Source organism: Osmerus eperlanus, chromosome 16 (genome assembly GCF_963692335.1).
Source record: "Osmerus eperlanus chromosome 16, fOsmEpe2.1, whole genome shotgun sequence".
In the NCBI taxonomy this organism is placed as follows: domain Eukaryota; kingdom Metazoa; phylum Chordata; class Actinopteri; order Osmeriformes; family Osmeridae; genus Osmerus; species Osmerus eperlanus.
In genome coordinates this window covers 11,076,068-11,145,103 of record NC_085033.1, presented here as the reverse complement: position 1 = coordinate 11,145,103, position 69,036 = coordinate 11,076,068, and the positions used below count along the sequence as shown (strand labels likewise).

The following is a 69,036-nucleotide window of genomic DNA, read 5'->3' as shown; positions in this document are numbered from 1 at the left end:
GTGTTTGTGTGTGTATGGTTAGTGTGTATGTGTGTGTTGGTGCGGTAGTGTGTGTGTATGTGTGTGTCGTATTGTGTGGGGGTGTTTTTGTGTGTACATGTGTGTGTGTGTGTGTACGTGTGCACCCCCAGGTTCCTCCGAGGGTGAAACACTGTGGCAGGGGTCTCAGTTAGCAGAAGTGAGGTCAAGGTCCAGCACTGTGGGACATCATCATCTTCATCTTATCAGCGTTGTAATAATTTGGCGATAAAATAAAATAAAAAATAAAAAAAGCCTTCCCCCACTCTAATCCCAGCTCTCTGGAATTGGAAACTTATACAAGGGTTAGTGAGGGGAGGTGGATGGTGCCCCTGGGCCTCAGTGCTGCTCTGGCAGGGGAGAGAGAAAGAGGGAAAATGTCCTTCTGTTTGACATATTGCACATCATGTCGCCCCTCTTTTACGGTTCCGCAATCTTTAGCATTTCACAGAAGGGGTCTCCGACTGCAGGTTAACTAGTAGCCAGGGGCTAGAAGAATTCCCTATGACAAATGGAACAGTCAATTGGAATGGGGAAGTGGAGGGGGACCGTGGGGGAGGGGGTGCTGAGGGGACGGGAGGTGTGTGTGAGGAGGTGGGGGGGGGGGTTCTGTGGGAAACGGACTTGGCTGATCAGTGGTCTGTTATTGAAGGTGGGGAAGAGGGGAGGGGGTGAGGTGACAGGGATGGGACAAAGGGGATGGGAGCAGGAGAGGAGAGGTGTTTGTGTGTGTGTGTGTGTGTGTGTGTGTGTGTGTGTGTGTGTGTGTGTGTGTGTGTGTGTGTGTGTGTGTGTGTATGTGGGGAGGGGGAGTCGGCGTTCAGGGAGACAGATAAATCTCTTCTTGTCATGGGGTGGGTTGCCAGGTTGGTGGGGGGTGTGAATGCTCTCCAGGGGTCAGTAACTTGTACAGCAACCACACTTTGACCATGGAAGCTGTGTCCTCACTTCCAGTGTCTCTTCTCAAACATCTTTCAGGATGTGCATTCATTTGCCTTCACACTGTTTGGTTGTCTTGATTGTCCTGTTTGACTTTTGAACACATTGGCCAAGCTCTTGTGTAAAAAAATAATAAAACGTGCTTCTTCCTCTCACATTCTTGTCTCCCCCCCCCCCCCCCTCTCTCTCTCTCTCTCTCTCTCTCTCTCTCTCTCTCTCTCTCTCTCTCTCTCTCTCTCTCTCTCTCTCTCCCATCTCCCTCTCTCTCTCTCTGTGTCCTACCACCATCCTGTCACGAAAAGGGCTTGAGTTCACCACAAGTTTTCCCAACATTGTTGTCCTCTCATTTTTCATCAGTCTATACCCCTCCACCCCTCCAACCCTCCACCCCTCCATCTCTCCATCCTAAACCCCACTGTCACCCTCAACCTTACTGCCCCCCCCCCCCTCTGTCAGTGGCACAAATGCATTTGTTCAATACCTCCAGCAAACAGATTAGGGTGCTCTTATCGGAGACAGGGAGTACGTGATAATGGTTTTCACCAGATCTCCCCTCTGTCACAGATTAAAATGGCCCTGGCTACAGCGTATTAGCAATCTGTTTTCTCTTCTCAATTTTTTTTGTCTCTGCTTTGCCATTGGATTTCCTGTCCAATCTATTGTTGCAGGACCCTACAGATACAAGGAGAAGTCCGTTTCAATCTGATAGGTGATTGTTTTTTTTCCTCCCCCTGTTGCTGATTCCCTGGTCTGCCATCGATCGTGGCTTCACCCTGGCTGCTTGTCACCTTGGTGTGTGTGTGTGTGTGTGTGTGTGAATGTGTGTTTCAGAGATCAGCTCCCTCACTTCCTTCCTTTAAACTTGATACAAAGTGATTGATCCGTGGGTCGTTTGAACAAAGGCAGGCCAGAGATACGGAGAGGGTGAGACAGACACACAGACTGGTAGACAGACAGACAGACAGACAGACAGACAGACAGGTAGACAGACGGACAGACAGACAGGTTCAATTATAGATCAACAAAACTCCATTCAACATAAAAGGTCAATTTTCAATTGTAATAAAACACACGTTTGGTATTTGGTGTTTATTTTAGACCTCTCTCTCTCTCCCCCTTTCTCTCTCTCTCTCTCTCTCTCTCTCTCTCTCTCTCTCTCTCTCTCTCTCTCTCTCTCTCTCCTCTCTCTCCTCTCTCTCTCTCTCTCCTCCCTCCCTCCCTCCCTCCCTCCCTCCATCCCTCCCTCCCTCCCTCCCTCCCTCCTCCCCCCCTCCATCTATCTATCTCTCTCCCCTCTCCCTCCCTCTCCTCCCTCTCCCTCTCCCTCTCCTCTCTCTCTCTCTCTCTCTCTCTCTCTCTCTCTCTCTCTCTCTCTCTCTCTCTCTCTCCCTCCCTCCCTCCCTCCGTCTCTCTCTCTCTCTCTCTCTCTCTCTCTCTCTCTCTCTCTCTCTCTCTCTCTCTCTCTCTCTCTCTCTCTCCCTCCTCTCTTTCCTATCTATTTCTCCCTCTCATCCCCTCCCACTCTATCTCTCTCTCTCTCTTTCCCTATCTCTCTCCCTCCCTCTCTCCCCTCCCTCTCTCTCTCTCATCTCTCTCTCTCTCTCTCTCTCTCTCTCTCTCTCTCTCTCTCTGCTAAGCCCATTAGCAGGCCAGTCCTCTCCTGTGTAACACCTCAGTCTCCTATCCCTGTCTCTCTCTGTCTCTCTCTGTAGCTGGCAGGAATTTACTGCATGCAAATGGCCCTAGTGTACGAGAGGTGCTGTGATGACATATACATATTTAATGAGACGGAATGAAAACGTGGCTGAGGTTGAGGGCGGAGGCATTGGACCGGTGATCACACACACACACACAGACAGACACACATTCATGCACTTAGATAGACACACACACACACCTTGGCTATCTGGTCCCCTCCTCATTTGCCTGTTTTTATAGACTTGTCCCTTACAAGCCACAAAATGTCACTGCTGTTGTTAATCCACATACAGCTGGAGTAATGAGACTTCACTCATGTACTTGCAGTGTGTGTGCATGTACATGTGTGTGTATCAGTGCTTGTGTGTGTGTGTGTGTGTGTGTGTGCTGTGTAAGGGTGTGTATTTCCCTTTTCTGAACCTGGTCCACAAGACACACATACACACGCACACTGAAACAGCAGGCTGTTTTTGATGCTGGAAGTTATATTGTGTGCCCCTAGGGTCTTTTAGCAGTGGAGCTGTGTGTCTGTAGTGAAAGTGATTATGTCTGCTTGCCGTTTAGCAACGCAGGTTCACCCTAATGAAAGTTTCCCACAGGAGTGGGCTTCACTACACTTCTTCTCTCTCTTCTCTATCTTTCTCCCTCTCTCTCTCTTCTCTGTCTTTCTCTCTCTCTCTCTCTCTCTCTCTCTCTTTTTATCTCTCTCACTTTCTCACTCTCTGTTTCTCCATCTCTCTCTCTTGCTCTCTCACTCTCTACCTCTCTCCAACTCTCTTCCAAACCAAATACATTCAGTAAAGGGGGAAATCAATACCTTTGATTTAATCCTTAACACAGTCCTGTCAACGTATGTTTTCACAGGGATCCCCAAATCAAGTTTTATGTTTTTGTAGGATATTATCCGATAAAGTAGATTACTGTAAGAAAAATAAAACATTTTGAAGGGAAACGTTCCTCAGACGTGAGAGCAGTGCATCTGGCCAATAACCCTGGACGTTACATGACTCTGACATGGGTCTGTCTTCTCTTCCATAGTCTGTATGTCTACTGCATGTGTTTGCATATGTGTATGCATTTGTGGGTGTTTGGACTGTATATTTGTGTACTTGTACATGTAAGAGTGTGAGAATAACTTATTTTGAACGACTTGACTTGATGGAGACACATTCACACGCACACACACACGCACACACACTCACATTCACACAAGCAACTCACTTCAACCTTAACATGACAGAGGAACAGCCGGAGCTAGCCTTCCTCTGCTTGCTAAAGCTGCCAAACAAGCCAGCTTAGAGCACAAATTAAACTTAACAACCGAAATATGATTTTGGCCCAGAGTTTTTTCCCTGTCTTCCAGGCCTGACAGGACCCAGAAAATGGGGGTGGGGACTTTATAGAGTTAGCTCTGTGCAATAATTCTGGCTAGTGCGGTAAGGAGTAGCCTGTAGCAGTTTAGATGAGGGGTGTCCAGACTCACCGCATGTTTAAATCGGGAGAAAATTGGATCTCTCTGGCCTGATTGTGCTGGTAAATGAAAGTGTGTGTGTCTGTGTCTGTGTCTGTGTGTGTGTGTGTGTGTGTGTGTGTGTGTGTGTGTGTGTGTGTGTGTGTGTGTGTGTGTGTGTTAGAGAGAGAGATGCATTTGTGTTTGTATCTGTGTGTGTGTGTGTGTGTGTGTGTGTGTGTGTGTGTGTGTTTCAGTATCTGACATAAGAGTACCTTATTTAGAATGACTCAACTGTTTGAGGTAAACAAATAAAGAGAAACCCACCCAAAATAATAAACGTAAAGTAAAATAAATACAGCCCGAAATATAGGAGACAAATACAACAACATTTACAACAAAATTAGAAACTGCTTTACGTGCGTTGTAAATGATGAAGGTGCACAGAAACAGTAGATGGCAGAAGGGTGGCCAGGTTTGACTGCACTATTCCCTGCTCTAGCCTACAGTATTGTTCTGTCCAGGCTAGCCCTGCTCCCATATACCACAGCCTCTGTCAGAGCAGCATGATTATGAATAGTGAGCATAATGCGCGGCCATGAATAGGATTGTCGCCCTGATTGTGATGTATAGTTTTTCATTACCGCTCCCCAGCCCCTGCCATTAGACATGTGGAAAATTCTATTTATCCCCTCATTTGTAAAAATCCCCTCCCTGTCTGATAGCAATCAGAGGCCAGTAATTGTCTGTGCCGACCTGACGGCTGGCGGCTGATGAAGAGCTATGTGGAGGCAGCGTCAGGACCCGGGGAACCGGCCACCCCGTCGCCGTGCCGACCGTCGCCGCCCCACCGCCACCCCGAGTCTCATCCCGCCACGTAATTAATAACCATTTGCAGATGGCGAGCAGCTCGCTGTCCGGACGATCTGTGATGACGATGGAGCCGGATACATAGACGAACAGTCACACACGCGCGCAGAGACACACACACTTCAGTACTCACTGGCGAACAGTATAGCCGCTCGCAAATGGGGGTGGATAGAGTAAGAGGTGTTTAGCCTCTTAAGTAGCCCGACAGACTGACAGAAAGTCTGGGAAAACAAATATCAGATTTATAATGATAAATGATTGAATGCCCTTTTCGATATGTTATATGTAAGAGAGCAGGGCGAATTGTTTGCTTTGAATATGCAGGTTTTTACCAGCTGAGAGACACTGAGCAAAACCAGGCAGAGAATTTATGTATTTATCGAAGTCAAGTGGTACTTTTTTATGTTGTGGCAATTAACTGAATATATACTTCTTTCTCTCTCCTCTTAAGCTTATAAAGGTAAAAGCATGTAGGAGATAAAATTACAATTTACAGTAAGTAGATCTTTTAACTGGGCCCATTATTCTTCTCATCTAGTCATGATATATGCACCTACTTTATTTTAGGCAATTCCAAGAGCTTTGCTCCTCTAATTCAGTTATTCTAATTTATGATAGAACATTATGCAGATAATACTGAATTACTTCGTGATTGAGGACAGCTAATAACCCCTTATGCAGCCTACCCCCCCCCCCCTACACACACACACACACACATCCTACCCCCCCCCCCCCCCACACACACACACACACACACATACACACACTCAAACCTTGGATCCAAAGCTGCTATACATCTATTTCCCCCTCTGTGTTTACAGTGATGTGGTTGAGTATTTTAGTGGTCTGTTTAGAGTGGACGTTCGTCTTGATAAACACTTTATGTATATCAGGCTCCACTTGTTTCCCCGTGCTGAGAATAATGGCTGTCTAATTGACTCATTTGGAGGCTTTATGCCTACAGGAGGGCCTGGCATTAAATGTTTGATCGGCCTAATTTCCAAACACATCATTAGGCTCTATCTCTTCTCCTCTTAATAAGGACTTTATGGGGCCCCTCCTTTAAAAGTCTTTGTCTCTTATACTGCAGGTTCCTGGACCCATAATTAAGTCAAATATTTTAAAATATGGTAATGCAGGACCTGTTTGAATATGCTTCCTCCATTCCCATAATTTCATTATCGAGTAAAACACACTAATTGTTTGAGAGTGTGAGGCAGTTCTTGGCAGAAATGTTGCACTAATTACAAGGAGAGTGGCTGCACTCCAGCCCCTGTGTTTGTGTGTGTGTGTGTTTGTGTGTGCATGAGCATGCATGTGTGTGTGGGTGTGTGTGTGTTTGGGAGCGTGTGTGTGTGTGTGTGTGCATGTATGCGTAAGGACAGGCCATTTAGACAAGCCTTATTCCATTTTTGACCACAGTCACATTCCTGGCAAGTCCAGGGCTTCTATCCCTCCAGTAATCACACTGGGCTGGCAAACGTTTTCTGCATACTGAATTATGATAACATTGCTCAAAGGTCAACATTGTTGTACTCTGTGAGAATAGAGTGTGTTCCCATGTACTAAACACTTGTGTCTATTTTCAGTGCTTACATGGTTGGATACAAATCTCTGTGTGACCATGAGTATCGTGATAGTCTCTTGTGTGCCAGTGTGCACCAAAAGTGTGTCTGTCAAAACCTTTAAATAAAAATGTAATATTTATTATTTGTTCTTCAGTGTTTTTACAGCACGGCAATGCAATATAACTATATATTAAGTACTGCTATTATACTGGCTCCCCCACCACACACACACACACACACCACAACGCGTTAGTGAGGGAATATTGTTGACTTCCTGTCTGTCTTCCCAAACAGTGTTTCCTCTGTCAAGCTCAGGGTTTGTTTTTGCTGCACTCACAGCTGTGACTGTTGCGTCACCACACTTCCTATCCCCAAAATAATCTGCCTGTTGTTGCTGTCTGGATAATAGTCATCATGAACTACCAAACCAGAAAGAAGACATAACAGAAGAAAACATTTAGCCTGTGATCACAGTCCTGTGATCACAGTTCATGGGCTTTTCTTGGGATTGACCAGTCCCTAACACTAACCCATATATACCAATGGAATGAAAAATATCAATTTTGTATTATTTACATTTGATTTAGTTTATCTATCAATGCATTGTTTTTTTTTTAACAAACCGTTTTTTGTAAACTGGATGTAGGTCCCTGAGTGGCTGAGTCACAGAGCTTTGAGAGGGAAGGACATTTCCATCCATGGAAATATGTCACCTGTTCAAGATCCTTAAAGCTTTCACTATTATCAATTTCAGACACAAGTGTTTGAGAGTGGGAGAAGGGAAAAAAGGCATGTGAGGAAAATGTAATTCTTGAGTGGGGTTTCAAATAAATTAGCTTTTAGCCGTTCAGGGTTAGGCTAACAGATTAGAATTTTCCATCCGCTTCACCTAAATCATCTGTGACTCCGCTTAGCGCAAAGGGCAGGCTGCTCATCTCTCAGCCACCCACAGGCAGACAGATTGCATTACCCAGTCATATACGTATTCCCCCCATTTAATCCTTCACAGGGCTGGAGGAGGAGAGAACAGGAGCCGGTAATACCACACACACAACAATAAGATATCATATTCAATCAGTGAGCCATCGAGTCTCTCTTTTTACCCTGTGTGCTAAGTAAAAGAAAGAGTGCACAAGTATCACTGCATCCAAGGGGTAAATCCATCTCCTCTCCTCTGCTCTCCTCTGCTCTCCTCTCCTCTGCTCTGCTCTCCTCTCCAGCATCTGTAATTAACCTTGATGCTCAGTGCCTGTTGTTGCATTGATTTTTCTGTTTCACATGTGGTGTGAAAATTGCACTTTAAGTTACCCTGAGTGTTAAATTAATAATGAAACCACAAGAGTGCCCTCTTCTGACTTTCAATTAAAACCATCAGGATTTCTAGATGGAGAGAGGGATGGGAGACAGGAGAGAGAAGAAATGGGAAAGAGGGGAGGACTTCTCAACAAAGGCACTGACACCAACAGTCCTTAAGTGGCTTCTTATGCTTGTCTCCTCACCTTTGGATCTGAAAACAGAAATCGGATATCAAAAACCAACATGGAACTTGTAAAGGAGCTCCGCGCTGGGCCTTTTACAGCATGAACATATTAATTATGTTCCACCTCTCTGTGGTTATTGTTGGCTCTGTGGTGGAGCTCTGAGTTGAGCCTGATTACCCTGCAGGCCTGTGATTGAGCTGTCAGCGAGGTCTGGATCAGTGGGCCCTGTCGTGGAGCTCCGTGCTGGGGCCTGCTTACTCTGGCACATGACCACAGGAAGCTGTTCTAGGAGGGATACAAACGACTGTATGTTCCAGAGGAAGCAGGTGGCTGTTGGCTTGCTCTGCTGCCCGGCCTGGTCTGGTCTGGCCCAGCCTGGACCTGGGTCTGTAGGCCTTTAAGGTTATGCGCCTCAATAGATTCCTTCTTATTCCACATTTTAGTCATGGCAGGCAGGTGTTTCCCTCTCTGGAAGCCAGGGGCCTGGAGGTCAGAATGAGCTGGCAGATAGCAGGGGGGAGTTTGTGTGTGTGTGTGTGTGGGGGTGGGTGGGTGGATGGTGAGTCAGAGAAGAATGCAGGTGAAGTGTAGTCATCCCGAGGTAAGAGAGCATGTGGTCAGAACGCTGTCATTCAGCCTAATGACTCCCTCTTCCTGTCCACTGTCCTGCTGCTTCCTGGTCCCTTCCTGGCCACGTGGATACATGCCCATTAAAACAGACCTGTACACACACACACACACACACGCACGCATGCACATAAACACAACAAACACTAGAGCACACGGCATGGGACTGGACTCGTTGGAAGTCCTCTCTCGATAATATGGTCAGGACACACAACCTCCCCATACCCTACACACCCACGCAACGCACGTACACACACGCACACACACACACGCACACACACACAAACACACTCAGCAAAGGATGTTTTGTCTCGTGTAACCTCCTCTCCTCTCATTACAGCTCATTGCAGTTGCAGGAAATACCACGGGTGTGAGGGAACGTCCACTTCCTGTGCGCTTCATATGATGTTGACGGTCAAGGTGAAGCTGGTGAGTCGTAAACAGAGATGTCTGGATGACGGGTATCATGGGGTGAAATCCCTGACACAATCATCCATGCAGATACAGCCTTGTCTGAGTCCGTAGTACCAAAGCACTCATCCGCCTCTCATCGCTACTCACGTGTGCACGTATGTGGGTGCACGTGTGTGTGTCTGTATGCGTGTGGGTTTGTCCATGTGCGTTGTGTGTGCGTGCGTGCACGGTGGGTGGGTGGGTGTGTGTGTGCGTGCATATGCATGTGTGTGTGTGCAAACTCCAGCTACCCTAGAAGGGTTGGCCAGCCTCTGCCAGTGATCATTGTCTGATGTCTGAGTGACATCTACTGGGGACTGTGGTGTGAGGGAGAGAAAACACAGCCTCGTCTCTCCGTCACTCTCTCCCCGACACGGCACCCTCGGTGTGCTGCTTCCTGCTTCCACAGCCGGGGCAGAACACTGAACTCACAGCCCTTCCCTCCACACTGATGTCAGGTGCTCTGGTTGACCAGTTGCAGTCAGTTGTGTCGGTTGCGGCAGGGAGCAGTGCGTTTGTCTTGCTGGCACCTCGTAAGGCTCTCCATCATTACACCGGGCTGGGTGCTGTGCATATGGAGTGAGCCTCATAAGAGTTTGTGAGGAGTGGGTTATAAGGTTCCCCAGCATCAGTGTGGATCAGCCCACTGGTGTTAAACACAGTTAAATATCACAGACTAGATGAAACCCACTCTCAGCGCTGTCATATAAACATGATGAAGAGGGGAAGAGGGGAGTGGAAGGCGAGGGGGGGGTGCAAGGGGGGGTGGTCTGCAGATCAAAGCAGCAGGGGTCAGGTGGAGAGGGTCTCTGTTGTCGTGGGGGTTGGAGGGGAGTGGTGGGTGGGGGCTGGGGGGATTGAAGGAAGAGGGGACGGGGGGCTTGTTTTGGTGGCTCATCCCCACCCCCCCGACAGACACAGTGAACACAAATATCATTCATTAACAGTAATCTGCCATTTGAACACTGATGTATTGCCTCACCGTGCCTGGCCACCGGTTCACATACCCGGCTATAAAACACAGAGACAATTTAAATACGGACCTGCTGGGCCTGGCCTGCCGGGCTATCTGTCTCTCTCACCCTCCGCTCACCTCCCCCCTCTCTGAGAGAGAGAGAGAGAGAGAGAGAGAGAGAGAGAGAGAGAGATAGAGAGAGAGAGAGAGAGAGAGAGAGAGAGAGAGAGAGAGAGAGAGAGAGAGAGAGGAGGAAGAGAGACATCTCAGGGACATCAGGATGGCGGTCGGAAGGGAGAGAGAGAGAGCCTCAGGTGGCTCACCGTCGAGACACAAATGAACACATCTCTTGCAGCCGGGAGCCTGATGGCTCTATGATCTCTGGATGGTCAATATAAACCTGGAGAGAGGGCTGGGGGTTGGGGGGGGGAGGTGGGTAAAGAGACAGGGACATACAGGGACAGAAAAAGGAGGAGAGAGAGTCATTAGCGACTAGGAAATGATCTTGCCAAAAATGGATGCTGTTCTGTGTCTAAGGTAAGAGAGATCCCGAGAGAGCGGACGGGATATGGACAATCTTTTTTTAATGTTGTTTACGCTGGCATGCAGCAATGTTCAATTGCAACCACATCTGCTTCCACACTTAGCTATTCAGCATAATGACATAAAAGACAACAAACAACAAATAATAAAATGATGGTACCATACAAACATAACGTCACTGCTCTCTGACTTCATCTCATGCTGGAGCCAACACTCTGATCTGCTCATTTCAGACGGGCGGAGGACAGACAGTCAGACAGACAGAGACAGACAAACAGACAGACAGAGACAAACAGACAGACAGACAGACAGACAGACAGACAGACAGAGACAGACAGAGACAGAGACAGAGACAGAGACAGACAGACAGACAGACAGACAGACAGACAGACAGACAGACAGACAGACAGAGACAGAGTCATTATTGCCTACTCAGTTCAGGTTTTGAATCGTGTCTCTATGGGAACAATGATTCCATGGTACCATATGCTATGCTAACTATGAGAAGTCCTAACTGCATTATCAGCATGATCATGTACAGCCCCGTCTCTGACATGCCCTGCTGTGGGCTCCTCGTCACAGCTGTTCAGGATTAAAACCATTTCATAAATGCAGGTATGTGGATGCTGAGGTGACATACATTGTGTGTCACGCATGTAAAAAGGGTTAGAGGTGCAGTTAATCATTGGTTCTGTGGCTTCTTCAAATCCTACTATCTCCTGCCTGGACATGGGTTATAAAACAGGTTTTGTCAAACGTTAGAAATAATTCAGGAAGCTTTGTTTCCTGAATACAGATGTATGGTAAAGAACACAAAATAACATTATTTCCACTACTGTGTTTCACTAATCCCTCGATCCATCTTCTTTTCTTTTTTCTCTTCAGCTTCTCTCTGTGACTTCAAAGTAATTTGATCTATACTGAGTCAAGAGTCTGTAGTGTCCAGTCATGTGCAATGTGACCAACATCCTCTCAATACACCTGTCAAAGTTTATCTGGGTCCGTTGGACATAAACATTGCACTCAATCACTGGCTGCAGACTCAGAGAGACACACACACAATCAGAACCACACGCACACACACACACACACATGCCACAGAAGATACGGTCAGAGACAAGTGGTGACAGATTGATTCAGTGAGCGGCAGACGGTTATAACACAACAGAAATGCTGTAGTCCAGTCTTGCAGGATTCTTTGTTCAGCATCAGCCCTGAAGCAGAATACAGCTGTTTCAATGGATACGGAAATTTATGAAAATTGTGTTTCTAATATTCACCCAAGCCCTGCCATAACAGCCTTATTGAATCAATTGGTTGGGGGGGGGGGGGATGATTACGTTGAGAAGGGAGAAGGAAAAAAATCAATGCCATCCTGTAATTGCATATTACAACGTTATTTTCTGCATTGATATTGATAATACGTATGTTTACATTTGGTCTGATTAAAATCAATGTTGTAAAGTGAGTTATGACAGGCCTGTCTGATGGGAGGTGTTTATGGAGCAGGCTTAATAGGATTGTTGATGGTAGGAGAGGATTGCCTTCATCTGTCTCCATAGAGAACGCTTCCTTCCTGGAGCCTGGAGGCCTGAGACCACACGGCAGCCATGCTAGCTCTCTGTCTGATGTCCCTGAGATGTCTCTCTTCCTCCCTCTCTCTCTCTCTCTCTCTCTCTCTCTCTCTCTCTCTCTCTCTCTCTCTCTCTCTCTCTCTCTCTCTCTTCCTCCCTCTCTCTCTCTCTCTCTTCCTCTCTCTCTCTCTTTTTTTCTCTCTTTTCTCTCTTTCACTATCCCTTTCTCTCTCTGTGTCTGGCTCTCTCTCTTCCCCTCTCTCTCTCTCTCTCTCTCTCTCTCTCTCTCTCTCTCTCTCTCTCTCTCTCTCTCTCTCTCTCTCTCTCTCTCTCTCTCTCTTCCTCTCTCTCTCTCTTTTTTCTCTCTTTTCTCTCTTTCACTATCCCTTTCTCTCTCTGTGTCTGGCTCTCTCTCTTCCCCTCTCTCTCTCTCTCTCTCTCTCTCTCTCTCTCTCTCTCTCTCCTCTCTCTCTCTCTCTCTCTCTCTCTCTCTCTCTCTCTCTCTCTCTTCCTCTCTCTCTCTCTCTCTCTCTCTCTCTCTTCCTCTCTCTCTCTCTCTCTCTCTCTCACTATCCCTTTCTGTCTCTGTGTCTGTCTCTTTCTCTCTCTTTAGAGCACTAGTGTAATTTCCTTTAACAATGCTTTCTCTTAAAGAATTGGCACCTAATTTGTATCCTGGAGCTTGTGCTCTATCTTGTACTCTAATATCCTCATCTTCCGATTACACTGTCATATTTGTTATGTCAATGGTATAAACAAATCGAAATGAATATTTGTTTTATTTTTCTGCATGTCCAAGATATAATGTCAAACATTAATTCAGGCCTATTCAATGTGTTAAGAAACACACCTCATCCACATTTTTCTTACTATGGTCCTTTCTCGTCAATCCCCCCTTACATCTCACTCTTTCTTTCTCTCTGTCAAACCAGTACAGTATCTAACAACTAACCTCCTAATTCTGTTATATGGCTCTTTAGATTATGCAGTTTACTTTGGGATGCAATGTTTCCCCCATGTTCTTGGTATCAGGTGCCTGTGTGTGTGTGTGTGCGTGAATGTGTGTGTACGTGTGTGTGAAATCAGATCCACCTGAGGGACCTGAGGGAACAACAGAAGAGGTACACACACACACACACACACACACACACATCCTCAGCCACAATGTCTTTTGAAAACCTGCAAGTCTCCCATCTCTGAGCCATATTGGAAAGAACCATTGACAGCCCACAGCTATCGGATATACAAGCTAGACTCTAAAGACATTTGGATTGTATGTGAGAGTGCTTTTAGGTAGAGTAACATGGTTGCTGCTTTGGTAAAGTTGTTATCCCAGACGAACACAATCACTGCTTAATGACTTATAACTAGACAGGACAATAGACCTGAGTAGGGGTTGTACATTACCTTGCCACAAATGCACTTGAATTTCCACCAACAAGCAAAACCACTCAACATATTATTGTGCCACAATAATATGTCATCGTATATTAAGAGGGAAAAGGGTTTTTGTGTGGGGGGGGGGTGGGGTGGGGGGGGGGGGGGGGGGGGGGTGGGCGGTGAGGGGTGTGGGTGTGTGTGCTGTGTATCATTGTGCTAGTGTGTTTGTGTGTCTGTCCAATGCTTTTGCACACACACGCTTTCCTCGAAGGTGGAGGTTTTTGGCAAGGAAAACCACTTTCACTCTCGACATCAATCCATTGCTGGATATTAAGGACACAACCTTGTCCATTAGGTAAAACTCATGGAAATGAGTTCCCCTCCCATGTGATGTTGGGGTCTGTTCAGGATGGCAGATGAGGGGGACAGGACACAGCTAACCCTGTTCACTCTGCTTTCCCCAAGTTGGGGGATAGCAGCAGCAAAGCTTTAGCTTAATTAAAAGTTTCACCCATCTGGCGACTTGCGTTCCGTCTCAAGGTGAGGGGGGAGCCTGAGAGGACTGACAGAGGAGATAAGGAGACAGGGGAGAGGAGGGGAATGAAGGGAGAGGATATGTTAGCTCTGTGGACAGACAGTAGTTAGACAGTTTTGTGCAGGTGAGTGGGAGGTGTGTGTGTGGGTGCGCGTAGGAGTGTGTGTCTGTATGTTAGAGGAGAACAGCAGAACAGGAGATGGAGGGAATGAGAGAACAGAAGAAAAGGGACCCTCTGTTTCACTTAGTGTCTGTCTCTTCCCCTCTGCTCCCAGCTGAGCCCTGGCTGTGACTGGACTTTATCAGCGTTCAATCACAGGAGCGCTCCAGCAGGCCAGACCCCCCCACCCCCCCACGCCCCCACCCCACCCCCCACTGAGCGGCCCCCACCCTCACTGCCCCCACGTTCCCCGGACAGTGAAATATGGCTACAATTAGCCCTGGACACAGTTCAATGATGATAAAGTGCATTCGCACCTTTTAGACCATGATTAAAATGCCCACCCTGCCCAGTGATAGAGAGAACTAATTTCACATTATTTTTATTATCACCAGCACTTGATTATAATGCACTCTCTTGATTTCTTTTTTTTTTGGTCTTCCGTCTCTCTACATCACTTCTTCCTCTCTTCTTTCTTTCATTTTCTTTTCTCCGGTCCTCCACAGACCCGGGCCTGGCTGCAGATAGAAACGCAGGGTTCTTTATCATCTACACATCAGTGATATTGTTCTCCACTGCTCCATTTGTTCTCACCCCTCTCTTCTCATCGCCACATTCATGGCTCTGTCTCCCTTGCTCTGTTTGCAGTCACATGAGCCAAGTCTAACCTCTCTTTCTCTCTCTCACCTCCATTCTATAGACCCAACAGACCCAGCGCTGGCTCTGAACACAGGACTCGTCGTAAGAAGAACTTTCCTTGCCAAGCTACAAATGTGACCCCCCCCCCAATCCCTCCTTCTCACCAACCCTCCATCTCTCTATCCTTCTGCGTCCCGAGCAGACACTCACGCAATCACAGGCCACCCCCCCCCCCCTCCCAAAACTGTGCATGAGGAAAGTCACTCCTTAAAAGAGGAATAGAACGGAGTGATAGATGGAGGGGTGGTAATGAAATGGAGACATCAAGGAGCATGAAGAGGAGAGGAGAGAGGGAAGGCGAGGGAGGAGAGCGGAGGGGGGAGTAATCCAGTAGGAACCAAGCTGTCCACAATGAGAAAGAGACGGGGGCCAGTAGAGGGAAAGAGAGAGAGGGGTGAGAAAGAGAGAGAGAGAGAGGCAGGAGGAAGAAGAAGGATCGCCTTTCGCCTGTGTTCCATCAAGGGAGAAATTACACATTTACTAAGGTTTTTTCTTAAGACGACGGGCCTCATAGATCAAACCAGTGGATGTACGAGCCAATTTTCAACATGAAATATAGACACCGGGAATCAATTTCACCTGTGTTTTCTGCTCCCCCCCTACACCAGTGAACACTCCCGCTGGCTGTGCCGGGGGGACGGATCTGCCCCTGTGTCTCTCTGACACCCACATTATGTTATCTACTGCTGCATCTGGGTGAAAAATGGAAGCGTCAATTACGTTCAATAATGATGTGACCTTTGGAGAAATCGGAGCGTCTCTGCATGTCAGTCTCTGGAAGAGATGAAGAAGACCACATTTTGAATATGTATTGATCACTACAGCATGTTAAAAGCTCCCTAGCTTTTTAGCTACAGTGATCATTAATTTGCAAATATCATGATCGTCGTGGTATGATGTTGCAGATTTGTATCGATGTTTCAGAAAAGGTGTATGTGAAAAACATTTGTACGGAATAGTTTTGATGTCATTTTTCAGTGTGAAGGGAAGCTAAGGTCATTATGCAATTCAATAGAGCTTAAAAAGGACGTTCTGTGTCCTCGGTTTCCTTCACAGTAATTAGTACAGCCACCACTCATCTCCCTCTCCTCAGTTCATAAAAAACGGCAGGGTACACTAACTAAAACTGATGACGTCATGTGCATTGTTTTCCTGGCCCAGGGAGTTCTGATATGGAGATATGTCGTGTTGTTATGCACAGCCTGATGAAAAAAGTTTAAAAAGTCTGTGTCGTTTGGCTGGTCAGAGGTGTGTCACACAGCTGCTGTCCCCCGCACCTGGAAGACAGGAAGTGATTCAGAGAGCTTCCTGCTCACGCTGTACTGATACTGAACGGAAATGCCAGAGTGAAAACAAGTTCCTTCATCTAAAGAACAGGAGGACGTCTGGACGGGCCTCTGAAGCTGTCTGAGAGAACCACGTCTGCATTGTGGGTGTGGAGAAGAGGCGGAGAAATGACCCTGTGCTGTGTTGTCAAAGCATGTTCTATGCTGTTCCATGGCAGAACCAACACATTGTGTGTTGTATATGTTTTCAGTAAAAGAAAAAGAAGCTCTTCCACAAAAATATGTGAAATAGTGATGGGCATTAGTTGACCAGTCAAAACTCAAATGAGGTATTTTTAATTTTCCCTCTTGCCATGAAATCACTTTGTCAAGTTCATCTGCTTGTACTGTACACTAGTGAGCATAACATAATGTCAGAATATACTGTAGCTTCAATGCACCCCCCCGCCCCCCCCCCTGCAGTCAATGTCTGTCTGTGTCAGAAAGCAATTACCACCTAGCCAGTCAGGGGCTGGGATAAGTAGTGGGTGGATCTTCATGTAAAATTCACTTAACTGCCATATTTTTCCTTCTGGACAAGATTAATAGCATTATAACTCGTTTTGGGAAAGAATGATGGCGTAGCTGCCTTCCCAGTCAAATACCCGGCTCTGCAGCGATTTCTTAATACATCCCTCCAAATTGAGGTTAAGAGGAGATATCCTGGAGGTTATCTGGCTGGGGTGTGCGTGGCGGGGGAGATTGATGTGCTAAAGAGAGCGTTATGCCGGGGTGATATTCATATGGTAATGTTCTATTGTTACAGGCTAGCTAGAGATTTTCTTAATCTGCGCTGTGTTGAAATAGAGCTGAAAAAGAGACTTTATCTAGAACCTTGATGACGGGACCTCGATAGTATCAACAAAACAACATGCCTTTTTTGCGTAAATTAAACCCATCTTTGTGTGTAGAAAAAGAGGATGTGTGTCAGATTATTTTATAGTGTAGCCTATGAGGTTTCATATATAACATGATAACTTAATCTGTGATCTTGGTCAATCCCATGTCTGATCTTGGATGTTATAAATTTGATTCAAAGGAAAATTATACTGAATAAAACATAATGTGATATAATCTATTGTGTTGAATAGTGTTTCTGACTTTATGTGAACATTGATAAGAAATGGAACAATGGAACACTCCCTTTTTGAACATGAGTATTATGAAGTTTGAGCCAAAATGATTAAATAAGACTTATTTTACAGTATATTGGCTCACAGGAATCTATTTGCTCTTATCTATAAAGATAGTCCAGCACAAATGTCGACATGCATTGCATAGTTTACAGTGTTACTGTGTACAGTTGCACTCTGTACTATTTTTTTTCTGTACTATACAATTTTCACCTAAATCATGACAGGTTATCTCTTCAGCAGAAGCATATAAATGGGTTTTCACAGGGAGTGATGTACATCAGTATATTGTGATGATCACTAATCACCAAACTATGGCTTATCAATATTTATCAATGGACAAGAAGGACAGCGCTGTGGAGAGGAAGACGTCTCCTCAGCCAGACCGCACTGTGGACCCAGACCGGAGCAGTATCAGCTTTGATTAAGCTGACCTACTGTGTTTTGAACTGCTGCTCCCCTCTCTAAGTGCCCATTGGATTTCTGTATCTCAGTGCTTGTGCATGCATTTTTCTCCATATTATCCCCCACGCTTCTTCGGCTTCTAATCAATAGCCATATTAATCATTCGGAAGACGGAAAAAAAAGTGGTGACAAACCAATTATTAATCTGCCCTGTCAAGTCCAATACAGTAATGAATTTACTAAAAATGGTGTTAACTTCATCCATTCATTAAGTGCTGATGGGTGACAGACTTCACAATGTCAGAGGATTTTCTCTGGGTATTGACGCCAGGATCTGGCAGCTAATTTACTATGCTGTCTGTGGAGCGGGAGCGGGGCCAGACCACTCCCTCTTCTCCTCCTCTACAGGCTCAGAAAACAGCAGGTCTGGATGGTGGTTAGAAAGCCTGACGAGGGGGAGACACAGAGCACAGCTGCAGAAACCAGACCTCCTCCTCGCTGTGTGGAAGTTGAAGATCACCTTTAAAACTTCACATCGGAACAAGAGCTGAGGACTCTGCACTCCGTCTAGTTTGTCAGGTATATATGGTGATCTAAAATGTCTCTATCAAGGTGATCCATAAAAACTAGAATGTGCCTTATCCTTACCCAGAAGAAAAGCAGGCCATTCCCATGTGAGCCTCTAGAGGGCAGATTGGAGCACTTTCGTTCCTAAGTCCTCTTCCTGGTCCACACCTATCGATGAGGCAGCTTTCCACTCCACTAAACCTGTGATCAACAGGAACAGAAGGAAGGATCAAAGCTGGATGATGCATCTGGAAATCATTGACTGGGACAGCCGGTCTGAAGGACCACAACTGATGGTCCTTTGATGAGCTGGTGTTCAAACACGGAGCATGGCTGCATGATGCCGGTTGGTTTGGTCAAGATCAGGGACAGCAGGGTAGAAGCTTGTCTTCCGGCTTCTTTACCGTTGACATGTATGCTATGTTCCTCAAGGTTGACGACACTCCTTCTCCTCCTGTGACTCCTCATCCCCCCTATCCCTGACCCCGACCACGGACCAACCAGCAGGCTGAGATCATGTACTATTTATACACCCCGTGTTGTCGGGTATGGAACCCTATTCCTTCTCCAGGCAACCCCAAATTTGCATACAAATGAAGTTCTAAATGGGCTCAATGACATAATTGACTCGCAATTAGAAATATTCCAGAGCTGGTCACTCCAGTGGACGGAGCAAGTGCAGAACGAGGCAAAATGAGGCCTGTTTAGCATATTAATGAGCCTCATTAGCTGTCACTTCAGTACGTCTGACAAGAGGACTTATTTATTCACAGGCCTTTACAGCTTCATCGGGAACGAGGACTTCTCAGCACTAATTGTTTTTGAGTATGTTGTCCTCCGATCATCAAGAAAATGGGACTCATTTCAGAGACCGAACTTGGCCAACATCAATTCAAGTGTGGCCTATTACAGGCGATGGGCTGCGCGGGGTTTGGACCGCGGCACTGTGACTGTCACCACTCAGATAAGAGCCCACGCCACGCAGGTCCGGGAGAGACGAGCCAAAATAACAATGCAGCCCTCCGCCCGGCGCCACAAACGAACGGGGCTTGCTTTGTGGAACGTTGACAAAAAGTATTTCCTCGTCAAGGTTCAAAAAGGTGTTTGAACTAACAGCGCTGTCTCTTTGACAGTCACAAAGGGGAAGTGTGTGACGCGGGCTCACCGACAGGCATACCTTACTGTTACATCTCAGACACCTCTGCACACCGCTCCTCAGAGTGTGTGTGTGTGTGTGTGTGTGGGGGGGGGGGGCGGCGCCTTCGCATGTTTTGTTTGCCAGGTCCCTAATTACCCGTCGACACTACCGCGTGTGTATGTGTGTGAATACAAGCTCGCCTGTGTGTGTGTGTGTGTGCCAAGTCGCTCGGCAGCAAAAAAGCAAGAGAGACAACGAGAAGGAGACGGAGAGCAGGAGGAGGAGGATGAGGAGGTGGTGGTGGTTATCCGGGAGACAGGTTTAGCACCCCCACATTGTAAACAAGGGCCCCAGTCGCCTCCTCCAGCTTGTTAACATCATCTCCGTCATTCAGTGGCGGAGTTACTGTCAGCTCCTCGCTGCGCCCTACGCAATCAGCATTAACCATGTCAGGCCCTTAATGGGCAGGCAGTAAAAACCTGCTGACAGCCTCGCAGGCGCGCTGAATCCACACAGAAGACAAACTGCCTCTCACACACACCCACACACACACAGACACCGACGCACTCAGAGACCATACTGTAAAGGATCATAACGCCACACACATAAACGGGTGATGATGTCAAACACACACACGTTATGCATTAAATATACTTTTCAGCACAGGCAGACCCTTGTCAGTACAATGTTTGGAATTCACTCAAATCATGAGTAAATCCATTGAGATATGACCTTCAATCATTTCAAATAACTACAAATACAGTATTGAAACAAATACCCTACAAAGGAAGCATTGATGTTGAAGCATATCTCGTCTGCCTTTCTGTTTATTCACTGGAACATAAAACCACGACAGGCCATCCATGTCCGATACATTGTTGCCCTTTCTGCAGACGGCTCTCAGGGCCACAAAGGCTAACAGCCCTGTTCTCTGGGAGCGGTGAGGTGGCTTGCGCCGATCATCTAGGTCAGGTAGACCTGAGTGTCCAGTCCTGGCAACGCGCTTGACCTTTCTCTCTTCAGGACTAATCTGATTGTGCCTTCTTTATGAAATCAGCCGCTAAAGGTCAGCGGGCTGTTTAACATGGGGGACCCTTCAGCGATGGAATTTGCCTTGCAGTAAATTACCTTTATTGTGTTTCGTTCACATGTGGTCCATGCAAAAGGGCTGTACTTAACTCCTAGGGGGTGTGGAGACTCTGCAGCGCTGGTCATGTTAATGGTTAATCGTTAATGGACCCCGCTGTCTGGCTGGAGGGGGAAGAAGCTGATTGATTCGAGAATCTTGAATATGTATGGGCTGCTTAATGATTCTGGAAACAGAACATAGAACAGGGAATGTTAATAAAAGGTACATACTGTAAACAGTACATAATGAAGTATCTTTATCAAATCCAAAACATTAAATATGTATAAATAATAAACAAATGCTACTTACATTACTCCACAAGATAGCTTCCGAGGTTTGATCCGATTGCAGACTGTTGAAGGGACCAATGATATTAATGTCTTCCTCGGTCATCCTCTGGCCTTCATCACGATGAGCGAGAATAAGAGAAGATGGACCTTCAACAAACATCACATCCATATGGAGAGAGACTGTCTCTGAATTAAAGCATCCAAATGTCAGCCTCCGTTGAGCCTCCATCTTTGGGTCTGAGTCCTAATGGGGTTGTCATTTGATCTGAAGAGCCTCCACGCTGCCCGGCTACTGACCCTCTGCTATCATAGCAGCTCTACGTCAGACACAGTCCTCATCTTCCCCTGGATCACTGTGTGTGTGTGTGTGTGTGTGTGTGTGTGTGTGTGTGTGTGTGTGTGTGTGTGTGTGTGTGTGTGTGTGTGTGTGTGTGTGTGTGTGTGCGGGTGTGGGTGTGTGGGTGTGTGTACAATGGATATGTCACTTATGGACAAGTGGATTACTGTCCTGCATTTGACATGGGTCTTGCTCTTGGCTAGAGGTGAAAACACGACAGGACTCAGACATGACTAACACAGACAGACACACAGGCCACAGAACACAGAACACAGAACACAGGACACAGAACACAGGACACAGAACACAGAACACAGGACACAGAACACAGAACACAGGACACAGAACACAGGACACAGAACACAGAACACAGGACACAGAACACAGAACACAGAACACAGAACACAGAACACAGGACACAGGACACAGAACACAGGACACAGAACACAGAACACAGGACACAGGACACAGGACACAGAACACAGAACACAGAACACAGGACACAGAACACAGAACACAGAACACAGAACACAGAACACAGAACACAGGACACAGACCAGACAGAAGAAATCCCTTGTGCTAAGTGACATTTTCCTAAATCATGATGCTCGTGACCAATGCAGAGATTACATGATTCATCAACAGATCTTTGATTCCTTGACATCAGACAGAGGTAGTTAGAAACATGCTCTGTCTCCTCAGACACACAAACACAAGAGGATGTCCCTGATCGTCCAGCAGGGAGAAGCGACCAGGCCAGTATAGGAGGACCAGCACAGACAAAAAGGTAACATTCGTGAATGTGGCAGAGCAAACGGGGTCTGTTTGCAGTCTCAGTCCTTGAAGCCCAGTTCATATTTATGAAGGACTGAAAACAGGCTGAAGCACAGCCAAGAATTCAATAAAATGTATTTCAATAAAACTCCCTCTGAGAGTGGACGTCTTGTTCAGGCCCATTTACGAGCGCCACAACAAATGAACCTGTTCTGAAAGGTCACCTCATGGCCTCATCTACTTTGTCCTAGTCATTTCCATGGAGGATATAAAAAGTGGAATATTTTCCATTTCTCTCTTCACTCTCTGTCCTCAAATGTAACCATGCACAGACCCAGGTATGCCCACACACACACACACACACACAAGCAAACTATGATCGAACACGGTTCTTGGTCCTGAAAGCAATCCAATCCAACTGGGATCTTTCACGTCTGTTGGACCTAGACGGGCAGAGGAAGAGTTTCTAATAGGGCTGTAAGTCATCCCTACTAAAAGCCTCATCTAGAACAATTAAATGTAACAAATGAACATTTCCTTTTCTCCAACAGATCCCACATGCATTCATAACTCTAAACCAATTGTAAACTGACCTCTTCCAAATGTGCTGCAAATATAATGTTTCAGCCTAAAACCATTTTCCTCATCAATTGCTGGCTAACGATGTTGTCGGTTTAGAGTGCAATAACGTTGCAAAAGAAGTAGGACTCGTTTGAAAGAGCCACGTGAACGATGTCCACAAACTCTTTTAAAGGAAGGCTGGTCGTTTGCTGAGGCCAGGTTGGTCTCGCTGCCGTGATGCTAAACCACCTCCATCACTCCAACACTGCAGTGAATCCAGCAATGCTGTGGGGCTGTTTGTATGGACAACGTTGTAAAAGACGTGAATTACAATTCTAACTCACAAGTAGTACAAGCCCCGATTCACACATTAACTCTCACTCTGTCTGTGTTACTCTAGAATCAATGAACACTACATAATCCACCACTTAAGCTTTCACTATCAATGAAACACCACAATGTGTTATTACTTTTAAACATTTTAAGTGCATTTATATTCACAGAAAAAAAATATGTTGCCACTTATAATTACAAGTCCACTTCTAAAACGAAATCACACTCAGAGCTAAATAAAAAAAAGCTCAAAATATTTAAGATGTCAGAGAAACAAATCTAACCGCTCTTACCAAAACGTGAAACCCTTCCTTAATTCAATATTGATCGAATACAATGCAGAAATGTAATACACTGGGTTGATTACACAATGTTGTGGTTCAGGCACGCAGGCCTCCATGTCAGCGTCGTGTCTGAGGACCGTCCTGGCGCTGGAGAGGGCAGGAATAGGAAAGTCCCATTGTATTCAGGCTGCTATGAAACAGGCAGCCATACAGAGTCCTCGAGAGGGGGGTTTATCCAGAGGTTAGGCAAATACTGTCTGGTCCAGGTTGTTACTGGGCTGGAGGATTAGTGTTAGTGTTGGTCAGATGTGGGTTGTAGCAGCCTATTATTCAGATGACATTGTGTAGGGGAGGTTCTCCTGCTGGGAGGAGAACAATGATTTAATATAATGAGAGAAATAAAGCATCATTAGTGCAAATTAACTTTTGTCAGCGGAGGTGATTTTGTTGGGTGTTAGACTGCCACTGGCAGCAATGAAGACGACAATTTATGTGGCTGGGATGGAGGGATGTGGGAGGGGGTGAAGTGAAGCACTCTGGGATGCATTTAGTGCCCGCGTGGCAGGGCTGGGCGGTCAGCGGGGGCTCGTCCGTGTTTCTGTCACTCTCCGGGCTGTCTGGGCGGCCAGGCTGAGTTTGCTGTGCCAAGATGAGGCATGGCCATGTTTAATTCATACCGCCTGTGTTCCACTCGGGCGCTGGAATGGGCCTCAGTCAATTAATTAGCACCAAACGGCCATTCAAAACAAGATGGGCCGTGTGTAGGTCGCCCATTCTGCAGGTTTGAAGCTCTCCAGACCAGCCAATATACCATGCTCATTTGGCTGGGCCAATTTAGGACTCCTTGTTAGGAGTTCTGTATCATGCGTGGTGCACAGTACCTGAGTGTGCCATGACAGCAGGCGTCCATATTGTAGACAGCTAAATGACACATTGACACTGAGGAGACCATGGTGATGTGGTCACTGTCGGTTTGTCATTGGGATTATTAAATTGCCAATGTCATTTTGGTCTGATTGCTTGTGATATATTAGATAGAGTCAATAGTTTTTTTTGTGTGTTGGTTTTTTGTGTTTATCTTTATTGGAAGGCAGACCATGGACACATTAGCACAGTTCATGCAGTTGCTTTAAACCATAACATTTAGTTACATATTTATTTGACAGGAACTACAAATTATTTTATTCATCCCAATGAATTATTGTTAAATTGTTATAGAAAACTAGACATGTTGTATAAGACAGAAATCAAGTGCAAAATGTTTTGCCAGTAATATTATGAACAAAAACAAATGACCAATGATAAGATAATCTCTGCATCTTTTGTGATACAGGACAAAGACTACAAATAATTAAGAAGAAATTATAAATATTCCATTCGTACTGATGAAATCCTCTCACCGTGGCTAGCAGAGGAACACGGCTCCCGAGTGTGTGTCATCTCAACCGGGAGAGGAGCCACTTCTCTCTACACCACGTTAGATGAGGGCAGGGAGATAAAGGACTTGTATGTTAATCAAGCTCTGATGAATGGCCCGCGCTCCTACAAACACAGGCTGGCCACGAGTCCCTGGTGAATTCTTCAAACAAGCAGCACAGAGGGAGGAGGGAGTCGAGGACATGAGGGGGACGAGGAGAGGAGTCATTCCAGGAAGTAAACCCCGAGATAGTAAAGGAAGATGTACTGTATGCAGATAAGTGGTGTGTCAGAGAGGGTGTGTGAGAGGAGTGAATGGGAGGAGGGGTGGGGTTCTGTGAAAGTGGAGTTCATGTAATGCTCTTGAAGAGGTGGTTGTGTCACCGTGATGACATATCTAAATCTGCTTAGTTAGGGTGCTCCAGCTAACGGATTATCAGCCAGATTTGAGTAATAGACTCCTCATTTAGCTCTAATGCCTTTTGCATAGAGAGCAACCTCCTTTCATCGCTCTTTAAGATGAATCGGCTTCCCAGGCTAAAGAAGAAAAAAAAGCTCTAAAGATATTAGTCTGCCCAGTAACTGCATAAATCATAACATTAACTAATGTGAGCAAAGTTAAACACAGCCTCCTTCAGACACACACACAGAGAAGATTAGGTTGGTGATGTCATAGTGAAAGACCCCTTTTATATTTGCGTAAGGCTTTGTGTCCACACGACCTGCAGACCAGCTTTAGCTTCACATAAGCAATAAAGTCATCCATCAGTGTTATTTATTTCAATTAACCATTGCATTTTTATTGTGAATTTCATGGGACTGTTTTCATTTGGCTGAAACAAATGCAAGGTGAGTGATGAACTCTCTGCATTTATTTGTAAACAATTATGACAGTAAATATGAATATTAAAATTAAACATTAGTTATGTAATTACTGGTGTTGATGACATTGGTATGAGAAGTATCTAAACACCAAAAATTGGCAAATACAAAAAGACACAAAGAAAATAAATCATATTAATAGGCATACTGCAAGTATGATAAGGATGTTTTGTGTGGAGTGTTTGCGAGTGTGTCTGTCAGACAGTGCAACTCCGCTCCCCCTCATTAGACATGCTCCTCCATCACTTCTCCCAATGTGCCTCACTCCCCCTCATAGTCAAATTAAACACACACACACACACTTCTCTGACTCACATGGCCCAGTACACCTGCAGCATCACACAGGCGACGCCTAGCTGACACACAGTTTGTTTTCTACATTTAATTTGACAGAGCTTTAACTAGGGCCTGCTGCTTGTCAAATGTGCAAGCAGCTCAGATGGAGCAGAGCTGGAGGTGTTCTCTTCAAGGGCGGGCGTGTGTGTGTTCCTGTGTGCATGTGTGTTTGTGAGTGTGTGTGTGTGTGTGTGTGTGTGTGTGTGTGTGTGTGTAAAGCAGAGTGACTTTGAACAGGCCAAGCTCGCCCCGGCACACACTGAGAGGGCCTGCACACACGCTGAGGGCTCCTCCATATCTGTCTCTCTCTCTCTTTCTTCCTCCTCTTAAGTGGCGGGCTGAGTGAGGGTGTGAGGGAGATGGGGGATTTTATTTTGATGATGGTTCCCTGTCTAGTCCAGCTTAAACAACCCCCACCCCCCCCCCCCACACACACACCCACCACACACACACCCTCTCTCTCTTTTCTACCTCTCTCTCCCATCTCTCTCTCCATTCTTCAATCCCGGTATCAGGAAACCTTTTAAAGTGCCTCAGAGGCGTGTCTGACTTTGGTCCCGATCCCTCGGCCTTTCATCCAGGCAGAGGGGATGAGCGTACTCATGCTGTCATACACATCTTTCCACGGGACACTTTGCTCATTAGGCCAGGAACAGGGGACTGCACACACTGGCTGACTGGCTCCCTGCTCTACTACATCACAAGAGAGCCTGAAGCAGGCAGGTGCAGAGGAACAGCTAGGAGTGGAGTCAACTCAGTGTGTTGCCGTTCCGTAGCGGAGCTGCGTGTGGCTGTGTGTGTTTGAGATGCCCGAGGACAAACAAAGGGATGAGGTCTTCGCTGTTTCGGGATTCAGATCCCATTCAAAGTATTGGAAACTAAAGACCACATGGTCAGAGAGTAAGTGGAAGAGGAAAAGGTGATCTAACACACTTTCAACTTGCAGGTATTAAGGAAGCCTGTAAAGAACATGTGAGGTCATGACAGTCATACTTGGTAAATCTAAATGTCAAAGTATGCACAGTTAGATATCAGATCATCTTAATATATCATCCACTGATCCAGAATGGGTTCACAAAGGGCCTGTATAAATCAAGGACCTGTTTGGAGCTATAAATTGTGACACTGTATGTCAAAATAGAATATTTCAACTGTAGGAAAAAAATATCCTTTTGAACCAGACCAACAGCTTGGCATTAAAACTCAGAGACCAAACACAAGCCACAACATGAGGCACAACATGCAAACTCTGCTGATCTGAGCTCAAGAACTGAAAGCCTCTTTTTATTTATTCTTTGGGCCCAGGTAAATAGAGTTTTCTGTCCACAATAAAATTGTCGAAAGATACAAATAAAAATGTCACAAGAACAACCACAAATGTATCTTCCCTTTTGAAGCATTAAAATAAATCAACACACATGCCGACCAACATACATAAAATATATTTGTGCTGACTGCGTATGGGTCTCGATCAGTAAGTGTGAATCTCAAATTAAGTAGTTGGCTACAGAAGAGCATGATGCTTTGACTTTATTACCTCTCAGGAAGATTTCTGCACATTTTGTTACTTTCCATGACACACAGACAATACACACACACACTGTGACCATGTGACTACAATCAAATGTTCAGCATTTTATACAGGTGTTCGGGGTAAAGAAATATGGAATATGCCTAAGTAGGTAACAAATACATTTATTTTATATTTCTGTGGGAAATACAATGTTAAATAATTTAGCATATAAAAAATGATGTATAATATCCTAGCAGCAGTGCACAACCGTTATAAATAGCAGTATGGTTTGGTGCAAACTATGGGTAAATGCTGCCCTCCACAGGATTAAACGGGTTACAATATCCAAAACAAGGAATCCAATGTATCCGTTTTCTGTGGAAAAATGTTTGCATGCATGTGTGGGTGTACAGTGAGGGTTTAGAGTATGCAGTGTAAGGGTCTGACCTGATGCTGTGTACCCCTCAAAACTAAGAGATGCGATGCATTCCCGTGCACATGGAAAAATACGCAAGACCACATTCCAATTAGAAAAGTTTCGTCCCTGGACTCAGAAGTTCAAATCTGGATAGAATCAAGATAAGATCAAGTGTGTGCATGTCCGCTGGTGACTGGTCAATGTGAGGCACAGGATCTGTCTCATATGCACTTCAATAAGCGATGTTCATCTGTCTGCACAGATCCATAAACTTTCCTCTTTCTCCTTTACTCCCCGAGTGGCTCAAAATGATACATGAAGTTCCAGGCTCGGGCTGCCAGAGAGAGACAAATGCCAATGACTCGCTCCCAAATGTCAACTCTGACAGTCAGAGACATTCAATAATCATCCCTGCCTGACCAATTTAGAGAGCCGCTCTTCAAACAATCGCTGACGTCTGGCGGAAAGGAAAGGCTAGGTTTGTCTGCCGGGAGCTATGATATGTGAGACAAGGCCAAAAATAGCCAAGCACAATCTTGATTCAACCAACTTCATGGTGCTTCACTTGAGACAGTCCTTCAGTCTTCAGCTGGAGAGTGCTAAGAGTTAAGAGTGTATCATTCCAACACAAAGACTGAAAACAATCAGTAAATGTGAAAGCTGTGTGGCTAAGCACATCTTTGTCGGTCAAAAACAACATTTTGTGTCTAAAGACAAGGTATAGTGAGTTTGAAGAAGAGTAGCTATACATTGCAAAAGTTGACAAGGTTAAATGTTATTTCCATTTATTGAAGGCACATTAGTAAAATAAGTAGCCTAAGTGCTGAACATACAATCTTCATCAACGTTTCAAATTGATGGGAAAACCATATTTTTCTTTTGTTCACATTTTCTTAAAAGATCACTCAGTGTCTCACAGTTCGGGATTTACAACATTTTAGCAAGAGTCAACAATAACAATCCGTCCTATTTTCACCACATCGCAAGTAAACACACTCAGCTATTGGTCTTTTCCCAAACTCATCGCTTGTTTGTTCCAAGTATCCCAGCAGTACCATAGTGCAGTTCAAATGACAGTTTGAGCCTATACATGTGTCACATGACAGTAGAATCACAATACCATATATGCAATGAACATATTGAGCCAAGTTAGTGGCGTGTGCGTCATTATTTTCACTACTGTATAAGGTGGCGCTGCTTCTTGCTCTGGGTCCCCTCGGGGGTCTTCATGCAGTCGGCGAGGAAAGCCAGGCACCGTGTGGTGTACACCTGGGGGAAGTCTCGGTAGTGGCTGACATGAGCAGTGGTCACAAAGTCATAACTGTCCACTGGCATCCCCTTCTCCTTCAGGGCCTTGACCATGAGCTCCACGTCTCCGTTGCGGATCACCTGGTCGGCCTGGGAGTAGAGGTAGAGCTGGGGCCAGGTGACCGGGTGCTCCCTCATAGCATCATAGTGGTTCCTGTGGATGTACTTGGTCACGGGGTACAGGACCACCCGTAGTAGGAAAACAGTCACGGCAAACAGCGTCAGGAGGACGTACTTCAACATTGTGTTGACATTGGGCCCCAGAGTAGCAGTGAGGGCACGTACCGCCCCACAAACATTCCCACTACCAGGGGCACTGTCTACTACAGCCCCTACCACACGCAGGGAGCTGAACTGTTGTTCACTGTGCATGAGTTCAACGACATAACGGTAAAGCATGAACCCTCCATTGCTGAACACATGGAAAAATATGGGGCTGTTCTCCACTTCATAGTCGTAAAGGATCTCCAGAAGTTTGCGGGCGGTGCTGCTCAGTTCTTTGAAGCCAAAGGATTCAGAGATAAAGACGGTCTTCAAGGGGGCTGTGTAGCGGACAGTGACACATCCCTGCAAAAGACAACGGGTGGGGTTAATGAGTGAATCTACAGTCAAGTAGCTGGTATTGAATAGGAATAAGAAATCATATTTTGGGGGGCCAACTAACCTGTTTATTGTAGATTGAGCCGTATTTGGTTAGATGTTTGTCTTTACAACCAGCCCATCCAAGCAGGATGACAACCGGTTCCTTGGTCCCATGCCAGTGTCTCTCTGAAAGAAGAAAGCGTTTGACTAGCTATCTCTCAGTTTAGCTTGCATCGATACGTTTTAAATCTTTCATAATCATTTATAATTTAAGTGCTGCTACCACTGTAAATACATACGACTCATACGATTCCACTAGCTAGGCAGCTAGCTAACTCAGAGGATCCAGGTAGCTACAGTAGCTAACTTACTGTACAAAGGAACTGGATAGATAGCTAGCTTACAGTTTGCACAGCTTGCCTTGTTTGATTGTATTGTGCGTTGTTAGATAGCTAGCAGCAAGCTAAAGTAGCCTACAACATGGTGTTGATAATGCTCACCCGAAATAAGAGCATCTGGAAATACAATGTTGTAGTCTATGCCATCATCTGCCATGTTTTGTACGAATATATCTAGCTAGTCCGTTGATGCCGTTGTCCTTCCTGCACGGTTCATTGATTGTGCTGTCACAGATAAATTGTCAGCCGTTGTTCTTTCGTGCTGTCGGAACTGTAATAACTATGTGCACGTCTGTTTTGTAATCCAGGGCCAGCTGATTTTGGTCAGGTGGGCGGAGTATACACTCGATACACTTCTTTTGTTTCTTTTTTGTAAAACTAAATTGACTGTAATATCACTGTCATATAGCCTACCGATAACGTATCATATCGAAGACAAGTACCGCAAAAAAAACAACATCTACGAGGACGGTAAACTGCACGGCAATCAAGGAACCACTTTCATTTGTGAACACAGAATCAGACAAGCTTAAAGATGCTGTAAAGCAAATTCCATGATTTGTTTCTCAGTAGGCTACATTATATACGTGTGAAATGAGTTCCTGAAAGCATGTGCAAAGCGCGAAAAACTTTGTCGCACTAAAATGTGGAGTTAAACCGTTTCTATTCCTTTTTCGGCTCAGATTTTGTATAGGCAGAGACAAAACCCGACCTATCTACGTCACAGCGACCTATCTACGTCAGATCACAGACGGTTGCATTCTGTTACTCAGCTGGTACGATGTAAAGACAAAGTAATTAACACATAAAACACTCAGAGACTGCAGGTAGATCTGTTCTGATATCTGCAATTGCTGTTGTTGCTGAATTCAATAAATTCGAGGGGGCGGAGGTTCAGCTCCTTCAGGCGACACGCCCCCCCCCCCCAGTCTCAAGCAGGAAAACTGCTGATTTTCTCATTCGAATTTGGATGGGTAGTTAACAACACATTCTTCTGTGGTGTGATGAACTTAAAATTCATTTTCAATTCCACTTTACAGCATCTTTAATAAAGGGGTTAAACTTAAAAATATTGTTTGGGGTAGTTGTGTCATCCTTCACACTAATCTGGACACTTGTTTTCTTATTTGGAAACATCACAGAGCCAGTACCACAGAGGTCACCATATCTGACAAGTAGCAGCCGTCAGAATGTGTGACCCCACTGTAACTGCTTAATAAAGGAGTTAAACTTCAACATATTGTTTGGGGTAGTTATGTCATCCCTTCACACTAATCTGGACCCATGTTGTCTTTTTTGGAGTCATCACAGAGCCAGTACAACAGAGGTCACCATATCTGACAGTCGTCAGAATGTGTGACCCCACTGTAACTGCTTAATAAAGGAGTTAAACTTCAACATATTGTTTGGGGTAGTTATGTCATCCATTCACACTAAGCTGGACCCATGTTGTCTTTTTTGGAGTCATCACAGAGCCAGTACAACAGAGGTCACCATATCTGACAGTCGTCAGAATTTGTGACCCCACTGTAACTGCTTAACAAAGGAGTTAAACTTTGACATATTGTTTGGGGTAGTTATGTCATCCCTTCACACTAATCTGGACCCATGTTGTCTTTTTTGGACTCATCACAGAGCCAGTACCACAGAGGTCTGCATATCTGACAGACGTCAGAATGTGTGACCCCACTGTAACTGCTTAATAAAGGAGTTAAACTTCAAAATATTGTCCCCTCAATATAACAGTAAGAATCATTTGATGGTAGGATATACAGAACAGAAATTATAGGTGGGGTGCATTTCAGGGCAGGGCTGTGTTGGGCCTTGGGAAATGCACCCCCTGCTAACTTTGACTAGAAAAGGGCCAGATGCCTGAAACCCACTGTGGTTACTGATAGTCCCCTTGTTTCCAGGTCCAGATCTTAACCAGATGGTTGATCTTCTTCAGGTTATACATGGACAGATAAGTCACCTGAGATGGTTTGGTTTCTGTGTCGGACATTTTCAGCCATGTAACAGTGAGGTCACATATTCTGAAGACAGCTATCAGGTCCAGATGTGAAAAATTGTAAAACGTTTTGGGGGGGAAATTTTTAGCTTTTGAAAATATGTTTTCGACCTCACAACAGTGATCAAAATATGTGACCTCTTGTTTCCAGGTCCAGATGTTGACCAGATCGGGGATGGACTTTTGTTTATACATAGCAATGACAAATAAGTCATCTGAGATGGTTTGGTTGGTTTTTCAGACATTTTCAGCTATGTAACAGGGAGATGCTAGGACATACAGAACAGAAATGACATGGATGGTGCATTTCATGGCAGGGCTGTGTTGTGGCGATGTGGCATAAACGCCACACGGGGGCGCAGTTTTCAAGCAGATGACGACAAACCCTTGGTACTTCAGACAGACCAACATTGGAAGACTGTTTTCGTCTCTGAGTGGTGGTTTCAGCCGTCAATCACTTAAAGGGGCGTGCAGTTCAGACAGTGGGAGTGTTGAGACTGAGGCATAGTAGTCGCACATCAAGAGAGAAGAGGAGAGCTAGAGCTGTCAAACGCTTGAGTTATCGGAGGCGGACAACTATCGCATTTGGTTTGTTAGACAACACAACCATCTTAAAACAAAGTTACTCCTTTACTTTTTTAAGAAACAGTTTTGATGTACGTTTTAAAACTGTGTATCTGAAACTTCTCGTTTGTTAGCTAGCTACAGTACGATTGAGCTCGACCAGCTAGCTAATTGAGTAGCTGACTGCTGGCTTTGTTGACAAACTTATCTAGCTATTGCTAACGTTGTTAGCTTAGCTGAGTTGATATGATATGGTGGAACCGAGTTTGAACTGTCAAGTTTTTGACACCGTCCTTATTGTTGCTGAACAGTCCGCCGTCACATTATCTTGATGACCAACAGGCAGGTAAGCACCAAACTATCTAGCTAGCTACACAAGTAGAGCTGACTTGGCCAATTTGTTTTGCTGCTATTATAAAGTTAGTGAGGTTTCTTTTTCTTGTAGTACTCTATAAATGCTGCAAATTAGCCTGCTATGCTAATTAGTCTATTACATAGGATTAACATTAACAAGCTAGGTATATTTGCTATCTATTCAAATATCAACAAGTATCAAGTTTTGATTTGAGTCTATTTTGAGGCCAAGGTAAATGGTCCCTCCACTTTTTATAGCATAATTTCTTATCATTCAAATGTCGAGTATGCTGCTTCTCAGAAATCCACCGTGTAAAGCAGATGGTCTGGTGGTCTGATAGGAATAGGTCTTTATCGTTGGAGGACTGGCGAAATGCAGACTTTTTCTTCTTTTTGCACAACTTCTGTATGTACTATAGCTGATTGTGTGAGGTTCTCTCGAACATAGACACACGCATACCACCGTTTGCATGTCTACAGTATGCATGTAGCTCGTGTTGCCTGTGTCTTTGCCTTGCCCTCAGGGTACCACAGGGATGCCACATCTGTTTTCTTTATCGGCTACACTTTACTAACCAGATTCCTCGTTCTGTCCGTGTTGGCTAGGCCTTAGCATCCCCAGAGTGAAGATGATTTATCACTGGGAAAGCATGAGCTGCATAGGCCCCAGCAAGTTCTCTCTATTTTGGACTCAGACATGAAGTCAGTGCATGAGATGTCCAACTGTGGGTAGTCAATGTTTAGGCTTGTAATTGTTTAGAGGGAGAAGCCTATTCTTTGACTTCATGTCCTATACTCAGCTGTAGCTAGCTGGCATCTATTTGTTCTGTCTTTGAGAAGCAACAGGTCTTTGAAAAACCTGAGGCAGACCCATTGAAACATTATTGGCAGAGCTGAGAGGGAGTTTAAGCTGTAATATTACAGAAGGGCAAACATGCCTCAAAGTCCCCCACTATAAGCCTACATCTTTTTAAGGATGCATGTTTCTATCAGGGTGTATTCTCAGTTAGAATGTTTTCAAATAGAAGAGGTAGGCTATTAAATTGAGAGGTAAAGGCAAAATACCTACAACGATCCTACGCTAATTACACCTGTCTATGTCCAGCTGAAAGGAAAGATAACCGGAAAGTGACATATTTATTAAGCCAATCTCCATCTACCAGCCCCTTGAGCACAAACTAAGCTGTAAATGGGTTTAGCTGCGGAGCTACTGGTCTCAGACTGGTGACTATGGCTTCAAAGAACTAGGCCAATGTGAAAGGTCACCACAGGACTGTGTTCAATCAAATGGCTGCTCTATGATCTTTGTAAGATCTCCAGACAGTGCGACTTAAAACAGCAGGGTTCTTCTGCTGTCTCCTTTGTTCATAGGCTTGTTTTGGATCCCAGGCTTGGACTTTAGCTTTATCTTGGTTAATCTCATATAATTGGACAATCAATCCCTATTAGAGCCATTATATCTGGGTTCGTCTACTTAGAGAGCCTGGCTGGACTCCTCTGTGTTTATAAAGAGGTCTGGCCTTGTCAGAAGTAATGTTTTGGTCTTCTTAGCTGTTTAAAAAAGCGAAAAAGAAAAGTTACACTAGTCTGTCACAGGAATGTGATAAATAGATTAGGCTCGTTAGCCTTCCATACTCTGTTTCAATGGCATGTCGCTTGGAGCATACAGAATTATTTGTTCGTGCACACTTGTTTAAACAAATATAAAAGTCACAACATTTGTCTACGTTATTTCCATACTGCACCATTAGTTCATTTCAATATTATAGCCAATGGGTCTTTTTCAACTTTTCCAAGGTCAGACTCAACTTGACGAGCGCCTATCCACCATGTGAGATCTTCACCCTCCAGAAGTCGCCCACACAGTTCCTCTTCGTCGCCGTCGTCCAGAGGAAGACGAGGGCAGCGCCGCTGCCATGGACAGGAAGCGCAACTCCATTTCCGGCGTTCCCATGAGGCCAGAGCGACTACTGGAGGAGCGGGACGGAGGCGGCGTGGGCGAGACCACCCCCTTGCCCTCTCAGGTGGGCAGGGTGTGCCCGTCCTCCTACCGCGCCCTCATCAGTGCCTTCTCCTGCCTGACGCGCCTCGACGATTTCGCCTGCGAGTGGATCGGCTCTGGTTTCTTCTCCGAGGTTTACAAGGTAAGCCCGGCCTGCACGAGTCACCTGCCTGCACAGGCTCTACTGACGTGAGGTCTAACCATAATGGATGGGGATGCCAGAGCGCTATGGTAACTGGTTGTGATGATGATGGTGGTGTTGTTGCTGTGGTGAGCACAGAGCTGTTGGGAAACCTGGTGTGGAGAGCTCAACTCAGCGTCTTGGAAGAGATCATTCAGTGCTGGCCTCAGCTCTTCTCCCTGTGGTTGATTACTGCCATCCACTAGACTTTACAACAAGGCGTGGCAATATGTAGGGGGTCAGGTGGCTGAGCGGTTAGGGAATCGCGCTATTATGCAGAAAGTTGCCGATTCGATTCTGGCCGTGTAAAATGACGTTGTGTCCTTGGGCAAGGCGCTTCACCCGACTTGCCTCGGGGGAATGTCCCTGTACTTACTGTAAGTTGCTCTGGATAAGAGCGTTTGCTAAATGTAAATATCGGGATATCTCAGTGGCCCTTTCCGTGAGGAAGCCTCAAGACTTACCTTTGAGCTGATAAAGAACACTGCCTGCTTGATATCACTAAGTTAGGGTAAGTCCGGGGGCAATAATACCTATTTCCCCCCTCCCTCTATTCTGTAGTCTGGCCGTGATAGCGCTGGAGGTCAGACAGATCCTCAGAGCTGGCCCGGTCATGTGACGTCTTGTCGTGACTGATCGCTTCCACTCATCCCTATAGGCGGATTTGGTCTGTGTGCAAAAAGTCCTTCTGTTTCCATGTAGGTTAAGTCTCCTGCTAATGAATCATGGCTACCTTTTTGAAGTAGTGATTCAATGACGACTCCTGCTTGGTTGTCAGAGAGCTCTGTTGTCAGTTACACTTACTCAAGGTGACATGTTGGGTGCTTAGTTCCAGGTGGACGTTGTGGTCAGTAGTGAGTTGCCAATGTTTTGAGGTCAGTTCAAGAGCCCCCCCCCCCCCCCCCCTCTCTCTTTCTCTACACTTTCCGTTGCTCCCCCAAACCAATACGTTTGTTGCAGCACACAAGTCATGTCCTCCAGGCTGAAGGCCCCCTCCCAGGCTGGAGATGCATGCATAATACCTCCCTCCCCACAAACACACACACACAGTTAAAACTGATGCTGTGGGGGAGGTCAGAAACAGTTCTACTCTGTGGTCAAAGGTGAGAGATTCACCTATTTTCATTGGTGGAATTTGACTGAAAAGTTTAAGTGTTTACATATATTCCAACAACCATGTACCATACTTGTACACTTCTTGCTGAACCAACCCTCAATGTAATCTGTTCACATACAAACATGATTTCGTCATTTGACTAAAATACATGAAAGAGATCATGGTTCAACCTGGTCTGGGGGCTAGCCAGGAGAGAGCTGGAGAGGCAGGGCAGGGCAGATTGAGGTAGAGGGGGTCTTGCTGGGCCAGCGTCTGGGCTTTACTCTGAAACAGGCTTTTCCCTCTCCTAGTGGGGTGGGGGAGTGTCCTGGGGGGGGGGGGATGAAGGAGAGAGGGAGGTAGAGCGATGGGGGAGGTGGGCTAGAGGAGAGACCATCTGGTGCCTCTCTTCTCCTGCAGGGAAAACCAGATCCTTGTAGCCAACTGCTAGACCCTGACTCCCTAGTTCCCTGCCCCTAATTCCATAGCTCATAACAAATCGGTTCTGCCTTCTAGAACTTCATTTTATGTGGTTCTTTTATGTGGCCTATTTTCTCTCGCCCTCCCTCTGAATTTAAACGTGAACATTCTTAGGAGACTAAAAGTTATTCTAATCCAACCGAAGAATCTCTCTCCGCCTCTTGTGCTTGATAATCTCATCATATCTGTCTGGGGGGATTACTGTGTCGTAGTGGAACTATAAAAGCACAACAGCAGCAGGCCTATGACTTTTACAGAGGTAAGTTGCTGACGGCAATAAACCTTGTGTGGTTACGATCACCACTACAGGTCTCAGTGTCTCAGCCGAGTCACACTGTGTTTAGGCCAGCTTGTATCTGTCACTGTCTGCAGGAGGAAGTGAATATTAGGGGAGCGAAGGCCCCACCGATCGACACATCCTCTATCTGACACACTCACATCCTGTGTCTCTGCTCCCCTTCTTAGAGAGCAGAGTAATGTGACTCTCTCTGTCTCTGTCTCTCTCCCCCCCCCACCACCCCCCCACCCAGCCGGAACAAAGTTCTAACCCTATATTTCGGAGCAGGTTAATGTAATAGTCTAATAGCTTATGTCATATTGCACATACTTTCGTCCTATTTCCCCTAAAGCAATAAGATTAGGCTACTTAAAGAGACCTTCCACTCATAAAGTATGTTCTAAATGGCATAAATGCTGCCAATTAATAATTGACGTAATAATTGTAAATGGTCAGTAGCCTATCGATTAAGAAACTCGAAAGCTGATAGACTAAGCATTCCGTAGCAAATAATAACAATAAACCCACTATTTATTAATTAAAACTACTTCAGCATAATAATGCACTTAAAATACAAATGTGAGCAAAGGCAGCAATCGCTATCGAATCAACAGACGTGCAATTTAGCTAGCCCGGGGAAGAATACAAACAACGAAAATCACCAGTTAACTTAATTTAAATTAGCAAGAACTATAGACTAATACAATAACAGGCTTAAATGAACTGACAACAAGTTATACGACTTACAGTTCTCAAGGACGCACACACGCAATCTCAACTGCGGTGTCCGTGCTATACTCCGACATGCACTCTAACAATCACTGCTGATAGACGGCCTACAATTTTGTACAGCCCTATTTCTGATACCTTGGCAGCAGAAATTTATCCGTGGCGAGCCGCCAGGTTTTTCAAAGATGAGCTATTTTTAATGTTACCTGTAAAGTTCAATCAGTTAGAGCATGATATCTCTGATGAGACTGACCAGATATTGAGTTCAACCTTCCTGAACTGTGTGTGTGTGTGTGTGTGTGTGTGTGTGTGTGTGTGTGTGTGTGTGTGTGTGTGTGTGTGTGTGTGTGTGTGTGTGTGTGTGTGTGTGTGTGTGTGTGTGTGTGTGTGTGTGTGTGTGTGTGTGTGTGTGTGTGTGTGTGTGTGTGTGTGTCGCAGGTGCGGCATCGGGCATCGGGCCAGGTGATGGCTCTGAAGATGAACAAGCTGAGCAGCAACAGAGCCAACATGCTGCGGGAGGTGCAGCTGATGAACCGCCTCTGCCACCCCAACATCCTCAGGTCCGAGACACGATAACAGCCGCGCCGGCTCCACATGGACAGAACCGCATGCCTGATAGGCTTTCTGTTGACTCGCATAGACAGTTATTCATTTAGCCGACGCTTTTCATCCAAAGCGGCATACAAATAATGCATACAGTAAGATAATCAAGCCTGCACAGGCTGATAATCAAGCTGTATTTTACAGTCCTAACATCCTGAGGTTAGTCAGAGGCCTGTTAGGACACTGCTACTTACTTTTGTACCAGTATGGCATAGGCTGAGTAAGTCTGAGATAAGTACTGCTTTGAACTGACCAAATCCAAGATTGCGAAATGAGTTGATGTCCGAAATTAGGCCTACTTCAAAAGGTCTTGAATTTGGACACAAAAATATAGGCTAGGAAGGGGGGGCTGAGGACTTTAACTCCCCAATTTGTAATCCTCCTTATTTCCTGAAAGTGACCTAAGATCAGTCCCTGGTGCTCGGTTCATATGTTAAAGGGGTAGTGCAACATTTTACACTCGTGCAAAAAGTGGCCTTGTCCTTTTTAAAGGGGCGCCCAGGGTCTGTGTAACATTGAGTTAACCTGACATTGGCGGACTCTCTGTCTCTGAGCTTTGTATATGAGCCTCTAGTGAGCCTGGGACCGTGACCTCCATCACTGCTGCTCCTCAGAAAGCAGGTCACCAACCAATTAACAATGGATCCTCTTGCCACGCCAGGGTCTGTTAAGGTTTCAGCGACATCTGAAAGGGCCAGAAGGAACTGGGCTGTCTCCTTCTCTTCCCTCCTCGTTTGTTTGTCTTCCTAGAGAGAGTCTCATACCATGGACCTGCCAGGCCTGCGTTCTAACAGGCTTTCTGGAACCATTGAACACACTCACAAATGATTTGCTTCGTTGCGTCGTCTATTACTGTTTGATGCCTTGACCGTTATATTAGATGTTACCATATCCTCTCGTAGAGACAGTATGGCTCTGGATGATGGCAGTTCTCTTTTTCTGTGGTGCGCATCCCACTGCAAGGCGTGTGTGTGTGTGTGCAGGCACGCGTGTGTGTGTTCGTCGTACAATCCCAGCATTGTCGGCGGCGGTCCTAGGGGGGTGTTTTTGTGTGCGAGTGTTAACAGGAGAACCGAGAAGGGGGTCTTTGTTTGTGAAATCCTAGGAGGACCCCTTCAAGTTCAGTCTCAAGGTTTATAGGGCCTTTACTCCCCCTGCTCCCATGTTAGCTGTGTGTGGAGGGGCTCGTGTATGAAGACATTGATACTTCTTATGTGTGTTATGCTTCATGGGGGGAAAACTGCCTTTTTTGACCGGCTTTGGCTTGTAAGGGATGTGTGGGGTGGCAGTAAAAAAATAAATAAAAAAAAGTGGAAGGGTGGAATGCAGGTAAAGAACCTTGTTTTTCTTACCCTTCCTGGAAGAAATGACATTCTTTTTATGCGTTGCCTTGTTCAGTCTTGCCCACCAGCGCAGAAACATTTAACCCTTTCCTCGCTGTTTCACTGTCCTTTAGACATCACAAGGAAAGATCTGGTCTTGGGCTAACCTGTAATATGAGGTTTTAATGCAATATCAGCCTACAATGAAATCCAAGAGATATGAGTTTAGTTCATTTGTTTATTTAACAGGGGCCATGCACAACACAACCGTTGGTTCAGAGTTCGCTACATATAGCTGATTTACATCTGCAGTCCCTGGGCGGGAAGACAGTAAACAATACAAATAGGCCAATAATTTATTTATAGGGTACATCACATAACGCTATATCACTAAAACTCCAAGAAGTATCCAGCTAGTATTTTTAAGGGAGCTGAGAGAGAGGCCTGTGGGTGAAGGGGCATTGTGGCCCAAATGTCTGTCTGTGAAGGACTGATGACTGAATGGGTTTTTGTTCTTCTGCAGGTTCATGGGAGTGTGTGTTCAGGAAGGCCAGCTCCACGCTTTGACTGAGGTAGGACACACACACACACACACACACACACACACACACACACACACAGACTTCATTATGTGTAGTATGTGTGCATGCCTGTGAGAGAGAACAACAATGTGTGTGTTCTGTGCCTGGACCTGGTCTTTACCAGGGGGGTTTCTCAGGTGAGCAACATGTCAGCTGCTGGGACATCAGCCTGTAATTGTACAGAAGCAGTACCAAGTGTTCTCTCCTGCAGGCATGACACACACACACACACACACACACACACACACACGCAACATATCCACTTAAACTGTCTACATAGGCAATGAGAGGCCAGCCGGGTCTACTATTAGCACTGTGGGCTGTGTTTTCTAGCTCCAGTTATTTTTAACCTAAGTCTGGGTTATGTGTGTAGCCTGTGTTTGTCTCTGTGTAGGATAGTGTATGTGCGTGTGTTGGTGTTGTCATAAAAAGAAGTCCTGTAACCTTGCTCCAATGATTAGCAAATTGAGTAGTCAGGGGAAAATGCTTTACAAGCTGCTATACTTTGTCAATGAATGGTAGCGGACAGTGCAGTGGATGCCGACCGTGGACGACAGGAGAGAGGAAGAGAGAGGGGGAGGGGGTGAGGTCCTGTCCACATGCAGCCTGTAAGGAGTTGGATGGAAAGCTAGGATGGCTCTGCCTAAATCTCCTTGGCCTTGCCGTCGGCACGGAAACCCCTGGTCGGACTCCCCGTCGCCTCATACACATCACGTATTAGTGCAATTATAATCCCAGCTAATCCACAACCCATGTTGGGGATTAGATGACGTTATCATTTGAAGCTGTTTGCACCTAGTAAAGATGACTATCCCCGTTCTTTCCGCTTCGGATGGCAACGTTTACTGGTTCCCTCGACCCTTGTCATGCTGTCAGTTAACTCTAACTTCTGTCTTGCAAACAGGAAGTATTGCATCGTTTCCTTGTCTGTGACCCAGCTGCTGAAATGAGCATGTGGATTATTATATTGATGACTGTAATGTCCCACGGTTCAGGAAGCAGGATTAATCAATTTTAACCCTAACAATCTCTTCTTCTCTCTAACAGACACACACACACATACACACACATACATGCATGCACATGTACACACAACAGGGCTGGTAGACGACAGATGTAGGGGCCGGGGGTCTACAGAGGAATTTGTAGTTAAAGACGATGTAATCCTCTGATGCTGTGTCTGGGGGGAGCTTTGGGAAGGGGCTGTCTGGGGGAGCGGAGCAGTCTGACAGGGGCTTTAACCCACGCATACACGGACATGACGCCCATCACACTCTGGAGGCTGCTGCTCCACGTTCCTGCAGAGCGGGTGGAGGCAGAGACCAATCAGTTCTGACCTTCCTTCAATCTGGCCAGAGGATAAACTATGCCCTATAATCCAGCAGGAAGGTCAAAGAGTTTAAGGGACAAGGCAACATAGATTGGTTGCGATCAGGTATGCGCTTATCTGGTGTGCCTTAGCGACAACTTGGAGTTGGACTCGCATCCAGTCAACAGACATGCACAGGCTAGGTCCACTTAGAAGGGTTGTTTGGTCCCAGAGCCTGCCAGTTTTCAGAACCACCAGCCGTGCATAAACTAACGAGGTCAGCCAGGACTCTCTGTCTAGCCTAGTTATCTGACTGGCACTCTGGATAATCACCTCAGTCTGGGAGCCCCAAGTCAGCTAGTCCCTCTCCATGGAGGTAGTGCAGTGTGGTTGTATTCTGTAGTGCATCTAGCCATAGCTTATTCCGTTGTTTAGGACTGGAACATGCAAGGCCAACTTGTCATGATCAGAGCTGACATGGGAGAGAGAGAGAGAGAGAGAGAGTTTTAACCCCACTTAGCGGATTCCCACTTATCGTTCCGTGGTGTACGCAGTTGGCTCGTCGCTCCCTCACTCTCGCCGTGTCTGCTCTCCCACTCATTGTTCAGCCAATGGGCTTGTGCTATATTTGGAGCGCTCAGCATAACTCGATTTACAGCCCTCTGACCTAACTTCCTGAAGGGAGTGATGCCCTCGCCGCAAAGTACCAATAGGAAGTGGCCTAACAATGACACGTACCTCATATGAACCTCACGACAGTACATACGGTGGCCTACCTCATGGATATGGTTCAGGGAATGTTTATCTAACAGGCTACATCTGCATTCAGTTTAGCTTGCGTTGTTGCCTGTTCTGATATTAATGTTTTGTTCAGCATGTTTTCCCTGATTACAAAAGCTCAAATTTAACTCCATCTTTGTATCCCTAAATGACCACTGCCTTTCTATGTACAGTAACTGACCACTTACTCGCTTACCCCCTGCAGTACATCAATGGAGGCAACCTGGAACAGCTGCTGGACAGCAACAAGCAGCTCAGCTGGGCCACGCGCGTCAAACTGGCCCTTGAGGTCGCTATGGGCCTGGGCTACCTGCACTCCAAAGGCATCTTCCACAGAGACCTCACCTCCAAGGTAAGGCAGGCCAAATGGAAGGCCAGCCCATCCTGGAGGAACACTGGGGCACAGTCGGCAACAGTTTGAGGGGCATAAACTCAACAAGGGCTTCAACTTTCTAGGCAATGTGGCCCCACAACAGATGGTAGGAGACGGGTCCTAGGAGACAGGGATCATATAGCTTCTGCCTCTGGCCTCCTCTGCTCTGTTCTCCTGTGCTGGACCCTGCTTTCCAGGCAGGGTTTTAGAAGCTGCTGCGGCTGGTGACAGATTCACACCAAGTTGACATGAAGCGCCAGCCATCACAGAGCAGCTGTCTGAGGGCTGCCTGTTTGGGTTTGGTCTAGGTTGAACATTCAGACTCACGCTGTGGGATGTGTAAGACACCATCCTGATAAGTGCACACTGGTTCAGTATAAAGTCCACGGGACAGCACAACAGTTTTTCAGCCCCGATTTACTTGGTTTAGATATTTCTGATAATATATTAACAAGTCAGCATTTAGTCGCTCGTATCTGCCCTTCCTTATCTGCTTGTGAACCACCCAAGTCACCTCTTTAGTGAGAGACGACAGCAGCATACTGTAGTAACACGATACACAGGGCAGCTGAGCATTTTACGTTTACCCTAAACAAAATGTCAAATGTAAATGGCATGTAAACACTGCACGCTGTTGTTACATTGCGTATGTCAACACCAAAAAAAGGCTTTGGGGGGAGGGCGAACGGCTTTGTTGGTGAATGTATGCTTAACGTCATCTGTCCTGTCTTTTCTGTTGTCAGAACTGCCTGATCAAGTGTGATGAACACGGATACACGGCCGTGGTGGGGGACTTTGGCCTGGCAGAGAAGATCCCCAACCATGAGTACGCACCCTGCCGTCCGAGGGGCGCTTTAGTCATTACATAGGGTCTCGCTGCCTACCTGACCACACACACACACACACGCAGGTGGACATTCAGAGCTTGTGTTTTGTTACACGTTGGAGAGGGAGAGGCTGTAGGGGGGGAGAATGAGAGGCTGTAGGGGAGGACGAGGGAGAGGGAGAAGGGATGGTGCTATGCCAGTAGGACGGGCTCATTTGATTACTCAGGAACAGCCTGTTCAAGTACCAGCACAAATAATACCAACACAGGCTCTCCGTCCATCTCTTAGTCTTTTCAATTATATACAGGGAAAGTTACAAATGTCAGTCTAATCAAGAGCTCTCTTCTTTCTTTGTGTGTGTGTGTGTGTGTGTGTGTGTGTGTGTGTGTGTGTGTGTGTGTGTGTGTGTGTGTGTGTGTGTGTGTGTGTGTGTGTGTGTGTGTGTGTGTGTGTGTGTGTGTGTGTGTGTGTGTGTGTGTGTGTGTGTGTGTGTGTGTGTGTGTGTGTGTGTGTGTGTGTGCGCAGTGCGGCGGGAGAGAAGCTGGCCGTGGTGGGCTCTCCATACTGGATGGCCCCCGAGGTGCTCAGAGATGAACCCTACAATGAGACGGTAGGCCTCTAACCTCTGGCCCCGGGCAGGACAGGACAAGGCAGGACAGGACCCAGCATGACTGACCTGTGCATCTCTGTCTACAGGCGGACGTCTTCTCCTATGGCATTGTCCTGTGTGAGATCATCGCTAGGATACAGGCCGACCCTGATTACCTTCCTCGTACCGAGGTGAGCGCGTGCGTGTGAGAGCGTGCACGCGTGTGATTGTCTGTCTGTGATTCCCACTGTCCTCCTCTATGACACAGTCCGGCACAGCCGGTTATGTAAGACTTCCCCCGGTCTCATGTTGATCAGGGTGACAGGATGTTGGCACCAGAGCTTGGCCACAGGACACGGCTCTCCTAATTCATCGGAAATACGTTGTCTGACATGCCACAAATTGTTAGCCATGACGGCTCAAAGTATGGATTTCTGGTTTGACCTCTTTTCCTCTGTTCCTCGTTCTCTAACGCTGTTTCCCTCCCTCTCACGCCCCCATACAGAACTTTGGTCTGGACTACCACGCCTTCCAGCACATGGTGGGAGACTGCCCTGCCGACTTCCTCCAGCTGGCCTTCAACTGCTGTAACGTGAGTAGCTGCCAGCTCGCTCCACGCCGACGCGTCCCTGTCACATGACTCGCTACACTACCAGCTACTGGTTGGTTGCTACTTGATGTGGCAGTTATGTCATCGCAGTCTAGCTGGCCCCTGACAGGGCCATTCCCTTCTATTCTCATCATCGCTTGGTTACAGTCATGTATCAGCTATGCAATGTTGAGTCAGTAAGAATAATAGCAGCCTCTCTCTCTGTCTCTCTCTCTCTCTCTCTCTCTCTCTGTCTGTCTGTCTGTCTCTCTCTGTCTGTCTGTCTGTCTGTCTGTCTCTCTGTCTGTCTGTCTGTCTGTCTGTCTGTCTCTCTCTCTGTCTCTCTGTCTCAGATGGACCCCCAGCTGCGTCCGTCCTTCCAGGAGCTGGTGAAGAGGCTGGAGGTGATCCTGTCCAGGCTGAGGGCAGAGGAGGCCGACCGAGACCGGATCCCCCTGTCTGGAGACAACGACAAGAAGAGCCTGCCCAAAGGTGCCCCTCCTGTGTGTGTGTGTGTGTGTGTCTACTGGAATACAGCCGCATGTTTACGGGTTAGAAAAGCCTCATGTCATCCCTTCACTGTCAGCCCCACCTCCTTTCACATGCTGTTCTCCATGCCTCAGCCCGCATCATTTAACACTCTGTTTCCTTCTAAAGACTGGAGACCTGTGATTTCCTGGAACAGGGGGGGGGGGGGGAACCTGCTAGTAGTAGTCAATTCAATTCAGCTTTATTAGCATGACAGTCACTACAACCGTATTGCCAAAGCTTGAGACACAACAACAGATGACTATACATTAACAATACCAGTCAAAAACAACAACAACAACAAGGAACGACAGCCAGTATTGTTTGAAATATGTGGCAACAACAAAACGCTCAGATGAACAAAAAGTGCCCACAAATATACCACAGTTAGCACAACTACGCAGTAATAACACCAGTCATAATAGTGTTAAGAATAGAAAAACACAAGTAGTCTCTCTCTCTGCTGTAATCTATTCCTTCGTCATGTCCAGCTGGTCTGGAGAGGTGCAGCGTGTCCCCACTCCTGCCCTCGTCCTCAGAATGCTGCTCTCTCTCTCTGTTAGTGCTCTCTCTCTCTGCTCTCTCTTTCTGCTCCGTTAGTGTTCTCTCTCTGTTAGTGTTCTCTCTCTGCTCTCTCTCTCTGCTCTCTCTCTCTGCTCTGTTAGTGTTCTCTCTCTGCTCTCTCTCTCTGCTCTGTTAGTGTTCTCTCTCTGCTCTCTATCTGCTCTGTTAGTGTTCTCTCTCTGCTCTCTCTCTGCTCTGTTAGTGCTCTCTCTCTCTGCTCTCTCTCTGCTCTGTTAGTGTTCTCTCTCTCTCTGCTCTCTCTCTCTGCTCTCTGTCTCTCTGCTCTGTTAGTGCTCTCTCTCTGCTCTCTCTCTCTGCTCTGTTAGTGCTCTCTCTCTGCTCTCTCTCTCTGCTCTGTTAGTGCTCTCTCTCTGCTCTCTCTCTGCTCTATTTGTGCTCTTTTTGCAGGCTCTTATGTCAGTATTTCTGCTCTGTCTGTTCTATTTTGGCTGGCTCTGTCTCTCTCGGTCTCTCTGGTGGCTGTTGACCCCTGAGCTCAGTGTGACAGTTTGGCTCCTCGCTGGGCCACTGTCCCTCGTCCCCCGCTCCACATTCACCACACCCCCCCATGCCTGCCTCCCTCGTCCCCCGCTCCACATTCACCACACCCCCCCATGCCTGCCTCCCATGCAGGCTCGGGTTGCTGCTCTGGCACGTCTGATGCTAATCTAACTATAGAGTGTTTGGTTTCGCAATATCCTGATTGGTTGGGGGGCGGGGGTGATCAGTGTTGTTTGGTTGAAAGGAACTCAGGGCCGTAGAAGGATATCAATAATTTAGGTGACTTCTCAGATCTTCTCTTCCGTTCACTTGGGTTTAGGAGTTCTGTTCATCTACCAGCTCCAGGCTTTGGACTGGCCTGTGTTGTTATTTGTTTGGCTTGGCCCTTCCTGCGCCTCTCCTCTGAGCTGCTCACCTCTTCTGGTTGGCTGTCCTCTCCTTGCTCCTGTTGATTAGTTCTAACTGGTAGTGCCACATTCCTCAAGCCCCAGTCAAATGTGATACTTTTGTTTTGTTTTGAGTGTCTCCTAGGATATGATGTCTCATAGTTTCTGCTTCTTGTGAACTGTACTTTCATGTCAAAATACCATTGTTCTTCTTTTAATCTCATGATCCCTGTCTGTTTGGAATTTTGCCTTGACTGCCCTCTGGTGGTTAAATTGGCGTGTCATTTAATATCTTCTGTAGTTTTTTTTTTACACAGTTTGTTTTATTCCCTCTCCCCTCGTCTCTGTTCCTCAGGTGAAAAGCTACAGGGCATTAAGAGGTTAAACCCGCTTCTCCAGGACGACAAGATTCCTCCCAAATCCCCCCGCCCTCGCCGGAATATCTGGCTTTCCCGTAGCCAATCGGATATCTTCTCCCGCAAGCCTGGCAGGAAGGTCAACGTCCACGACCCCTACTACAACCCCGCCCCTAGGGCAGGGCCGGGAGCTCGCAAGATCAACCCTTTCAACGCCAGGGAGGACTTGAGGGGTGGCAAGGTGAAGTTCTACGACGTGCCCAGCAAGTCTGTGTTCTCCCTGATGTTCGACCTCCACTCCCCCCAGGGCTCCGTGTTCTCCTCCCCCAACCCCGCCGCCGCCCTGCCGGGGGGCTGGCAGCAAGACGCCCTCTGGCAGCAGCTGCCCGGCCGCCAGTGTCGCTCCCTCCCCGTCTCCCCGCAGCCGGACGATGCCTTTTGCCCCGCCCCTGCCGGCTGCACCCTCTCGGCCTCCGTCTCCAAGGGCGACCCGGAGCAGCCGGGAAAGGACGTCCGTCCGAAGGCGCTGAGCGTCTGGGCCAAGAAATACACCATCATGGAGATCCCCCCGTTCTGCCCCAAGAAGGAGACAGAGCGAGGGAGGGAGGAGGAGGGGGGGAGCATTGGCTCTCCCATGACACCCAGTGATAGGGAAGGAGAGGAGGCCATGGACTGTTCTAGCAGTCAGGGGAGCCCAGAGAGGGGGGAGGAGGACACCAGGACCCCCAACTATACTCTGCTAGAGCAGGGCCCTTTAATCTACCAAACTCAGGTCCACCTCCAGCCCCAGAACGGCCGCACGGGAGAGGACAGGACTGGGGACAGGTTCAGGGACGTAGGGGCTCCGCTGTGTGAAGAGATGGAAGCAGAGGACCAGGAGGGGGACATGTCCCAGGAGACCCCCCCGTCACCCCCTCTCAGGCCCCCCAGAGCAGAGCGTCTGAGTCCCATCGTATTGATCCCCTGCACGACCCCACAGCCCTCGGAACCAGAACCCCCCCCCTCCTGTGACATCTAGCTCAGCGGCTCACCAACAGAGGAGCATCATGGGAACTGTGGTCTTTTAGACCGAGAGAGAGAAAGAGACTCCTCAAACAAGAAGGACGAGTGATCGTTGCAGCCGGTGCCCTGAAAATAGAGATTATTTTTTAATGATAAGGTGTTTATATTTAATACTTCAAAGATGTACTGTGTGAAAAGGTGTCGAATTCCCTCAAGGTTGTGCGTGTGTTTGCTTCAACTCCTGCCTGCTTCTTGAAGATCCAGTCTACTGTATGTGTGTGTCAACAATGAAATCCTCTTACACAACATGCTATCTAATGCTACTCGATTTTGAACAGCCTTAGCAGAGAGAAGGTGGTGGTGAAGACAGGCTTGGTACCATAGTGGGTTTATACTTCACTAGACTGTAGGGAGGAAGTCTGGGCAAGGAGCATCTGGAATATATCCAATCCTTGTTAATAAAAGCTGTGGAATCCAACTGAAAAAAGCTTTGAAAGCACTTAGACCCATTGTAAAATGTTCATTGTTAATATAAAAGCTCTCTGCTGGTGATATCATTACTCATTGAGGTACGTTTGCCTAGAAGATGCCTGAAACAAATGGCTTTTGCTTCCCTTTCATGATCACCCTGAGGTCTCTCACTTACTTTTGTTCTCTTATGTTAAGAACTTTGACGTTCAAAACCCATACTTGTTTGTTGTTGTATATTTTTACGTGTGTGTACTTGTTTTGAATGTGTGAGCCACCACAACCTTTTTAATGTTCAGTGTCACCTAGTCTTAATACAGCAGCTCCTTCAGCCTGGTGTGCAGAGCAGACCGGTAGCTGTAGATGGAGCCGTGACGAGCCTCCATGACCAGCCCCAGCTCAGGCTCTCCTGCCTGGTTCTGGCCCCCTCCTGTTCAGGTCTGCTGGAGAGTCCAGTGTAGAACTACTTAAATAGTCCATTGCACTTGAAAAATGATGTTTTTGAGTTAACCCACTCGTTTGTCACTACATTTCTATGCAATAAATGTTAATTGTGTCTGGTCGGTTTTACGTAGAGGATCTATTTTGATATTTATGAACAAGAAAAAAACATTTTGATGTCTTACTTTGTACTTGTCTAAAGGCATATGTTATTGCTAAACTTGAACTGAAATATTTTTCTAATGTAACTTTCCTTTTGCTTCGTGTTTCTCCCTAGACTGCTTGTTCAGTCCCAAGCCCTCCAAGTTATGTTAAGTATTCAGTATGTGACAGAATGTGTTCAGCCAAAGCACAAATAACTTTGTTTTTCCTCTTCATCACATTAAAAGTTTTTTTTTACTTGATTATAAGAGAACATGTATGCTTCATAATAAATGTTTAACTTTTGGAACATGTGTGGATTTCAATGGGATTTTCCAGAAGAATTTATATCAGGTGTTGACTAACTAACATTAGATCACATCAGTAGTCTTCAATGCATTCAAAGATATGATTAACAAAGGTAGTCTTTTATTGAAAATATCACTAACTTAAAATCCAGCCATTTATCATTTAACAATCTCTAAACCAAAATTCATCAAGCTGGAAAAACTTAGCCCTATTTTGTAGGTTTGTCTTGTTCTTTGGCCTTTCCCCACACTAGCTCCATCTTGTGTGTGTGGGCCTTGGAGGACTTGGAGAAGGTGCTCTTGACAATGTGGAGAGGAACAGACTTTCCACTGAGGTACACCTTGTTGTGACATTCAGGAAGCCAGGAGGACTCCTTTCCCTCCTTACTCTCTCGTTTGGCCAGCATAGCAGCATAGGAGAAGATGTACCCGGTCATGAAGCCATCGAACCCTGCCCTGTGGGAGCCTCCCTCCACCTTCTTCATGGCCTCCATCTTGGCTGCCTCAGGCTTGGCTGCCTCAGGCTTAGCTGTCTCCAGCTTGGCTGCCTCAGGCTTGGCTGCTTCCAGCTTGGCTGCTTCCGGCTTGGCTGACTCCGGCTTGGCTGCCTCCAGCTTGGCTGCCTCAGGCTTGGGGGGAGACTGTGGCTCTGGGACTCCGTTTCCCTTGCTGTTGGCTGAGTCCGTCTTCGTGTTGTCAGCGCTGCGTGGCTCCTTGTCTGGTGACGCCATCGTTATTGTTGTCGTCTCCTGGACCTCCAGCTCCGTGTGAGCTTTCTTGTTCTCAGGAGCCCCCTCAAAGTCGACCGCCCCGGCCCCCGCGTCCCCCTCTGCCCGTGCCCCTCCCTTCTGCTTTTTCTTCCTCTTCCTCTTCTTCCGTTTGTCCTCCTTGCTCTTCTCATCCTGCTGGATGATGAGGTCGGTGTCGTGAGACAGGGGGCACTGGGAGCCATTGGGACACCAGCCGTATGCCTATGGAGCGCAGACAAGACGACTTTAAACCTTCAACCAGGTTCAGTTCATTTTGATTTAGAATGTAAGGGAAAACAAATTAAGACAGGAAATATATTTTTTTAAACAAACCCATGGAAGAAAATATATTTTAAATGATGGGACATTTTTTGCATATGTTTGCAGTTTGTTACTGACTGAGAAGCGCTCGCAGACTGTCAGAGTTCCCTCTTGGCTGCTTCCTGCCAGACACGGCCTGTAGTCCACGTAGCTAGACATGTGACCTGAGTAGTTACAAAACTCCAGGAAAACATTAACCGCACCATCGGAACCGGCATCGGGCTCACCAGCCTCGACACTCCTGGAGTTGTCCAGCTTACTGAGGGAGAACAAGAGAAAAGAACCCTCCATCAAAACATGGAACTACATCCTGGGAGAGCAGTGCTGGTTTAGTGCACAATAAATGGTAGCATACTAACCATTTCTTGTAGGCGTACTCTAGGTAGGAGGCAGGGAACCTGAGCTCATATTCAGTGACATACTTGGTGTCGTATATCCCAGCTGGGAACATCTCAGACAGGTCTGCAGTGAAGGTGCCCAGCTTATCAGGCAGGTGGGCGTAGAAGCACTGGTACAGGAAGACCATATCTATCAGGCCATTGTGCAGCACCAGAGGCTTGCGTGCACGCAGAAACTCCATAAACAGGTTACGGATGGCGACACCATGGGGAGGCCCTCCCTGGACAGAAAGGAGGAAGAGATCTCTGATTAGTACAAAATACATTCCTAAACATTTGCACCCTTGTTCATTGTGCACTTCCTGAAATCTGAGATATTTGGGCTGGTGAATGGGAGAATAATCCCCATAATTGTGTGTGATTAATGTGAGTGTGTGTGTTTCAGATTCTCACCTTGTCATTGCCTTTGTGGTAGGGGACCCCCTGCGCGTACTGTTTGTTGAAGTCAAAACCATGCTGCACCAAGAACTGCACTGACTGAGGCTCAATGATGTACTCCTCAGAGCAGAGCAACGTCAGATTGTACACCTGTACCATGTATGTGTCGGCTGCCTGGAAACAAAGTTGAATGTTTAGTCAGTCAAAATCAAAGTGATGGATCAATCAGATTTGAAAATACTGTTCTGCTGGAGCTGAAGGTGCACCTTGCTGTCGAGTTTCTTGTAGCAGGCTATTCCAAGGGACAGGATTGAGCGAGTGCGGGCCGCATTGACGATGGCTTTATAACGGTCCTCTATGGATCTGATAACCGACAAATGGCCATATTAGATTTGGGTACGCAAACATTAGAGACAAGTTTGCTGATTGATATCCTATTGCTTCGTTAGACAATATGACATGGATCTCACTCACTCTGCCAGTAGAGCTTTTCTGGATCCAAGGCCACTCAATTCCTATTTCAGAACAGGGACAGAGAGAGACCAGTGTTTATAAGTGGTATGAGTTTATTTAAGTACTTAGTTATAGCCACTTCATCACAGCTTATATGGCGCTCACCGTATCGACAGCAATGAAGGAGGAGGTTTTCATGGCCAGGACCATAGCAGGCCACAGCTCTTTGAAGTTATCATTCTGTACGTCAATGACTGGGACTACCACAGAAGACGTCATATCCATGTGGATTTTTATAAATGTAACTAGCAATGTACGTAACGCCTAATAACAGTTGCCTAGGCCAACAAACTGCGTTTATGTTGCTAATTGGCTAGTTTTGTGTGCCACACAGCTATATTACAGTATGAATACTAAGATTTCAAATGCATACTACTACAATGAATGAGCTAGCTACTAAGCTAGTTGACGCTAATTCACGGTTAACCGTAACAACCAATGCAACTGAATCGTGTAGTATTCAACTATCAGATATACTGGGGAATTCATTATTATTATATCATCGCTTGTTTAGTTGCTATATCTGTGCAAGCTAGTTGAGTATTTTTGGAATAAACGAATAAAGAAAACTGCAGGACGCTAAAACTGAAAACACTCCAACGTGCTCCGCTTTGCTTTGGTTCATGAGGCAAACGTCACTTAGGATAAAGGACCCCGATGGCAGTAGTAACATTACTTGTTTGAAAATACACCATATTTTGTATTTTGCTCACCAACATATTTAAAATACTGTGAGTGAGGAACTACTTATTGAATACAGACCGATACATAATACCAGTTTTATTTATTAGTCATTGTATATTTCCTATTATTCTCTAGAAAATCGAATTCTACAAAGGCAGTATTTGGACATACTGTGCTTATTGCGTCGGTAAGCTCAACGTTTAAGGCCAAGTGCGCCATTTTGGCTCAAACAAAGTCAGAAACGTTTTGTAAATAAATGTTTTAATTTAAAAACGTTTACAGGAAGGACATCAAGGCATGTCTATATTTACACTACATATTCTTGTTTCATCTACATATTTATAGTATTTTGTTGTTGTCCTCTCATAACAATTGAAAAGTTCTGCTAATTTTAACGTTAGGCTAGCTAGCTCGCTGCTAGTTATGGGTGGATGTTCAGCTCCAAACTGCTCGAACTCAACAACCATTGGGAAACAACTATTTCGTTTTCCCAAAGATCCTGTACGAAAGAAGAAATGGCTGGTGAACTGTCGGCGTGATTTTGTACCCACTCCACACTCCAGATTGTGTCAGGTAAAGTTTCAATGGACGGCAGTATGACTAACTTTTTTTAGCCAGCCAAGTACAATACTGAGCAACAAAACAGTTTCTTAGTTAACAACGATAACGCTCCAAAAGCTACAGTGTTTTACTTTGGCTATGTTGTCTTAATCGAATTGAACTGACTGTAAGAAGTAGCTCTACTGGTTCCATTGCATTGCAAGCAGCGCAGTTTCTTCCATGTGATTCCAAACTACCCCTTGTTTATGAACTGATGTTTTGCGCAATTTTTTTTCAGGACCATTTTGAGCCCAGCCAGTTTGAAGAAATAGCCAGGTCGCCAGCAGGGGGAAAGAAGCTGAAACCAAACGCTATTCCCACTTTATTTAGTGTTAGAGACCCACCTTATCCCATCGCCACTCCTCAGATTCTGTTGCCATTGAAACCAGAGCCAGGTATGCATACTACAACAAAGTTTTCTAACACAGAACCTTTTTTTAACCAGAATTAGTAATATCAAGTCTTGACTTTAAACTGAAATGGTTGCTTCTATGGATTGGGGATCATTTAAATATATATTTATAGTTTGCCTTGTGTGTGAGTGTATGTGAAAGTCATTCTGTCCTGGCATACTAGTGGAAAGAGATCTGAATGTGGGAGACCATGGCTATGCCAGGCGTCAGCCTCTGCCAGGGATGGAAGATGAGGATGCAGACATGGAGGAGTTGGAGCACCCCTGTACCAAGTGTCAAATGTACAAGAAACAGCTGGAGCAGGAGATGCAGCATACAGCCAGACTGCAGAGAGAGGTGTGCACATGCTACCAAACCTGTTAACTGTTGTCGTTGATTATAATGTAATGCTGACAAACATTCATAGCATTGTAGCACGAATGGGTCTTGATCCTCTCATTGCCTTTTTCGATTTGTAAGGAGCATTATGAACGGGCTCAGACCAAAATGCTTCAAAATAGAACTGGATTGATACAACAAATCAGAGCAACGAAACATAATCTTGGTTGTTTTATTTAAACATTTCTCTTCCACCAGATCACCTGATATGGGCTGGTTTAACTGTTGTGATTGGCCTGACCAGATTCTGGTTGAAGGAAAATCTGTTTAAGTGGAAGGGTGGCCAGAACCATCTGCCAGAGCTAGATAGTACTACACTCAGGCTACGAGTGTAGTACTATCTAGAGAAAAACAAATACACGTTGGTTGTAACCTAAAAATCCTTTCAATTATACCTGTTGTGTTCCAGGCAGAGGACATGAAGAAGCGCCTGTACAGACTAGACAAGATTGAGAAGGGCCTCCAGAACTTTCTGTACGAGGACCAGATCCGGGCCCTGTCGTTGACCAAGCGCTCGCGACGGGCCGTCTGGTCTCCAGAGACGGTGCTGAAGGCCCGGAAGATCCGCTGTGCCGTGGGCACCAAGGGCTATGAGTTCCTGCGAGAGATGGGCTACCCACTCCCCTCCTACAGGACACTGTGTAACCGCCTGGAGACCAAGATCATGGTCACCACGGCGATGAGCTGCGAGGAGCTGGCGGAGCTGGGACTGGGCCTCATGACGTCCTGCGACAGCCCTGAGGGGGAGGAGGATGGGGACAATGACGAGGAGCTACTGGGAGTCATGTCCTGATCCACACACTTGACTTTGACTTCTCCTCCTCGTTCCTGCTGCCACAGAAGGCAGAAGGCACAGGCATTCCCCTTCCTCACCAGGCAGTCTGTGACCTGTGGCTTCCACAGCCTGGTCACCATCCTGAGAGACTTGAGCTTTGCCGTGATGTGTATTTTCATTTGATGCAAATGCACAGGATGCCATGACGACGTAGCCAGCCTAAGTTGGACTGCTGGGTGATGACCAGATGTGGTGGCTGGCTGCGTGGTGTGCAGGTGCCCTCTGTTCTAGGAGCGATTTGCTTCAGGTCTTGTTTCACGCTAATAAGTATGTAAATGAAACAAAAAACCTTCCTCGTTTTGCTTCAAAGTGCTTAAAGTGAAGTATTTAAAGGTTCGACCCGTACACCCTGTACCCTTCCACACCTGTGCTTTATCAAACGCAAGGTTATCAGATCAGCACATTGTTCATAGGGTGATCTGAAGGGGCCCCCATTCACAAGGATGGGAGAGTTCGATGGCATTCATGTCGAAGTTCAGATTCTTTTAGAACAGGTTTGGCTGGTTTCTATAGTAACCATGTGCAAGCACTCCTCTCCTCAGATGGGATGAAGCGGGTTGCAAAAACAACCGTCGCACTAGTCGGATCAATTGTATCTACTTCTTCATCTTGTTCACACACTAAAGGGACTTTAGAACACATGTAGTATACCTTGATGAACACAGTCACTGTGTAAAATAATAAAGGCAAATGTGTTGTATTGTGTTTAAAATACCCGTAGATGAAGTGAGTGGGATCAGTGTTCATGGAATGCGCAGCACAGACATCCTTGTTTTGTACTTTGACCGGATCAAAGTACCACCCACTCATTAGAATTGATTGCCTTTTGTTTTTATAACGCAAATCAACATCCAGTGAACTCATCATTGGTCTGGTTCCATAAAGCCTAACTGGAAAGAGCAGCATGGGCAGGAACTCTCTTCTCTTGAATTTCCACATATTGAATGATCGAAATCAGTCTGGCTAGCTGCCAACCATGCAGGTTTTGTACCATGTTTGTCCACCCCCTAATGCAGCACCAACCTTGACCCTTTTGGACATGGCCTAAACTTTGCTTAACGGTAGTCACTATCACCCCATCAGGTAGTGTAAACATCGACTGATTACCTTATGAAATGTTTTTATTGAAGTGTAAAAATGTATAAATGGGTCTTCTGCTGGGTTAAATACGTGGAGTTGACATGATATGCATTTATTAAATACTAATAATGTTGGCACTTTTATTGGTTAATGTACACCTTTTCTTTCTGCTGAAGAGCAAACTTAGATAACCTGTGGGGCATCGTTGTGTTGACCACGTTGGTTTCACAATCACTTGCAGCCTCACCAGATTGGTTTAGCCTGTTTGTTTGGGGGCAGTGCTTGGCTTAGAATCCATCTTAAAAAACAGGACTGAGCTGTTTGGGTCAGTGAGAGAAGGGGGCGAAACTGGACTAAGAGGTTATTCACACTACATTCTCATCAAGCCCATGCTTCATCCGTAGCATGTGGTATTTATAGCGTATAATCCTTTAAGGAGACATGGTACGAGTGACCGTGAGCACTGTCATTTAGAATGAACACTTGGGAGTTTTCTGGAGATACATTGAATGTACTGTAACTCCTGGATGTGTTCCTCAGGTAAAGCTTGTGAGGACACGAGCGACGATGTGGGGTGTCCTGGTTCTGTGGCTGTGGGCAGCCCTGCCAGGGCTGCTCTGGGCATCGCCCCTGTTCCTGGAGCGCGACAGCAACACCTCCAGCATCTGCAAGCCTGCGCCTCACTGGAAGGTCCAAGGACAGAGCCCTATGGAGGGGCTGCTAGGAGATGTAGTCATAGTAGCTCTGCTGAAGGCCAGCTGACACTTCTGTCTCATTCAGGCCTCCAAGTAAGAGAGAGAGGGTCTGAACGGACCTTTGTTCATTTACAATGAATTGGAAAAGTTAAAGACTATCATGTAATGTTTGAAAAGTCTATGTTTGAGATAAGAGTAGGTTATCTTCATAAACTTGTGATTATCATGGAATCAAAGGCTTGTCAGAGAGCAGTAGACAAGGACTTAAGAAGCAACCATGTATTGCATGGTTGCAGATATATAAGCATGTCAAGTATGGTTTCATATTGATGATAGATCACCCTTTAGTTCTAAAAACACCAAATGATTTGTGGTCGTGTACAGACTCGGGGGCCTGCGTGAGCGTCTGCTGCGCAGCAACATGACAGGTGTGTCGTTCCTGATTGTGAACGCGCAGGACGCCCAGTCCAGAGCCATGTACTGGGAGCTGAAGAGGAGAGCGCCCCCTGGCATCCCCGTCTACCAACAGTCCCCCCTCCAGGACGACGTGTGGGAGGCCCTGAACGGAGACAAGGATGACTTCCTGGTCTATGACAGGTAGGCCTGATGACTTCCTGGTCTATGACAGGTCGGCCTGATGACTTCCTGGTCTATGACAGGTCGGCCTGATGACTTCCTGGTCTATGACAGGTAGGCCTGATGACTTCCTGGTCTATGACAGGTAGGCCTGGACCCCACTCCTGCTCCACCTTGGACATTTACCAGTTTAATGTTATGTATACATCTTTGAGTTGGTATTTTTCACGACATGAGCCTAAAATGGGGAGTCAGGTGGCTGAGCGGTTAAGGAATCAGGCTAGTAATCAGAAGGTTGCTGGTTCGATCCCCGGCTCTGCCAATGACGTTGTGTCCTTGGGCAAGGCACTTCACCCTACTTGCCTCGGGGAGAATGTCCCTGTACTTACTGTAAGTCGCTCTGGATAAGAGCGTCTACTAAATGACTAAATGTAAATTTCTAAATATAAAATGACTGTATTTCCTCTTCTTTCTTTGTTGTCCCGTTTCTTTCTCTCCTAGGTGTGGACGGTTAACGTTCCACATTGTCCTGCCATACAGTTATCTCCACTACCCCTACGTGGAGGCAGCGATCAGAGCCACCTACCAAAAAGACATCTGCAACTGTACTGTGAGTAGACCTACACACACATAGATTAGAATTCTATAAGAAAACCTAATCTGGGCTGCGGTCTCGCATGTGGGATCGGATAGCATCTTCCAGTTCATTTCTAACATTGCATTTCTGGTGTGTAATGTCACACCATCGGCAGAAGGACTTCATTTCGATAATGTCAAGTCATCGTGGGAACAACACCCAGAGCAATGACACAACGAGCAGCACAGAGATGAGTGGCTTCAGTGAGAATGACAACAGCACAAACCCTATCACAGTCAGGACTACAGTACCCACAAGTATCAACAGTGCCGCTCCAGGTTTGGAAGTGCAACCCAATGTCTCCGAGGCAGACAAGGGGGGTAACGCACCCCAACTTCATCATCATCATCAACAGCACAGTCAACATCATGGCTCTCACAGTGACATGCAGCAAGTCTTAAATTAGAAGACTGTTCCCTGACCTTGAGTAACTGGAGCATCAGGCGTATGTAATATGTAAATTCATTGGAAATCGACGTGATGTATCTGCACGTATTACCATATTATTTTAATATTTTCGTTTTTTTCAGGGACTTCTCAACAACAGGTGTTTTGTCTATCTTCTCACTGTCAGTGTTGACTTTTGGTAATTTGATACGTGGAAATGTGATCTAAGAACAGAACTGGATATGGAGTTGTTTAGCCAACCGGTAATGTCCACCAGTTCCTCCATGTGGTGGGGTGACGAGGTCTCTCTTGTGCAGTTGATGAAGTTTGTGGGTCAAACCACAGAGAGGTGCCTGCAGACGGATGGTTTGCACCAGAGATCAGGACTGACCGTCACCCAGCCAGGACTGGGACACTGGGAGAATGACTTACAAAAAAAACACAACTTGGGTCCGTTTTGAACCCCCACACATATGGGAAAAAATGTATACAAACCATGTAAACTGTCGCAAAATGTTGTGGTCTGCTTGGATACTACTTTATTGGAGGAGTGTGTGTAGGTGTGTTCCAATAAACTCGAGAAAATCATAAATTATGAATGGATGGAGCAACATTGTGTTGAAACTGTTACTTAAACAATGCATATTCACCCGTATTTTCATTTTGCAAGCTTTACTGCATCGCTTGGTTGGTATTGTCTCGGAGGTTTGGCCCTACACGTTTGACCTAGCGTCCCTCCCTCAGTTAACACTAAAGCATATGCACGATGTCCAGCAGGTGGACATAGAAGTTCGGTGTGGGATGACGGGTATAGACGTCTCAGGTCACCGTTACATCCTCCAATCAACAACAATAGCAAGTCTGTAGTGGGACAACGGAGATAATTTTATTCTGATAAATAACTGGTCTGATTTCAATTTAGCGAGGATCGGGTCATCTTCGTTCTGGAAGTAAGTGAATAACAACAGTTTAGCCTACAGACGTATCGACAGCATGTCATGCAGGTAGGATGAATGTAGCTTGAGTAGCCTATAGACACTGTAAGCGCACGTTTGCTTTAATATTTTGATAGACGCAAATACACACAACAATACGTTGTGTTTACCATTTCTTGATAGAGTAGCCTACATTAAACTAAAAACACTAATAGCACAAAAGGGGCGTTTTATTTATTTATTTATTTATTTAACCATTAAAGGTTAAATAAATATAGGCTACTTGTGTAATATTTACTCATTATCAGTTCAGGTAGGCTACTATTATTTACGCAGTTTGGTAAAAGTTGGGTTGTCTCTGATACGCTGTAACGTTTGTTGTAGGGCGAGTCTATAGTTGTGTACGGGATTTTCTAAATCCTGAAGCAAGAAGATAAAGAAGCTTACTTAGCTTAACCAACATTGGTTGACTTCAGTATTTAAACGGTGTCCAATGTTATCATACAGCCATCCTGAGCCACCCAACATCTGACCAAATAGTGCGTCTGTTGCTCAAAAGCATTATGCACCATTTAATCGATAGATGGCAGCACCGTCTTACTTTTAAAAATGCTGTCCACTGTGAGTAAAGAAAATTGAATTTAATTGATGGTTGCAGGTTTTCTCAAATGGCCACATGGCAGAAAATCAAGCTCTTCTACCAAGGAGTACTAGAGAATGGAGGTAGGCTGAGTAGCCAATAAACACAAATAAAAGCACTATACATTTCTGAAATAAGTCCTCAATGTTTAAAATAAAAAATACTTTTCTTGCTCTGTAGAAGAATATGTTTTGGAGAGTCTCGCCAGTATATCTCCTGCTCTTGCTGGTCCCATAGTTGTCTTTCTTGTGTGGGTTTTAGACAAGAGAACGGAGGGCTGGTTGCTGGTGTACTCGCCTGTGCCAGTCACCTGCATCTTCCTGTGTTACCTGCTGCTCATATGGATGGGACCTAAACTCATGGAACACAGACAGCCAGTCAACCTGAAGCCTGTGCTTATTGTTTACAACTTCGCCATGGTCTGCCTGTCAGCTTACATGTTCTATGAGGTATTCACAATGATCCAAGGCTCATCCAGCCACTTCTGTTACCTGTTATGTTCATCTCCATCCAACTTTCCAGCCTATCTAGAAATTGTTTTACTAGCAACTATCTAGCCACCTATTAAATAAATGTAAAGAAAGACTGGGGTGGAGTTACAATGGTTACAATTAGAGATGTTTCTTTTTCATTTACTTCTTCTCCTCTCTCTCTCTCTCTCTCTCTCTCTCTCTCTCTCTCTCTCTCTCTCTCTCTCTCCTTCTCTTTTCTTTCTGTCTATTGATTATTCCCTTTCTCAGTTCACAGTGTCCGCCTGGTTGGCCAACTACAGTTTGCTGTGTCAACCTGTTGACTACAGTCACAGCCCGCTGGCAATGAGAGTAACTACAACAGGCTCACGTCCTCAGTCAACATCAAAGCTCACCATTGTCCATATTAGTTCAAACAGCTCATTGAGATGTATCTTCTTTGTGTGTGTGTGTTTGTGTGTGTGTGTGTTCCTGTGTTCTGGCTCCTGTGTGTGCCAGATGGCTAAGGTGTGCTGGTGGTTCTATTTCTCCAAAGTAATTGAGCTCAGTGACACAGTGAGTATATCAGAGGAACCCGGAGGGTTTCAACCAGGGTCATCTGTGCTCCAGATGAGATTTCAGAAAGCTGCACTAAGCACTTTTGCCTGTTGATAGTATGTCTGTGTGTGCGTGTGTGTGAGTGTTTTCCAGGTGTTCTTCATCCTGAGGAAGAAGAACAGCCAACTGACATTCCTGCATGTCTACCATCATGGCACCATGATCTTCAACTGGTGGGCTGGGGTTAAATACGTGGCCGGGGGTCAGTGTGCGTATCCTAGCTGTTCATTGTTTGTGTGTGTGTTTGTGCATGCATGTGTGTGTTTGTGTGTTTTTACAGTACTGTATGTTAATACATCCCTGTATTTCTGTGTGTTTGTCTGCCCAGCCTTCCTCATAGGCCAGATCAACTCTCTAGTCCATGTGGTGATGTACCTGTACTATGGACTGGCTGCTGTGGGTCCTCACATGCACAAGTTCCTGTGGTGGAAACGTTACCTCACCTCCCTGCAGCTGGTGAGAGACACACACACACACGCACGCACACAGGAACACACACACAGTATATACTCCCACACAAAGATTAGGCCTCATCTTGGACAAAGAAAGTCTATATCTATATCTCCACACTTTTAGTCCATCCCATCCCACATATTCTGTTCTCTAGAGAAAACCCTGGACTGGGGGAGACTGTACTGGGAGAATTATGTTGTCATCAACGGATTGACTTAACAGTACCCTAACTAAAAATCTAACCCTGTCCAGTTGATGTCTATCAACATTGTCACACTTAATACAACCAAGGCTTGTCTAATTGACTGAGCCCTAACAACTATAAACCCATGGAACTCTAACTGCTTTAACCCCTCAGTGCCTGAAGCTCTCTAATTAAGCGTTGGTAGGGTAGGACAATAGCAGGGCAGTTAACAGGGTTAGTCAGGGAGATAATCAGCGTCAGAGCTTTATAGCTCTTACCCACCCTACCCCCCTCCTGACCTGGGCCTGGCCCTAACCACAACCCCAGGCTTGGACCCTGGAGAGCCTGTTGAGCCTGGGCCTCAAACTAAGTCCCCATCTGGAAGGACCTGAGAACAGTTTTAACTGAACATCTAATCCAGATTAGAATAATCTATTGTCTCTCGTAATTATCATGCCCTCATACATTTAGTTCCTTATTTGACTGAAAGCAAAGTCAAATATTTTAAATGATATCTTACGATATAGAAATTAGTTAAGTGTTCCCTATAGTGTCTATACTATTTTTCTATTTGAAAACTGAAGGTGGGTACGGAGCAATGATTTGAATCCAAACAGGCTTTGACTCTAATCAGGATTTTAAATCGCCCCAGCGATTAAGGTTCTGTCCAGACAGACAATGGCACCATATGTATTTCCCATTAACTCTGCTGACTCACACAACTACACAGTTGTTTGTTAGGCTGCTGCCCCAACTCTGGTCAGAGTCGGATGACAACGTGTGTCAGGTTGAGTGTGTTGTTATGAAAAGGCCTAGAGAGAGCCAACTGCCATCGAGGCCTGTCTGCTCTGAAATCATAATTCTACTCCGTTTTTGACTTCTACCTGTTTGTGACTTGAAGAACAATTTCAAAATGTGCCTGAATCTAGGTTAGACAAGTTTCACAACAACAGCAAAAACCTCCTTGCCTTTGTGCACTTATGTTTCTCTGTGTGTGGGTTTAAACAATACTTTGTATGCTCTTTTCACTCAGCTCCAGTTCCTCATTGTGACGATCCACACCACCTACAACCTCTTCACTGACTGTGACTTCCCGGACTCCATGAATGCTGTGGTATTTGCTTACTCCCTCAGCCTCATCGCTCTTTTCAGCAACTTCTACTACCAAAGTTACCTCGCCAAGAAGGCCAAGAAGATATGAGGGAGATGAGAGCAAATGGATACTTATTTATTTGTCTTTACTATGTGTGTCGTGTTTTTTCTATATTTATTGAGTGTCTCAGTAAAGCTGTTGTTTTCAGGCTGCTTTATCTGCATGTCGTCTAAGCCTCTGATTTAGCCCTATAATCTAAGCAGACACACACACTCACGCATACGTACATACACATTTGGTTTTGTTCTTGATGTCAAACCAGCAGACTCACCCACACACATGCATTGCACACACGCACTCACACACACACACACCCGCACACACACACAGACACACACACACACACTCACTCACTCACACACACGCACATCTTCCATTCTCTCTTCCCATCCCCCTCTAGTCATTAGGGATGAAGTCCAAGCCACGCTCTGGCGACTCTGCCAAATTGAAATAAACCCGGACAGACCTCCTCTCTCCTCCTCCTCTCCACTTATCTATCTAATCTCCCACCATGACACCTCATTTGTCTCAGAGAGCCATTGGCTGGGGCTCTACCAATCACCAGCCAGCTGGCAGTGTCCTTAGAGGGCGTGAGCTCCTCCCACTGTGACAACTCTGTCCTTATCTTGGGCTGCAGTTCCATTCTCCAGCCTCGTCCTGTAATTCACTCCTACTTATGGACTGGAAAGCACTAGACTAGTGCGAGAATGGACTAGACAGACATGCATGCATATAGTTCTTAACATCCTCCAGTGTTCTGGGATGCTCGGTAGTAAAGGAACACACTTCAAAGGGAGAGGGGAAGACTCTCCTGAATCACGGTCACCCGATGAACCTAAAGCCTCACGGTCTGACAGGTTCATAGCACAGGAACGCCTCATCTCGAGACTGGTCCAAACCCTTTCCACACGAATACCATTCACCAACTATCGCTTTGCTTTCATGCAGACAGGCAGTTGGCACTGGATTAAAAAGCAATGCGTGTCAGAGAGGGTAGGGTACCCAGAGACCCTGATCCGCTTCTCCTCCTCTCTCCCCCTTGGCACAGATCTCTCCGTTCTCGCTGGCCTGGCCATGACGTAGAGGCCTGCAGTGTCAGAGAGCCACTGTCCGCTAGTGCATTCTCCTGCTGGCTTGAATAGCAGGCCTGGCAGCTGTCTAGTTAAAGAGCAGCTCCACATTCTCCCAGCACAGTGGAGCCAGGCCCCTGACGTCTTCAGGAGGCCTGTCAGGACCAGGGGGACACTGAGGGCCTTTGTGGCCCACGTGTAGCGTGTAGGCTGTGTGTGAATGACTCCCCTAGTTACAGCTGGCTGGTGTTACTAACCATATGCTGCTGGCTAGTACACTGCTGTCACACTCCTTCTCTCAATTCTCTCACCCCCCCCCCTCCCTCCCTCCCTCCCTCCTCCCCTCTCTCTCTCTCTCTCTCTCTCTCTCTCTCTCTCTCTCTCTCTCTCTCTCTCTCTCTCTCTCTCTCTCTCTCTCTCTCTCTCTCTCTCTCTCTCTCTCTCTCTCTCTCTCTCTCTCTCTCTCTCTCTCTCTCTCTCTCTCTCTGACTGCCGACTGCCAAAAGGGCATTCTGACTTGTCACTTGACTGGGATCCACAGCGCTGCTCTCGGGCGTGCAGTCACAGCATCGTGCTGATGAGGGCTCGTTTCTCCAGCGAGACACTAACAGCTCCAAAGGAACACTCCCAGTCTCTTCCTGCAAGCAATCCGCCTCAGGTTGAGGGGATGCCAGCGGAAGAGGCCACTTTAGCCCGACTGCATCTCTCCTCCTTTCTGCTGTGAAGTAGACTGGATCACATTATCCTGCTCGTATCTTACAACCACCCACATGAAACCGCCACCATACTTCCCCAGACATATCCCCTGCTGGACAAGCAAACACATTTGGATCAAGGCCTCCTCACCTTTACAGTCCAGAGACAAAAAAACATAAACTGTCCAAAAGTTGAGATGGATCCCGGTCATGTTGGTCTGTTGGTTTCCGCGGTAACCCCAAGTGCTACCTCATCCGTGGACTGTAATTTGTAATCACTTAAAGGGGAGGCTGAGCCCTCTCCTGGCTCGACCGGGCTGTAATCATACAGTCAGTGAGAGGGGCAGGGGAGCGAGGGCCGGGGAAGGAGGGAGCCAGGGAGAGTGCTTGAAGGTGAACACACTGGTTTCACCACAAAGAGGGTTAACAAGAGGGTGAGCAATCTCAGCTGGCACTCTCATCCCCAGCCTCTTGTTTCAGTCGGCCAATCAGCACCTCTCTTGAAGCCGCCGATTCGACCGCAGGGAGGGAGGGCCGCTGAGAGGAGGTGCTGAACGTGTTGAAATGAGGTCTACACGTAAGTGGGAGAGGCAGAGATGGGATATGAAGTGTTAACCATTTGGTTTCTCGTCAGACGCAGTTTTATACATATATCGAAGGACTAAACACAAACTACACCGGAAGATTTTTTGACTTGAGTCCAAAATCTCAAGTGTTGCAGACTAAGCGAGACAGACAAAAGCATTCTGAAGCACAAATGCACAACGAACAGCAGCCTGCATGGAGCCGAACGCCAAGGCCTTCCGTACAGTGTTGCCTCCAATCCTATTTTTGGAGCCTCCGACCCTCCTATTCTGTGGATTCCATTATCTGTGGGCTGCAAAGAGAGAGAGCGAAACCAAGGACAAAAGGACAAGCACATACAAATTACTGTAGAAACTTAAGATTGAGTTTGACATGTCAAAGCTCATCACTCATTGACGGATTGTCTGTCTCTCGTAGAACGAGCACCAGCATTGTGTCACGGCTTGGCCCTTTGTTTGGGTTGGGGGGGGGTTACCATCTGTCTCAGACACCCCCCAATTACACCACAGTGAGATGAGCCCAATGACCCTGTATCAATGCCACTCGGCCAGACCATTTGTCCATGGAGGTGGATAAGATAGATTTATGGCTTTCTTTGTCACGGGCTAGCACAGAATAGTCTTGGAGGGACCGTTAGGCTCAGTAACCAACTCGACATTCTAGTTCTCGTCTTCTGCAGCGGTCTGGGTGCAGCTCTGTTAATGAGAGCTATTGTCGATGCAAATGTGCTGCAGAGGGGATTTAAACACTTGCTTGTATAGCGGAATATTACTCGTCCAATGGCTCTCCTCACTTCCCTCTAGTGAGCCACCTGACCATGCTGAGCCCTGAAGGGATTGGCTGCCTGCTATAAAGGGATATTACACCAAATATCATAGTCTATGTTTGCAGTCCAACAAAACAAGGCTGTTCTTCTGCTTGCTCCTTTATGCTTTAATACATTTCGCACACATCTCACATCAAACAGTGCTGACAGTATTTTGTGTCCAGTTCTCAGAGGAACAAAAAAGCATGTTTTTATAAATGACTGCCGAGCACAAAAGGTCATTTTAAGGTTCTGTAGGCTTGACAATCTTACCACTTGTGTGCTCCACCACTGGACCTCACACCACTGACCTATATTTGACCCTGACTGGAACAGGTATGTCAGTTAGCCAGGATATATATAACCATGTCTGTGGGTTTCAGTGATGGACAGTTGATGTAAAATAACAACTGACATTTTCTTCTAGTTGTATCCACCTCTCCTCCCCCCCTCCCCTCTCCTTCTCTTCTCCTCTGATCTGCTTCCCTCTCATCCTAACATATTTCACTTGACACAGAGACAAAGGCTGTTGCACACAGGGCATTCCCTGGCCTCTCATAAGATGAAATATTAATGCAGGCATAATTTGTGAAGCTCCAGGGGTGTCTTGGGGTTGTCCTGTGTGGCTGCTGTGTGGCTCCCTAAGGCCAGAAGATTGTCAGAATCAATTCTGAGATGCTGGAGATTACAACAACAGAGCACTTACATTTACACTACTGCTGTGCTATCCTTTGTTCCCATTTAACCATGTATTCTCTTCCACTGCAATGACTGAATGAAAGGACTGTGTGTGTGTAAAAGTGAGAAAGTCCTTCCAGGGTGTGTGTGTGTGTGTGTGTGTGTTTGTGTGTATGTATGCATGTATGCATGCGTGTGTGTGAAGACAGAGAGAGATGGAGCAGCTCTGTACCCAGATTGTAGAGAGGTGGCAGCAGAGACAATGCCATCTGTGACTACAGAGGTCACACTTATAGTCCTGCTAATCACGGACTGTGCCTTGCTCCCAGAGAAACTTTTCACAAGCCTTTCTCCCTTTGTATTGCTCTTTTCACTTTCTCTTTTTTATCTCTCTCTCTCACTCTCTCTCTCTCGCTCTCTCTCTCTCTCTCTCTCTCTCTCTCTCTCTCTCTCTCTCTCTCTCTCTCTCTCTCTCTCTCTCTCTCTCTCTCTCTCTCTCTCTCTCTCTCTCTCTCTCTCTCTCTCTCTCTCTCTCACCTCACTACCCCCCACACTCTTGTGTCTGTGTACCTGTGTCACCTAACACATACAATCCTCCTTCATCCCCAGATCCCCCAACCTCAACCCCCACCCTGAGTTACCATGGCGTTGTAGGGTTATTAAACATGACACTCATGTGAGAATAGATCTTGTTCTTAATCTCAGTTGGGAATCTTTATTCATTCCAATTTCTATGATTAATGGGCTCTGATTTACATATCAAGGGTTTTCGTCATTTATCCACCACAAATCCTCCCTTTTCTTTTTTTGCGTACATAAAAAGAAGAAATATAGTCTATTTATCTGTCCTTGAAATCTTTTCTGTCACATTTTTCTTTCTTATCCTTTCCCCACATGAAAGATGAGTAGCATAAGACAGTGGTGATTGAGAGAAGGGAGGTCTTCTGTGATTGGACTGAGTGATTAGAGAAGCAGATTAATTGGATGGTGGTCACCGGCATTTTGAATAGAGCTAGGGATGGCAGACAGGAGATAATGTCAGATGCTCTGTCCTTCTTCCTCTCTATCTTGCTTTCTCGGTCTGTAATTTTCAGCACCTTATCAGTTTCGACCAGTGAATCTGAGGAATTCATTCAGAATTCTATCACATGTACTTTTTTCCTGTTGAGAAGAACAGCAGAGACAATCAGAGAGATGGAAAAATACAGACAGGCAGACTGTGTGCATTTGACTGATGTCATGTTGTCAGTGGGACTACCAAACAAGGGGGCCTACAAGGGGATAATGTCATGGCCGTTACCCTTTCTTATCATCAGTCTTGCCCCTGTTCCTCAGTGATTCATCCAGTCATCAATATCCGTCTCAATCAGCAATCAATTCCTCTCATGGCCAAGGAGAAAACATCTGAGAAACGACCGGACTGTGTTCTCTCCCCTCCCCTTGTCTCCTCTCCACACTTCTCCGCTCCTCCGCTTCCTCTCCACTTCTCCACTCTCCTCTCCACTCCTCCACTCTCCTCTCCTCTGTAATCCATGGCTCCAAGCCAAGCACACAATCAGGTAATTAACCAGCTACTTCCCAAAGCCCCACAGAGTAACTTAAAAGCCGTCCATCTCTTAATTTATGGCTTAATTAATAAGATGGAGGAAAGGTAAACATCAGAAGAATCAATTTACCCAACCAGTGCTGCAACAGTGGTGGTGGGGTGGCCTTGACGACCACTGGCTGTCTTCTCCTGGAGAGAAGGTAAAGGAAGGGGATTGTGACGCGGCTGTGGGTGTGTGTGTGGGGGGGAGTGTTGTTTTGAACAAAAAAGAGCTTCACACATCAGTTGTTGCATCAACAAACGCAATCAGACCACTGTGTGATTGGACAATTATCATGAGAGATGGTTGCTTTTGTTGTGCCATTGGTCCATGCAGGTTGAGCAGTGATGCTGCAATCACCCTGCAATATGTCTTTGTCAAACAAACAACATCTGATTGGCAGCCCTAGACCAATAAGCAAACCGGATTGGTTACCTTATCTTTGTCTCGATCCCTTTCTCGTCCGATTGGGCAGTAAGGCAAAGAGAGTGGAGACAAGCAGATCACATAGCTGGACACAGGAATGTGTTAGCAAGCTGAGCAAAGGCCAGTATTACTTGAAGTAGTAATGTATTATGTTCTGTTGGAGTTAGTTATTCCTTGTCATGTGACTGAGGTCCAACTCTCCAACTATACCCACTACACTCTCCTCACATCAGGCCTCAGCGCATAGTGAGAACACCTTTTTCCTGCTATTTTGCAATGGCTGCTTGAACTGCAGGGTCCCAATAGTGATTACAATCATGCCAGCTAAATCACTTGTCTGTTGGGGAGAGAAAATAACCTGGCTAAGATAATGAAGGGGTGAGGCTGCTGCGTGATTGGCACTCTGAGCATAAATAACCTGGAATTATCTGTAATAACCATGGTAACAGAGTGGTAATTGGCTGAAAGTTCTCTTGTCTCTGAAAAGAGCGATTGAGGGGGGAAAAGAGTGGGAAATTAGTCCTCCTGTACAGTTTAACTTACATTAATTGTACACATTGTCTGCATTTATTTGTGTCTCAAAGAACTCATGTGGTTCTCTCCCGGCGAGCTTCTTTCTCCAAACCAAAAGGAAGGCAATTACCAATGAGGCTTTTCTCCCTCTATAAAATGAATCT

The 69,036-nt window shown here is 46.2% G+C and overlaps 6 protein-coding genes across 11 annotated transcripts; 4 read left to right on the top strand and 2 right to left on the bottom strand.

Annotated features, from left to right (window-relative positions):
* Positions 1–28,559: 28,559 nt before the first annotated feature.
* Positions 28,560–30,356, bottom strand: tmem53 (transmembrane protein 53). Its single transcript, XM_062482152.1, has 3 exons — positions 30,182–30,356; positions 29,764–29,867; positions 28,560–29,666 (listed from the first exon to the last, which is right to left on the bottom strand). The coding sequence occupies exons 1-3, from the start codon at positions 30,234–30,236 to the stop codon at positions 28,968–28,970; spliced, it is 858 nt and encodes a 285-aa protein (XP_062338136.1). The 5' UTR covers positions 30,237–30,356; the 3' UTR covers positions 28,560–28,967.
* Positions 30,357–32,558: 2,202 nt separating this feature from the next.
* On the top strand, positions 32,559–49,387 carry tesk2 (testis associated actin remodelling kinase 2). 3 transcript variants are annotated; one of them, XM_062482137.1, is made up of 12 exons: positions 32,569–32,675; positions 32,963–32,997; positions 34,803–35,149; positions 38,209–38,330; positions 40,219–40,267; positions 42,571–42,717; positions 43,482–43,564; positions 44,091–44,175; positions 44,262–44,345; positions 44,660–44,746; positions 45,097–45,235; positions 47,078–49,387. In XM_062482137.1, exons 3-12 carry the CDS (start codon positions 34,922–34,924, stop codon positions 48,094–48,096), a joined length of 2,043 nt encoding a protein of 680 aa, XP_062338121.1. In that variant the 5' UTR covers positions 32,569–32,675; positions 32,963–32,997; positions 34,803–34,921; the 3' UTR covers positions 48,097–49,387. The 3 variants fall into 3 exon arrangements, with proteins under 3 accessions (XP_062338120.1, XP_062338119.1, XP_062338121.1); XM_062482136.1 differs by having other exon boundaries at positions 32,559–32,997; positions 34,808–35,149; XM_062482135.1 differs by having other exon boundaries at positions 32,559–32,997.
* Positions 49,388–49,537: 150 nt separating this feature from the next.
* Positions 49,538–52,450, bottom strand: toe1 (target of EGR1, exonuclease). The gene is made up of 7 exons (XM_062482142.1): positions 51,903–52,450; positions 51,759–51,799; positions 51,551–51,647; positions 51,300–51,458; positions 50,868–51,127; positions 50,587–50,767; positions 49,538–50,409 (listed from the first exon to the last, which is right to left on the bottom strand). Exons 1-7 carry the CDS (start codon positions 52,020–52,022, stop codon positions 49,648–49,650), a joined length of 1,620 nt encoding a protein of 539 aa, XP_062338126.1. The 5' UTR covers positions 52,023–52,450; the 3' UTR covers positions 49,538–49,647.
* A 21-nt stretch (positions 52,451–52,471) lies between these two features.
* Positions 52,472–55,918, top strand: si:ch73-382f3.1 (uncharacterized protein LOC100151273 homolog). Its single transcript, XM_062482151.1, has 5 exons — positions 52,472–52,668; positions 52,883–53,054; positions 53,320–53,476; positions 53,658–53,830; positions 54,282–55,918. The coding sequence occupies exons 2-5, from the start codon at positions 52,905–52,907 to the stop codon at positions 54,663–54,665; spliced, it is 864 nt and encodes a 287-aa protein (XP_062338135.1). The 5' UTR covers positions 52,472–52,668; positions 52,883–52,904; the 3' UTR covers positions 54,666–55,918.
* A 196-nt stretch (positions 55,919–56,114) lies between these two features.
* On the top strand, positions 56,115–58,101 carry selenop2 (selenoprotein P2). Of its 2 annotated transcripts, none has more exons than XM_062482149.1 (5): positions 56,115–56,231; positions 56,328–56,575; positions 56,867–57,079; positions 57,560–57,668; positions 57,811–58,101. In XM_062482149.1, the coding sequence occupies exons 1-5, from the start codon at positions 56,229–56,231 to the stop codon at positions 58,099–58,101; spliced, it is 864 nt and encodes a 287-aa protein (XP_062338133.1). In that variant the 5' UTR covers positions 56,115–56,228. The 2 variants fall into 2 exon arrangements, with proteins under 2 accessions (XP_062338133.1, XP_062338134.1); XM_062482150.1 differs by having other exon boundaries at positions 56,128–56,147.
* A 703-nt stretch (positions 58,102–58,804) lies between these two features.
* On the top strand, positions 58,805–62,656 carry elovl8a (ELOVL fatty acid elongase 8a). Of its 3 annotated transcripts, XM_062482148.1 has the most exons (8): positions 58,805–59,032; positions 59,676–59,740; positions 59,919–60,106; positions 60,398–60,478; positions 60,626–60,682; positions 60,818–60,932; positions 61,053–61,180; positions 62,395–62,656. In XM_062482148.1, the coding sequence occupies exons 2-8, from the start codon at positions 59,686–59,688 to the stop codon at positions 62,560–62,562; spliced, it is 792 nt and encodes a 263-aa protein (XP_062338132.1). In that variant the 5' UTR covers positions 58,805–59,032; positions 59,676–59,685; the 3' UTR covers positions 62,563–62,656. The 3 variants fall into 3 exon arrangements, with proteins under 3 accessions (XP_062338132.1, XP_062338130.1, XP_062338131.1); XM_062482146.1 differs by having other exon boundaries at positions 60,398–60,682; XM_062482147.1 differs by lacking the exon at positions 58,805–59,032 and having other exon boundaries at positions 59,520–59,740; positions 60,398–60,682.
* The last annotated feature ends 6,380 nt before the right edge of the window (positions 62,657–69,036 follow it).

Bases quoted from the DNA above. Each gene is read 5' to 3' on its own strand.
- tmem53 (XM_062482152.1), bottom strand. From the start codon at position 30,236: ATGGCAGATGATGGCATAGACTACAACATTGTATTTCCAGATGCTCTT. The intron at 29,868-30,181 runs GTGAGCATTATC...TTCTTCTTTCAG, and splicing joins TCCAGATGCTCTTATTTCGG to AGAGACACTGGCATGGGACC. The intron at 29,667-29,763 runs GTTAGTTGGCCC...TGTCTTTTGCAG, and splicing joins GCTCAATCTACAATAAACAG to GGATGTGTCACTGTCCGCTA.
- tesk2 (XM_062482136.1), top strand. From the start codon at position 34,922: ATGGACAGGAAGCGCAACTCCATTTCCGGCGTTCCCATGAGGCCAGAG. The intron at 43,565-44,090 runs GTACGCACCCTG...GTGTGTGCGCAG, and splicing joins GAGAAGATCCCCAACCATGA to TGCGGCGGGAGAGAAGCTGG. The intron at 44,747-45,096 runs GTGAGTAGCTGC...TCTCTGTCTCAG, and splicing joins TGGCCTTCAACTGCTGTAAC to ATGGACCCCCAGCTGCGTCC.
- elovl8a (XM_062482146.1), top strand. From the start codon at position 59,686: ATGGCCACATGGCAGAAAATCAAGCTCTTCTACCAAGGAGTACTAGAG. The intron at 60,107-60,397 runs GTATTCACAATG...TCCCTTTCTCAG, and splicing joins CAGCTTACATGTTCTATGAG to TTCACAGTGTCCGCCTGGTT. The intron at 60,683-60,817 runs GTGAGTATATCA...AGTGTTTTCCAG, and splicing joins TAATTGAGCTCAGTGACACA to GTGTTCTTCATCCTGAGGAA.
- si:ch73-382f3.1 (XM_062482151.1), top strand. From the start codon at position 52,905: ATGGGTGGATGTTCAGCTCCAAACTGCTCGAACTCAACAACCATTGGG. The intron at 53,055-53,319 runs GTAAAGTTTCAA...ATTTTTTTTCAG, and splicing joins CACACTCCAGATTGTGTCAG to GACCATTTTGAGCCCAGCCA. The intron at 53,831-54,281 runs GTGTGCACATGC...GTTGTGTTCCAG, and splicing joins CAGCCAGACTGCAGAGAGAG to GCAGAGGACATGAAGAAGCG.
- toe1 (XM_062482142.1), bottom strand. From the start codon at position 52,022: ATGGATATGACGTCTTCTGTGGTAGTCCCAGTCATTGACGTACAGAAT. The intron at 51,459-51,550 runs GTGCACCTTCAG...CTTTGTTTCCAG, and splicing joins ACAAGAAACTCGACAGCAAG to GCAGCCGACACATACATGGT. The intron at 50,768-50,867 runs GTTAGTATGCTA...GTTCTCCCTCAG, and splicing joins GAGTACGCCTACAAGAAATG to TAAGCTGGACAACTCCAGGA.